This window comes from Neoarius graeffei, chromosome 15 (assembly GCF_027579695.1).
Source record: "Neoarius graeffei isolate fNeoGra1 chromosome 15, fNeoGra1.pri, whole genome shotgun sequence".
NCBI lineage: Eukaryota > Metazoa > Chordata > Actinopteri > Siluriformes > Ariidae > Neoarius > Neoarius graeffei.
The window spans coordinates 45,326,043-45,386,990 of NC_083583.1; the positions used below are offsets into that span (position 1 = coordinate 45,326,043).

At 41.8% G+C, this 60,948-nt stretch overlaps 2 protein-coding genes and 1 non-coding gene across 3 annotated transcripts; 2 read left to right on the forward strand and 1 right to left on the reverse strand.

The window, feature by feature from the left end:
- Positions 1-2,627: 2,627 nt before the first annotated feature.
- Positions 2,628-16,594, reverse strand: creb3l3a (cAMP responsive element binding protein 3-like 3a). Its single transcript, XM_060940549.1, has 10 exons — positions 16,574-16,594; positions 16,184-16,297; positions 15,849-16,089; positions 15,435-15,568; positions 15,092-15,202; positions 14,882-14,988; positions 11,807-11,875; positions 11,617-11,701; positions 9,523-9,619; positions 2,628-2,941 (listed from the first exon to the last, which is right to left on the reverse strand). Exons 1-10 carry the CDS (start codon positions 16,592-16,594, stop codon positions 2,628-2,630), a joined length of 1,293 nt encoding a protein of 430 aa, XP_060796532.1.
- Positions 16,595-52,865: 36,271 nt separating this feature from the next.
- Positions 52,866-60,142, forward strand: LOC132899500 (elongation factor 2b). Its single transcript, XM_060941445.1, has 13 exons — positions 52,866-52,959; positions 55,969-56,183; positions 56,291-56,472; positions 56,589-56,800; positions 57,058-57,236; positions 57,337-57,442; positions 57,647-57,899; positions 58,006-58,201; positions 58,321-58,687; positions 58,765-59,118; positions 59,227-59,409; positions 59,491-59,623; positions 59,706-60,142. Exons 1-13 carry the CDS (start codon positions 52,957-52,959, stop codon positions 59,897-59,899), a joined length of 2,577 nt encoding a protein of 858 aa, XP_060797428.1. The 5' UTR covers positions 52,866-52,956; the 3' UTR covers positions 59,900-60,142.
- Positions 57,497-57,563, forward strand: LOC132899803 (small nucleolar RNA SNORD37). Its single transcript, XR_009656709.1, has one exon. It is a non-coding gene; the product is annotated as a small nucleolar RNA SNORD37 (small nucleolar RNA).
- Positions 60,143-60,948: the final 806 nt, after the last annotated feature.

Sequence of the window (60,948 nt, forward strand, 5' to 3'; positions counted from 1 at the left end):
ATTTGCATTCAATGAATGATTTCTGGTTCTTTTGCCTTTATTGTCTTCGAAAATAGATTCAAGAACCCACGTACCACCCCTAATGCAGAAATGGTTTGGTCTTTGATTAAGGCGCCAAATAACAGGGCACTATAGAGATCTTGCAGTCACGTGACCGGAAAGTACACAACCGCCATCTTGTCGGTCAAAAACACCGCTGAATACTGCTGCACTCGTGTACAGAATGGATCAATTTCAACCGACGGACTACACGGCTCATTTTTCTAATGAACAGATAACTAGATATTAGTCTAAAATAAACGATCTACAGATTTGTGACCCTTATGGCTTTCCGGGCGGAGTTTTCACGACCGGATTTTGAACTGCCAGCGGAATACCCGGACGTGTATAATTACCTCATTAACTTTCCCTCGCTGTTCAGTGGTGAAGCACTGCGTGCTTATAAACCTCTGCACAGTTATCTTTACAGAAATTCAGGATTTGTCAGCGACTCAGATGTGTCATCTTGTAAACAAAATAATCCTCACTGGATGGGTAAGTCACTTAAGTATTGAGTATAGCACTGACCAGCTGATTATAGAATAGAATAAGGTAATTCCAAATCGTCCGTGTTGTTTACATGGATCTGGCGTTGGAGAGGTAGAGGCTTGGCAGTGGAGATTTGAGTGGCTGTTTGTATGTGTATATGTATGTGGCAATCATATCCAAATGTTTTAGGCACGCTTGCTGAGCTGCGCTGAGCTGGACTCCGGTTAGCTGAAAGCCCGTGGAACGCTGCCTCTTGTTAATTAAACCTTATTTTGTTGGAAATCATCCCGTGTAGATACAACGGCATGTGAAATTGCCAGCTAGATAGAGTTTAATGTAATGAATGGGCTATAAATGGGGTGTTTTGAGGTTAGTCTGTTGCAAAACATTAAACTTTCGCTTAGACTGGATACTCTTCAAACAATTCCCTTGCTCAAGTGAAAAATGATAGGCCTGTATGAAAAGCGCAATTAATGAAAGTAGCCTAATAAGCCCTAAATGAATAAAACAACCTCTGTTTTATTGTTGTTGCTTACACGTTAAGATTTTGAAATCTTCTTGGTCCAGTTCTATATCCAGGAAATGTTGTAATCCTTTTGGTTTATCCATAATAAACGTGTCAGCCCCCAGGTCAGATAGGCTAATGTTACGTGGTTGGGAGGGTGTCAATTTTTTTTGTAACATTCTAAATCGAGTACGGAAAGGACGTTTATGAAAAACAAGACAAAAAAATACACTGAAAAACTCACTGTACACATCACTAGTGGTGATGCTTCTATGTTCAGATTTTGGGAAAGCCATAACTCTGTTCTCACTGAGGCCCAGTTCCATCCCGTACACAATCATTTTGGTTTATCAACTACCTGTGCTCAAACATGTCACAGGAGAGGCTCAATGGGCTGGCTATGCTCTCTATAGAGCGCGAACTTGCAAAGAAGCTGGACTTCAATGACCTTATTGACGACTTTGCCACAGCAAAAGTCCGGCGCATTGCATTTCGCACCTGAATAGTTGCAGACTAAGGAAATGTTCAAACTGTAAATATGTTGAAATGTTGAAATAAAATGGTTGACTGTTATAATGGGCTTGGAATACCTGTTATTTAAGGGTTGGAGTGAATGGAGACTGTGAAAAGAGGGGTTGGGTGTGGGTGGTTGCTGTATGGCGATGTGCGTGCGCGCGTATATGTGTGTGTGTGTGTTGGGGGGGGGGGGGCACTCAGATTATTTGGGGGGGGCCCCACTCAGATTATTTTGTCCCGGGCCCAGCCAAAGCTGTCAACGGCCCTGATGCCAGTAGTGTGCAAAGTGTCATCAGGGTAAACAGTGGATATTTTGAAGAATCTAAAGTACAAAACACTTTTTAACATTTTTGTTTACCACATAATTCCATACATATTTCATGTGTTATTTTATCATTTTGATTTTTTCAGTATTGTTCTACAATGTAAAAAAAAAAAAGGGGGGGGGGAATTACAGAAATACCTCTGAATGTGTCCAAACTTTTGACTGGTACTTGTATGTATGTGTGTATATAATATATTTTACACACACACACACACACAAGCAAACATCTATATTATGACATGGAGTTATTTGTTCATCACATGGCCAAAGGTATATATTATAGCTTCTGTTCCAAGTAGAAGCAAAATGCTTTTTGACAAATCATTAGTTAACAAAAGCTAATCACTGGAAATGGATTATTTCCTGTGCATAATCCATTCTTTCATAGTATCAACAACCTATATACACTCACATATATGTTGATTTTTGGTTTCACCAACATCATAGCGCTATTAAAGGTAAAGGGCAAATTTGGCTGATTGTAGGTTTTGTCATATCCAGGAGTTTGGAGAAATCCTGCTGCAAATCTATATCTGCCCTTTTCGTCTAATCCCTGTGTGGATGGAGTCCAGGGTTTAAGTTGGTCTACAGTCTCAGCAAGTTTACACATCATGCTAAATCTTAGTGTTATAATGTTTTATCTGCCACTTATTAGTTTTGGAGGTAAAGGACAAAAGGCTACATTTCTTTGCTGGCAGCAAACTCTCTTTAAAACCAGTGTGGAAGGAGGTTAGAGACGTTCCTCCCTGCCCTTCACATGTCATCTGCATGTGGTTGGAGCCTTGTGCCATGCCGTGAGCTCAAAGTGACTGTCGCTATATGCCCAGTAATGGGGTCACCATGGTAATGATCGTCATGCTGGTCTAGGCTAGTGTTCTCAGGTCCCAGGTTGTAATCAGCCAATCCTGGCAGCTGATGAAGTTTCTCCATTAGAGATGTTACCTCCTCCATGCCTTCATCATCAGGAAACCCAGGAACAGATTTGGATTCCTCTGCCACTGAGTAAGGGTGCTCAAGAGCATGCATCACCCGAGAGGAATGCAGACTGTGCAATGACCGTGACTGGACTGGAAAAGATGTGAAGAGAAAAAGGTGCAATTTCATCACATGAAATCTTTTATTGACTTTCAGAGTGTGCTGTTTGTCTTAGCAATTCTGTGAAATCTTGAAAGTCCAGAAAGAACACACAGATTGTCTTTTGCTTGCAGCTATGATGCACCCACATGGCCATCTGCCTGGTGATTAGCCAGAAACACAGTTTAAAATTGCCACAGGACAAGATAGACTGGTACAGACTTATGGGTACTGCTGTAGGATTCAGTCTATCAGAACAATGTGTTACTGACGAGATATAATCATTCAACTGCTGTTTCCTTAAATGTTCCCCACACTGACAACTTTAGTATGAAGGCTATACATGAGGTCAAATTTAGACAAAATAAATTGTAGCCATTTAGCAAGACTATTCATCTTCATAAACAGATTAACAGATTCCACCAGGATACAGACTCACCTTAGAATCACACTAGCAAGCAACATGTTGCTCATAGATAATTCGCAAAGAACTGTGAAAATCTCTGTTTAAATGTTACTTGTTGCTTGCTGCAGTTGCTGAAATCATGGCTCTGTTTAATGCAGAGAAATTGAAAATGAATGGCGTCTGTTGCTTTGTCACTTGTAAGTGTGAACATAGAGTTACATTTCTCACTCTTGTATCTACATGCCTTTTGCTATTAGTTTTATTGCAGTTACTGAATCCATCCATCCATTATCTGTAGCTGCTTTGTTCTACAGGGTCGCAGGCAAGCTGGAGCCTATCCCAGGTGACTACGGGCGAAAGGCAGGGTACACCCTGGACAAGTCGCCAGGTCATCACAGGGCATATTTAGTTGTCTCATCTCATCTCATTATCTCTAGCCGCTTTATCCTGTTCTACAGGGTCGCAGGCAAGCTGGAGCCTATCCCAGCTGACTACAGGCGAAAGGCGGGGTACACCCTGGACAAGTCGCCAGGTCATCACAGGGCATACTTAGTTGTCTCATCTCATCTCATTATCTCTAGCCACTTTATCCTTCTACAGGGTCGCAGGCAAGCTAGAGCCTATCCCAGCTGACTACGGGCGAAAGGCAGGGTACACCCTGGACAAGTCGCCAGGTCATCACAGGGCATACTTAGTTGTATGTATTTTAAATAACCCAGACATGCAAGCTTGCCAAAGAGCAGAATAAGGTTTTTTTGTTTGTTTGTTTGTTTTTTAAGTTTTTTAAAAATCCAGTGCTTACTGGAGGTTTTGTGGGGGTTTGTTTGTTTGTTTGTTTGTTTGTTTGTTTGTTTGTTTTACTATACACGGTCTTTTACTAAATAATTTAAATAAGAGTCATATCCCCAAAAATTGATGGTTTATAAAATGAGGATGGAAATGTGTTGAACAATCAGCAAGAAGGCAGTTGTTCGGGCAACAGAGCTGAGATTAAATGTTGCGAAATTACCACAGTGACAAAACAGGCTTTCATGATGCAGGAACACCATGGGCGTCGCCACCACTGAATGTGAACTCCTTCATATTTCATAATTCTTCGTTTGGACCCCTCCCACATTTAATATAAAATATTAGTTCACCCAGCACCGTTTCTATTGCTTTGTGAAAGAATCCATTCCACTTGAACAATAAGAGAATACACAGACCACTGAAAATCCACTCTGGGTTTTCCGGGCGTGACTCTCAGCGCGAGCAGACATTTTGGTGCAGCTGCTCGAAAGTGGAGGAGGTGACGTCAGCCCCATTGCCACCTCACAATGTCTAGCTTTTGCTAAAACCTTATTCTTTTGTTATATGCCCTCAAAATTAACCCTAGGCCACGTTAAACTAATGTTCAACTAAACAATGAAATAAGCTTAGCCTAATGGGGTATTCTTGGTTGATGATGAATTGTTTGCAGTATTTGCTCCCTCCCCAGACACAATGGACATCAGGAAATTCTTTACAAAGAAGCGGAAAGTCAGTCAGAATTTCCCCACAGGACAGGGGTTTTTGTCCCAATGGAAATGTTAGTGCAGTTAGCTGGCTAGTCAATGTTAGGAGATGTATCAGCTAGCTCAGTGGTTCTCAACCGGGGGGGCGCGCCCCCCTGGTGGGGCGCGGAGGTACTCCAGGGGGGTCGCGAGTAGGCTTCATGTATGGAGGAAAAAAAAATCTGGGGCTAACAGGCTATAGTAGCTAAGCAGATGCAACATATTTACCCATGTCAAAATGCAGGACATTGGACTATTACATACAAATCAATACTATTATAAAATCTATCATCAATCTATCATAAAATCTTGTGTGTGTGGCCGCATCAGTCGGGGGAACTGTGATATGTTCCCAAGCCTTGCAGACTTTATCAGTAATGCAGGCACTTCCCACGATTTCTCATCTGTCTTTCAAGCAGCGTCAGAGCACCTGTCGGTAATGAGAAAACAGTTTGCGGCATACTTCACAGAGGATTATCGCTCTTTTGCGTGGGTTCGAGATCCATTTGTGTGTACTGCTGACGAACTTCCAGTTGACATGCAGGAACAGCTTATTGAGCTGAAGAGTGACAGTAGACTTAAGGCAGTCTTCACCTCATGCCCTCTTTCGACATTCTGGGCAGCATTGATGCAGGAGTACCTGCAACTGTGTGACGTAGCCTTGAAACTGCTCATCCCATTCGCATCGACCTACTTGTGTGAGGCAGGATTTTCAAAAATGACTGCGCTCAAAACGAAATATCGCAATCGTGCGCAAATTGAGGATGACTTGAGACTGTGCTTGTCAAACATTTCGCCAAGAATCGAGGATCTTTGTAAGGCAAAGCAGGCTCAGGTCTCGCATTAACGCAAATGCAGATCACAAAGGCACAGTAAAAAGTAAAACCTAAATTCACGCCTGGTCCCAATTCCCAATGATATCAATAGCCAGCTAATGATAAGCCTAATAAAATACCTAATAAAAACACTAATAATAATAATAATAATAATAATAATAATGATGCCTATTAATAATAGCATAATAATAATAATAATAATAATAATAATAATAATATCAACAACCAACAACAGCAATAATAATAATAATAATAATAGGCCTAATAATAATAATAATAATAATGCCTGAAAAGAACATAAGTCTTGTACTACCGCCAACAGCTTAGTAATGATAATAGGCCATAATAATAATAATAATAATAATAATAATTATAATAATGCCCGAAAGCAGATTAGAAATGTGGTGCTACTGCCAATTATAACAATAGCCTAATAATGATAATAGGCCTATGTATTTCTATGGAATGGATAATGCTACTACTGCTGCTACTGCTACTACTACTACTACTAATAATAATAATAATAATCTAGCCCAGGGCTAGCTAGCTAGCTAGCTAGCTATCTATCTATCTATCTATCTATCTATCTATCTATCTATCTATCTATCTATCTATCGGTCGATATAAGGTGCTGTAGGTCGGGTGGCGTCACTGCGGGTGAGTGTGTTTGGGGGGGGGGGATGGGGGGGGGCGAGAAGAGGGGCCCCCAACTGCAATGAACCAGCTTTGGTGGGGCCCAGGTTGCAAAAGGTTGAGAACCCCTGAGCTAGCTTAATGTTAGCTATCATTTAACTCAAACCCAGTAGGCCTGCCTTACTGTAATGCCGAGAATGAGGTCAAGTCTGCTCTGATGATATTTACTGATTCCCTGTTGTGATCTGAAGAACTTGTTTTGTCTGGTCTTTGCCAGTTTTCTGGAAAGTAACATGGGAAATCAGTGTATGGGGAAGGAAGAGTAGAAAGGAAAGCAATGGAGAGATGGATGTTATTCCAGGTGGATTGTGAAGGAAAGGGGGATAAAAGTTATGAAGTAGTAGAAATTGTGGCACCAATGTCAGAAGGAGTTATATCTATAAATCTATTTGTTATGCTAATCTGTAAATGTTACTGTCGTACCACCATTGCATGTAGGTTGACAAAACTGCACTTGTTCGTTGTGTAAAGTTCTCTTTTATGTGTCATTGCTGGACACAGTGTAATTTTGTGTTATGAAGACTGCATGATGCTGTGTCATTTTTGTTATGAGCATCGCTAAATCGGAAAAAAGTAAAATCCACCCACTAGTCACTGTTGGTGGTGAACAAAATTGCACCTGTTCATTGTGTGAAGTTGTTTTTTATGTGTCACCGTTGCTTGACGCAGTGTGATTTTGTGTTATGAAGTTTACATGATGCCGTGTCATGCCTGTTCCTTGTGTGAAATTATGAATATTCTTATTTTTAAACATACAGTTGAGTGTCACTATTGCTTGGCACAGTGGCATGTTGTGTTACATCTAAAACTAAATAAAAAAGGAAACACAAAATAAAAAATAAAATGCACCCATAAAGTCATTGCTGGTGATGAATTGTGCCACATTCATCTCATTATCTTAGGCAGAGCAGTGGGTTTAAAAACAGGCTGATGAATATATGGACTAGTTGAATGAGGACTTATTGAGTCTCTAAAATAGTCATTGAATTCAGTGACTTTTGTAGATAAAATTAGGTGTTTAACAACCTGTTAAAAATACACCAGAATGCTGGAAATTGCATCTAATTAATTAAAAATTTTCTGGGGGGAGGACCCCCAGACCCCCCCCCCCCCCCCCCCCCCATCAGTGTGTGTGGTCCCCCCCCCCATTAAAAATGCTTCTGATGCCCCTGAGGAACACTGTACTGTTTGCAAAAGGATTTAGATCATTTTAACTGCTTCATTACAAGCGGCTTTATAAGAAACAGTGGCTTACAGCAGGAGAATAGACACATTTTATAGACTGGCATGAATATGATAAACCCCAACAAGGTAAATATGACAAAATGTGAGGTAAATAAATAAATAAAGCATGCAGTTTGCCTCATTTATCAAGCTGTATGTGAACAAATGGATTTGTGAATCATTTAAAGGAGCTTTTACAGAAGACAAGGGGTGTTCTTCTTAATCAGCTTCAAAATGTATAAATGTCATGTGGTATTGCAATTTTCTTGACAAATTATGCTTCCAAGTTTAAATCACTTATCTCATTTATGTGAATTTAATGAAAATTTGAAAATCAGTCATTTTATATGAATGCTTTGAAATAAAGAAATTCAAAACAAATCCATAAATTAAGACAAATAAGAGTAGCTATTTAATTAGGACAAAAGAAATAATGGCATATAAAAGGTGGAAGAAGTATGTCTATGGTAGCCTGATGTGCTGCAATGGCTGAGCTGCATTACTGGAAGATCTTCTGCTATTTTCATCTCTGTTAGATTTGCTTTTTATGGAGTTACTAAATGTAAATCATCCATCCATTATCCGTAACCACTTATCCTGCGCAGGGTCACGGGCAAGCTGGAGCCTATCCCAGCTGACTATGGACGAGAGGCGGGGTACAACCTGGACAAGTCACCAGATCATCGCAGGGCTGACACATAGAGACAAACAACCATTCACACTCACACTTACAGTCAATTTAGAGCCACCAATTAACCTAACCAGCATGTCTTTGGACTGTGGGGGAAACTGGAGCACCTGGAGGAAACCCATGCAGACATGGGGAGAACATGCAAACTCCACACAGAAAGGCCCCAGTCGGCCACTGGGCTTGAACCCAGAACCTTCTTGCTGTGAGGTGACAGTGCTAACCACTATACCACTGTGCCGCCTAAATGTAAATCAGCCAATTGATATTTATCAAGAGACTCTGTAAAGTCTATAAAGAAAACTTTGTAAATCTGGTAGGAATTTTTAATTTGGTAGTCCAAATTAGTCTAGAATTGTGCCATGACTAGCCATAGGTGTCACAATCATTCCTCTAAGGTGAAGGTAAAAACCGTACAATTAGTGGCCTTAGAAGTCTGCAAAAAAAAAAAAAAGTATCATGAGTCGTTAAAGTTAGTCAGTGGCTTATTAATCATCAAACCACTGAACTGAAAGCAACTCTTTCAGCTCAACTCTTTCAAATGCACTTCATTTGGTGAAGTCTGATATCCCTGCTTAATGACTAACAAAAAGTGTTATATTCCCACATGTCCCCAGTGATCAAAGGTGACGTTCTGTGATTGTATGTTGTATTATCTTAAGTAAACTTGAAGTAAATTGCCCAATATCAATGTAATTAATGTATTTGGTAAGCTTATGGACAACATGCTATTAATGTTGATGATGTTTAAGTGAGCGCAAATGCACTCATCCTCACTCACCCTATCATTTGAGATCACACCAAAAGCTTTAGTCTATGTCAAAATGAAAAATAAACAAAAAAAAAGAACCAAACTTTCCACAATGACTGCCTATTATCCTGCCACAGAGGCAACAAAAATTGATCCTGTGCAATGCCCAAGACAGCTGCCTCATGAGGAGAAATTACAGTTTACATCCACACCGTTGATTCCACATGTGGAGAAAATTATGGAGCTATTTTGCACTGCGCCATAGCCACCATCAGCTCTTTGACACCTTTCAGTAGCTGTCCGGTCTGGCTCTAATGGCTTGTTGATGGTAATAGCATATTGCAGTCTTTGCTTTAAATGCAGTTTGCACTACAGACATGTAGGCCACAGTCATCTTTCCCTAGAGGCTCTGAGCCGAGGGTGTTTAGTGATTGATGGACTCACCTCTAAGTGGGCCGAAGTCTCCAGGCTGACTGACCTTGGTGTCGGTGAATGGCTTCAGGCTGGGCAGGAGAATCAGAGTGAATGACAGCAGCAGTACCTGTGGGACACCAATAGATGAGCAACTTGTGTAAAAATGTCAAATCACTGGACTTATACCACTGTTGAAAAACTTGGAGGTTAGAAAAAGGCTTGCAGCTGCAGCTCTTTCCTCTGGAATTACTTCTGTCTGCTTGTTTGCTGACACATCGATTAACCGGGTAACTCAGATTTTCTTGCTTTGTTTTGTTTTCTCCCCGGATTTGAACTTTTATATACAGTTGTGGTCAGAAGTTTACATACAGTGACATGAATGTCATCTTGGATATGAATGTCATGGCAATATTTGGGCTTTCAGTAATTTCTTTGAACTGTTCTTTTTCTGTGGCAGAATGATTGTACAGCATACATCTTTAACTAAAAAAACACTAGAATTTGGTGCACAAGTTTTAATTTTCTTTGGGTTTTCTGAAATCAACACAGGGTCAAAATTATATATGCAGGGTCAAAAATGTACATACACTCACTTAGAACAGAGTATTGATTAATTCAGAGGTGCTGAAACTTCTAAAACGTCTCTTATCCTGCTAAGGCCGAGGTCTCTTAACTTCCTGTTAGTGATCATAATTGACTACAGCTGGTAGCTTCTCTGTGCCTTTATAAAAAAGGTTTGTTTACAGCACTCATTGACCAACATACAGTAAAATGGGAAAGTCCAAGGAGCTCAGTGCAGATCTGAGAAAGAGGATCGCAGATATACACAACTCTGGAATGTCTCTTGGAGCCATTTCTAAACACCTGCAAATTCTAATATCAGTTCAAACAATTGTATCCAAGTTCTTGTGAGGTGTAGTCACTTTGCCAAGCTACTTTGCTTCAAGAAAACCCAAACTGTCACCCTCAGATGAAAGGAAATTGGTTTGGATGGTCAGGAACAACCTGGGAACCACCATGGCACAACCCTGCCATGAACTGGAAGCTGATGGATCACTGTCTACAATTCAGATCACCATGGACTAAGAGGCTGCTATCCAATAAATAACCTCCTGCTCCAAAATTGACACCTTCAAGCTTAACTAAAGTTTGAAGCTGACCACACAGACAAAGAAAAAGCCCTCTGGAGGAAAGCTGTATGGTCAGATGAGACAAAGATTGAGTTGTTTGGCCACAATGACCACCATGTACAGAGGGACACTGTACCAGCTGGTGGTGGTGGTGGTAGGATCATCATGATCTGGGGCTGTTTTGCTGCCAGTGGAACTGGTTCATTGCACAAAGTGGATGGAATAATGAAGGAGGACTACCTCAGAATTCTTCAGCATAAACCATCAAAAACTTGAACTTGGGAGTTACAACAGGACAATGAACCCAAACACACATCAGAGCTGGTTGTAGAGGATAAAGCAGGCTAAAATTAAGCTTAAAACAAGTCCTGACGTCAACCCTATTGAAAATATATGGACCGTGCTTATAAGTCGAGTCCATGCCAAGAAAAAAAAACAAATTTAATTGAACTCTACCAATTCTACCATGAAGAGTCGTGAAATCTCCAACCAGAATTCTGTTGAAAACCAGAAAAATGTTTGGTCAAGGTGAATCTTGCCAAGAGACATTTTACCCAAATATTAGGTGTGCTGTATGTATATTTTTGACCCTGTATGTATAATTTTGACCCTGTGTTGATTTCATAAAATCCAAAGAAAATTAAAACTTGTGCACCAAATTCTAGTGGGTTTTTTTAATTAAAGATGTATGCTGTACATTCTGCCACAGAAAAAAAAGTTCAAAGAAATTACTGAAAGCCCAAATATTGCCATGACATTCATATCCAAGATGACATTCATGTCACTGTCTGTAAACTTCTGACCACAACTGTAAATGTTTCTGAAGGGATTGTAATTAGAACTCTTTCTGAAAGGAGACATTCTGTTGGAATGTCCTCCAAAAGGAAAAAACTGAAAGATCTGTGATGTTTGATGGAACGTTTTTGTAGGTACATGTATATATGTACAGTTAGATTGAAGATGTTTAGAGTGTATGTTGTGTTACACTACTCACCAGCACACAGGTCCTGGTCTGAGCCGGTTTGTTAGTTCCATTCATGACCATAGCCTGCAGCCGACGCAGTTGCTCCATCAGAGACCTGTGGCAGGGGGAAATATTGAAAATGGTGGTTTAATTATCATGCTCAGCATGAAAGAGCAGTGAACTGGAACTCTGAAGATTGCCTGAAAATGTGTTCTCTTACATGTTACACTTCTCCAGCTGGAAGACCTTTCTCTGTAGCTCCTGGTTCTCCACACTGCAAGCTGCCATCCTATCAAAGCAGAGTTCCCAGATGAGCTCGGCTTACACAGTTGAAGGATACAGGCAGGTTCTTAAACCCAGATATGATCCATTCCGAATCACAAATATAGGGTTAAACACAGCGATGTGCATATTACTTTGCTGTGTCACAGGATACATGGAGTAGACGCTGATGTTTGTTGTGTTAAAGGAACCATCCTGTGCATTATCTTGGTGTTGTGGATGGTCATGAAAATGCGAACCCTGTTGCAAAATCTGACACTGTGGCATCTGAATAGAAAATAAATGATTGTTCAGGCATAGGCGGTTTTAAACGGGGGCCGGGGGGGGCAGTGCCCCTGTAAAATTGCTCCTGGCCCCTGTTGTGGCCCCTGTGCTGAACAGATAATAAGCTTTATTAATTTCAACGTGCGCTGGCTCGAAGATCGGAACTGACATGACGGAGTGTTCTACACGGACTCCTTAAAGCGCTACACGCACACTGTTACCTGCAGCAGAAAGACCAGCAGCAGCGCAAATTGTAAACTTCGGACGTGAGAGATAACAGCTGCAGCCCTGCAAGAACTAGGCTACTGCAAAGAAGCGAAGGTAAGGAAAATTATTCAATTTTGTAACATCAGTGTTTGCACATATCCGTGTTTTACTGTTGTTGTTCACTACAATAATAAATCTGTTTTATTGCGCTTTCTTAAAAGTGCGTTACACAGCAATAAGTAGCCTAACTTAATATTTTTGGGAAATGGGTAAAATAACTGACAGTGTTTAACCTTCTTGTAAAACTCGAATGTCCTTGTGATATGTAGAGGCTACATTCCTCTCCGTTTACTTTTTAGTATAGGCCTACTGTAGGCTATCATCATGGAAAGGAGCAAGAAGGACATTATGTCCTTTTTTGCCCCTGTTGGCAAAAAGCAACATAGAGAGAGTAAGGAAGATGAAGATTATGAAAGAGGAGAGAGAGCCAGAGGTGGAGAGAGAGCCAGAGGTGGTGGTTGGAGAGGTGGAAAGTGAGGCATCTGAAAGGCAATCTGAGAGTGAGGATGAAGACATTCAGGATCAGATTGAGGGACAGAATGAGGGACAACCCAACGAGTCATTGGGACAACCAGATTCACCATGCATATCAAGTACAGCACCATCAGGTTTGTGATGTTGAACAAATGCGTGTGTGTGAGCAGTGTTGGCCTACAATTCATAGCCTACCCTGAAAGTGTGAAGTCTGAATAATAATTAATAAATATAAAATAAAAATAATAGATATAATAATAAATTAATAAATGAATAATGATAAATAAATGTTGTTCTCAGTAGCACTCTCATATTTACTATATTCATCTTTCTCCAGATATCAGCAAGTGCTTGGACGACACTCCAGTGCAGCCACATCTGAAGAAAAGATTCATTGTATGCAAAAATAGAAATCTTATTTTACAAAAAAGAGAAACATGGTTTTAAGATTTATTGAGCACAATTTATTTTATGTTTAGGCTATTGAGACAGAATGTTTATCTCATTGTATTTATGCTCAATGTATTTTGTTTTGGTTTTAAATAAACTAAACAAAACATTTTGAATGCTTAAATATTGCCATGTTTTGTCCATATGTGCCCCCCTGAAAAAACACTGGCCCCACCTCGGCCCCCCTAGTAATTTTGGTCTAGAACTGCCACTGTGTTCAGGGCTAACCCATGGTTATCACTTTAATCTGGCCCACACACTATGCACCAATGACACAAATCACAACCCTTGATTGAGCTTGATTATACTGTATCTCAAGATTAATATGGAACAGAGCTTACAGTTGGGTAATTTTTGTCCCCAAATTTATTATTTTTAGATAGGTTTGTTTGCATTTGCCACATTTTTGGTCCAAACTCCTAATATTATGAAATCATTAAATACACAACAGGCATGCCATTCCTATGTCTGTGCATAAGCTCAACTATATTTGGCCTAGAATTTCCTATTTGTGTGAGAGAGATTTTACACGGGCGGCACGGTGGTGTAGTGGTTAGCACTGTCGCCTCACAGCAAGAAGGTCCTGGGTTCGAGCCCCGTGGCCGGCGAGGGCCTTTCTGTGTGGAGTTTGCATGTTCTCCCCGTGTCCGCGTGGGTTTCCTCCGGGTACTCCGGTTTCCCCCACAGTCCAAAGACATGCAGGTTAGGTTAACTGGTGACTCTAAATTGACTGTAGGTGTGAATGTGAGTGTGAATGGTTGTCTGTGTCTATGTGTCAGCCCTGTGATGACCTGGCGACTTGTCCAGGGTGTACCCCGCCTTTCGCCCGTAGTCAGCTGGGATAGGCTCCAACTTGCCTGCAACCCTGTAGGACAGGATAAAGCGGCTAGAGATAATGAGATGAGATGAGAGATTTTACACACACACACACACAGTTTTTATTCAAATTTTCTCTTTCAAATCAGCTGATAATTGATAGTTACACTTTGAAACATTTGATAGTTTTACAATTTGAAACACTTGTTTAGTATTTGTGGTTTTATATATATATATATATATATATATATATATATATATATCCATTATCCATAGCTACTTATCCTGTACAGGGTCGCGGGCAAATTGGAGCCTATCCCAACTGACTATGGGCGAAAGGCGGGGTACACCCTGAACAAGTCACCAGGTCATCGCAGGGCTGACACACAGAGACAAACAACCATTCACACTCCCATTCACACCTACAGTCAATTTAGAGCCACCAATTAGCCTAACCTGCATGTCTTTGGACTGTGGGGGAAACCGGAGCACCTGGAGGAAACCCACACAGACACGGGGAGAACAGGAAAACTCCACACAGAAAGGCCCTCGTCGACTGCTGTGCTCGAACCCAGAACCTTCTTGCTGTGAGGCGACAGTGCTAACCACTACACTACTGTGCCGCCCTATTGTGTGTGTGTATATATGATTTGGCATAATTTGCTCACTATTATCCAAATAAGTATTGTGTCGAATTTGCTAAGTGAAATAATCTGAACTTGATCCCTGGCCCTGTCAATACCTGCTTTCCAATCCATCAACGTATTCTTTCTTTTTCTTCCTGCTCTCCTGGGCTGACTGCTTGTTGCGGATCTTGCGACGGATTTTCTTCAGAATCCTCTCCTCAAACTGATCATGAAAGAAAAAAATACAGGCACTGTATTACAGGCATGAAATCATATATATGAAATCCAGTGGCTGAACATTGTGGTGGTGAATGTGAATGTTATACCTTGGTAAGAGGAAGTTGACTTGGTAAAGTCACTCCCTCCTTGTCGAGTAGCTTCTTCTCATCTTCATTGAGAACCAGCTCCTGGCAAGATTGCTGTAAAGCTGGTGGAGGCTGAACAGAAAGCACAAATGTATGTATAATCCGTCATCTCATGGCAAAACACTTTCTGGGTAAAACTGGTTGGATTGTAGGGATTTTGATCCAAACTCTTCCTTATTTCATAAGTCCAAAAATTGGGTCTACTTCCATAAGCCTGAGCTAAATCTCTATGCTAAATACGATTTTTCTTTCCACCCAGTTTATTCTCTGGTGCTTCATGTGGCTTGACACTATGGGGACTCACAGGCTCTGGAGCACCAGAGAGCAGCAGATCCTTGATGGTGAGAGGGAAAGAGGTGGCCTGTTGAGCTGGGGGTACTTTGCAGACTTGGTGCATCCCTGCATGCTTTTCCAGTAAAATATCAGACTCCCAGCCATCTGAGGAAACAGATCATAGGATTTGTTTGACTTTTTGTGAGAGTGTGTGTCTGTGCATGCAGCTTACCACAAAGATATCTGCTTGTCTTCAGGGTGTAAAACAAAAATTTATATTTGACATCACATCACTTGTATCAAAGGACTATAACATTTATGTTTCGATTCCTCTTGGATGCAACAATACACCACAATTTGATGCTTCGAGCGGAATGCTACTAAAGGAAATGACTATTGATCTGTGAAGCTATTTTTTTTTACACATAGTATATAGTCAGCTCACCGGGTTTGATGGTCATAGCTGTGTTTGGCGCAGGAGCATAATGTGTTTGTGGAGGCACATAGAAGGGATCCAGAGGAGGACTGCCAGGAGGTGGAGGGCTGTCATTCTGGTCAGAGTGTGGATCCTCACTTATTCCACTGTCACTTGGAGAAGGCGGCCATAATGGAGAGCCAGACGCAGAGTCAGTCCCACTCGGCAAGGCGCTGAAGTAGTCTTCAATACCCTGAGCTGGCATCATCATCTACCAAAGAAAGACAAAATACACACTACTGAATGTAGTAAAAGTCCAGGGAGATGTGCTGAAGGTGGTGAAGCCTGTTAGATGCATCACTCACATTAGGGTCTTGCATCGGCCAAGGCTGGTCATTATGAGTTATCATGTTCTCGTGGCTCAAGATGCCATCGGTCTTATCGAAAAGCAGATCCAGCAGCTCTATCCCATCACAAGCCTGTATTGTGAAACATGAATGTTTATATAACTCAATGCTGTTTCCTGTCAATTTGATTTACTGGGTACAAAATAAGATTGATGCAAAGAGAACAACTAAGAAAATATCTCTATCATTTTGTCTGACACAAAACATACAGCTTTGTTGTAAAGTTCACTTGTGTATATTCTGAACTTTGGTCTTCGGTGTGCGTAATACATCTGGACTAACTCGATAAAGACAACACTGTGTTTCTGCTGAAAACATGTCCCTGAATCCTAAATAAAAGCTACTCACCTGTTCTGTGCAGAATTCCATCACTGCAGCCTGTCACGGACACCGCCACCAATCTAATTACAATAGTAAGAAAATGTTTTGTTCTTAAAAATAAACAAGCAAACAGATTTGTAAGCTACTCCGTGGTGTTTTAGTCCTGCCTTTGTCTCTGTCTGTCTGATCCCACTGTGGGGACAAAGTTTAAATTCCAACACTGCACTCTGATCATCAGGAATCATCCTGCGTCCCATTGGTTGCGACTAGGTGACGTACACTACCGTTCAAAAGTTTGGGGTCACTTTGAAATGTCCTTATTTTTGAAAGAAAAGCACTGTTCTTTTCAATGAAGATCACTTTAAACTAATCAGAAATACACTCTATACATTGCTAATGTGGTAAATGACTATTCTAGCTGCAAATGTCTGGTTTTTGGTGCAATATCTCCATAGGTGTATAGAGGCCCATTTCCAGCAACTCTCACTCCAGTGTTCTAATGGTACAATGTGTTTGCTCATTGCCTCAGAAGGCTAATGGAGGATTAGAAAACCCTTGTACAATCATGTTAGCACAGCTGAAAACAGTTTAGCTCTTTAGAGAAGCTATAAAACTGACCTTCCTTTGAGCAGATTGAGGCCAAGTTTACATTAGACCGTATCTGTCTCGTTTTCTTCACGGACGCACTGTCCGTTTACATTAAAACGCCTGGAAACGCCAGGAAACGGGAATCCGCCAGGGTCCACGTATTCAATCTAGATCGTGTCTGGTCCGGTGCTGTGTAAACATTGAGAATACGCGGATACGCTGTGCTGAGCTCTAGCTGGCGTCGTCATTGGACAACGTCACTGTGACATCCACCTTCCTGATTCGCTGGCGTTGGTCATGTGACGCGACTGCTGAAAAACGGCGCGGACTTCCGCCTTGTATCACCTTTCATTAAAGAGTATAAAAGTATGAAAATACTGCAAATACTGATGCAAATACTGCCCATTGTGTAGTTATGATTGTCTTTAGGCTTGCCATCCTTCCACTTGCAAGTGGTAAGTGACGCGCATGCCCGACATGCACTGGGATCACACACACAGCGGCTCAGTCCCAAATCACTGCTTGTGCGCTTCACTCGCGCGCTCTGTGAGCTGCGCAGGGCCGGAGTGCGCACCCTCCAGAGGGCACTCGCTGTTCAGGGCGGAGTGATTTGGAGCGCAGGATGCCTGCGGAGCCGAGCGTATCCGTGTATTGGCGTTGCTGTGTGCACGCGAATCGTGTATTGGCGTTGCTGTGTGCACGCTAATCGTTTTAAAAACGTTAATCTGATGATCCGCTGCTACGGTCTAATGTAAACCCCACCTGAGTTTCTGGAGCATCACATTTGTGGGGTCGATTAAATGCTCAAAATGGCCAGAAAAATGTCTTGACTATATTTTCTATTCATTCTACAACTTATGGTGGTAAATAAAAGTGTGACTTTTCATGGAAAACACAAAATTGTCTGGGTGACCCCAAACTTTTGAACAGTAGTGTATGTCTTGGAGACATTATGATGAAATGCCAACTAACATTTCCAGAAATCAAATTTCCAAAAATAACTGAATTCAAATAAGCAAATGATTATTCGAGCAAATTATATTCCTTCGTTTATTCATTATCTGATTACCTAATAGTACTAAATATGTGAAAAGAGCAAAATGCTAGGGTGTTTTTGTTGTTGTTGTTGTTGTTGTTGTTATTACTAAAATAGCAGGTTCCATAACTTTGACTCAGATCTTTGGTTTGGTTTTTGACCGTGTGATCACACGCCTGTTCTGACCTGATCAGCTCAAGGGTCATATATTCCATTTCTGTTTAAAGTAGGTCTGATAGCATAGCATGACCTTTAACACAGTTTATTCTACGGCTCATTTGAATACTCTATTCTGATTGGTCAATTACAGCATTGTGTGCACTGTTATTTCTGTATTTAATATGTACAACAGACCATTGCCGTGGACCGTGTCATGAGCGGAAACAATAAAATCATTTTTAAATCAATATTTTGTGTCAAATTATTGATTTCTTTCAGAAGTGTCCATGCATAAGCAGAATAATGTACAGCCCTTTCAGTGTGATTCAATGCATCACCCTTTCAGGGTCTGTTTCACAGTAATGATCAGGCTGGCAGTATATTTTCCCTTTGCTTAGATCACCTGTCATATATACATTTGTTATGAAATTGTGTTGTCGTTTACTAAGGCTTTATTATGACACACTATAATTTTATTGCACTTTATAGGAACTAAGGACCTCAAATATATTGAGGTCCTTTATGGTGACTATGATATCTTACACTACCATGGTGTTTTCCGGTACCGGTAAGTACATTTATTGTGACAATGACACACCTTTATATTATCTTAAACCTGACAATTATTATACTCTTAACAATGATATCATCATGATTTTACTGTGGTACATTTGTTAATTATGTCACTACTGACACTCCTATGGGTTGCTAAATCTTTGAAAGACATGGTTCGATATTGGGTCGATGTTTGCTATAAAAGATTTTATAGCCTTTTACCTGGTCTCAACTCATGTATGTAACTGTGGTAAGACCTTGTTTATTTATTGTGTGATGTTATTTTATTCCAGGACTTTGTACACACACACACACACACACACACACACACACACTACAAAAAAAAAAGATTAATTTTTATGAATTCATTTAATGAAATTACTAACAAACATTAGTGTGGCACATGTAACATTAATTCTTTTATCCACCATTTTTGTATACAGTGTCTTGCAAAAGTATTCATCCCCTTTTGTCAAGTTGTTTGAGCTTGTTTGCTACACTAAGTAACTTTAAAAACACACATTGATAAAACTTGCTGAATTCGTGCTGAGTTTATCTCAAGAAGAAAATAAATATATCACAATGGAAAAATAACTTCGTTCCGCCCGAATAAGTTCCAAATCTGTGCTCAAATCAGAATTTAAGGGAGTGGTACTCAATAACGTACAATATGACTTGGGTAGTCAATGACATGGACAGGCTTTAATTTTCAAACAAATTTTGCATACACTGTACACACACAATCTTGCCTATAAATACCCGGAGGAAATGATGGGAAAATTGTCATTATTGAAGATGCCACGCCTAAGCCAAAATCAACGTGAACAGGCCATCGGGATGTTGCGTGCCGGAAGTACACAGACAGAGGTCGCCCGGCACTTCGGTGTTCATCATTCGACCATTTCCCGTTTGAGTCAGCGTTACAGACAGACAGGGAGCACCAGGGATCGTCCACGCCCTGGTCAGCCTCGAGTCACGACGCCAGTTCAGGATCAGCACATCAGGCTAGCTCACCTCCGTGACAGATTCCTGACACCCTCAGTCACTGCTGCTGAGACCCCTGGACGACACAGACCCAGAATCTCCAGCATGACGGTCCGAGCATGGACCAACTGTCACTTTGAATTTTTTTTTATTGTGAATTAATTCTTGAGTTTGACAATAAATGTCCTTTATCGATGTTTCAAGATGTGTGTGCATTACATACAATATCATAAATTTCAAATATATGCATGGATCTAAAGTGATATCGTGTTGAATTCCATTGTGCGTTTTTAAAGTTACTTAGTATATTTCCCCAACTTGAAAGGGACTCTGATATTTGCTGGAGGTTTGGGTAACAATCTCCCTCCCACTTTGGCTTTACCCAGGTCCGGCTTAACCCAAGGAACTTTTTTGCTGCCCTCCACGTCCAGGCACTGGTCTTGAGCAGCATGCCAAGGTTGCTGAACCGCTTGACATCTACCAGGCCCCGCACCACTGACCTCACAGGTGGTTTCAGCTGCATGACCAGCAGAGCCATCCACACTGAAGTGGCCAACTCTACATCCACTGATGAGTTCCTGATGGCCTATCAGAGGTTCATATCAATCCGGGGGCATCCAAGGAAGGTCTGGTTGGACCCTGGCACCAACTTTGTAGGTGCAAAGCCATTCCTGGAAGAGCTGTATGGATTTCTGGATAGCCAAAACAAGGTTGCCCTGGAGGAGACTGCTCCATTGGTGTTTGTCCTGTTTTGTCGCATGTCAAGCTGGAATTACAGGACATCTTGCGCACACACACTAACTCATAACTAGAGGAAATCTAGGCTAGGCAACCCACCTACATGCATTTTTGAGAGCAAACTAGAGATCTCAAAGGAAATCCACATGGACACTGGAAAGAAAATGTAGTGAAGCTCTACACACAGGAGCTGCTATATTTTAGGAAGCCTACAGTGCTTGTGCTTGTGGTTCAGTCGGTACTAAAGCTGCTTCAATAGTTAGTTCAATAGTTATAGCTGCTTCAATAGTTTAATAATTACAAAAGCATTCATCCATACAGACTTGTGGCCTTCAAAAGACTGATTTCATCCTACCATTCATGAAAAATTAATGTATCCCTGAACATGCGTGTTCAGGTGTGAATAGTCATTATTAGAAACTACTAAAGCAGCTTTTTAATAAGACTCCTGGTTAAATATTTCAAAGAACACTGGGGCGTATGCTAGCTTGATAAACTTTACATGAGTCTACTCATCATTAATGCATTGAATTCTTTCTTCTCATTCAGTGGACTAAAGGAGGAGGTGAAAATGTGATTTCTGACACTAGAGCTAGAAGTTCATGGTGTGAATTCAGATAGTCAGCCAGTTCATCTTTCTCTATACAGGTAACTGAATCTCAGGACTTCATGTTGGGAAAAGAATTTAAAGGAGATGCTCTATAGTTTCTCTAATGGCGGGATCAGACTACATAATCTTTTTGTTTTTCATGATGATCACCATGTGAGATTAGGCAATCATAGTGCCATAAATTCTTCCTGTCTTGGTCAGGAGACTGGCAACACTACAAGTTTGACCCCGACCAATCATTATCCATGTCCTTGCATGTCATCAAGGAGGAGGGTCAAGAAATTGTCAATCATGGCTACAGAAGGAACATGTTGTAAGACTTGTCAAACTACGCAAGAAAATGCAAAAATTCTGACTTGCTAGACTGTTTGTTGGGGTGTCGTAAGGCATCCCAGACACCACATCACTGTTTTTTATTATGTCACACTACAAGGACTGTTTGTTGTTCCTAACATTCATATTCGGACCCAACCCTGGAAATTTGTTGGCCACGACAAAATCGTGTCAAAATCAGGTTGAATTCATGTAGACTGATCCCTGCATTAGACACTAATGACAACAAATGTAGAGTGGCACAGTGGTGTAGTGGTTAGTACTGTCACCTCACAGCAAGAAGGGCCTGGGTTCGAGCACAGCAGCCAACGAGGGTCTTTCTGTGTGGGGTTTGCATGTTCTCCCCGTGTCTGCATGGGTTTCCTCCGGGTGCTCCGGTTTCCCCCAAAGTCCAAAGACATTGAGGTTAGGCTAATTGGTGGCTCTAAATTGACCGTAGGTATGAGTGTGAATGGTTGTTTGTCTCTATGTGTCAGCCCTGCGATGACCTGGTAACTTGTCTAGGGTGTACCCCGCCTCTCGCCCATAGTCAGCTGGGATAGGATCCAGCTCGCCTGCGACCCTGCACAGGATAAGCAGCTACAGATAATGGATGGATGGACATCAAATGGAAATAAATGGAGACATCTGCTCAAGTCTACTGTCTGTCAGCTTTTTCACCTGAGACAAAAGACTCCAGTAGGCTAATCTGTCTCCTCTTGTGTTTCAAATGATTCTTAAAACTGCCAAGTTAATAATGTGTGAAATTCAATACAAATATACAAGCAAATTTTGGACAATGTATGCTTGGAGAGAAAAACAGTTTGCTTTTGATATACTATCATGTCCAACTATACTTGTAGAAAAGTACATTATGTATGAAATTATTTTATATGCCAGCTATTATTTTAGTTGTAGATATAGTGTTGTGGTTATGAAGGTATTTGAGAATGCTAGACACTCAGGTATAATTATTTATTTCTATTTTTAATGCGAGCAAGTTTGATCCTGAAACATTTGTTAATCCTTAATTTTTCATCATTTAAAATTGTGAGATTTTAATTGAAATATTTCAAATACATTTTACTTTAATATCATTTGAACTTGAGTTTGACAAGCTGACACTATGGACAACATTTGAAAAATTGTTTGACAAAATAAACTAGCCAGGGGCGGCACGGTGGTGCAGTGGTTAGTGATTTCGCCTCACAGCAAGAAGGTCTGGGTTCGAGCCCCGTGGCCGGTGAGGGCCTTTCTGTGCGGAGTTTGCATGCTCTCCCTGTGTCCGCTGGGTTTCCTCCGGGTGCTCCGGTTTCCCCCACAGTCCAAAGACATGCAGGTTAGGTTAACTGGTGACTCTAAATTGACCGTAGGTGTGAATGTGAGTGTGATTGGTTGTCTGTGTCTATGTGTCAGCCCTGTGATGACCTGGCGACTTGTCCAGGGTGTACCCCGCCTTTCGCCCATAGTCAGCTGGGATAGGCTCCAGCTTGCCTGCGACCCTGTAGAACAGGATAAAGCGGCTACAGATAATGAGATGAGAATGAAAATAAACTAACCAGTGATTAATCGACAAAAAAGGGTGGGGTTTTTTTGTTTTTGTTTTTTTTTTACTCATCACCAATGTCAGAAATAGGGATAGAGTAGGACTCCATTTCTGTCCCCCAGGGTATAATCTACATTAATGTACCCCCTAGGGCTCATTATTGGACCTCAAGGTGCAACAATGTGTACTTTTTTTAGGGCCTAAAATTTACATATGTATTTCCAAGCAGTATATAAAAGGTACTGCCCCAGTGACAAGCTGTTGTACCCCTATAAGGTACAACAAATATACTTTATAATATAATAATGTACTTTATTTTCTGAGAGTGAAGAAACTTCACAGGGAGTGTAAAATGGTAAAATGTTGTCCCTGATGATGACAATTGTGCTGTTTGTCTCTGTTTTCTCTCCATTTTTATTCCTTTAAATGTCATTTAATATTTGTGACAAGGATTATATCTACAGTAAATGACACACATGCAAGAATCCTCCAAGATACACTATATTGTCAAAAGTATTTGCTCACCTGCCTTGACTCGCATATGAGCTTAAGTGACATCCCATTCCTAATCCATAGGGTTCAATATGACGTCGGTCCACCCTTTGCAGCTAGAACAGTTTCAAATCTTCTGGGAAGGCTGTCCACAAGGTTTAGGAGTGTGCTTATGGGAATGTTTGACCATTCTTCCAGAAGCGCATTTGTGAGGTCACACACCGATGTTGGACAAGAAGGCCTGGCTCTCAGTCTCCGCTCTAATTCATCCCAAAGGTGTTCTATCGGGTTGAGGTCAGGACTCTGTGCAGGCCAGTCAAGTTCACCCACACCAGACTCTGTCATCCATGTCTTTATGGACCTTGCTTTGTGCACTAGTGCACAGTCATGTTGGAAGAGGAAGGGGCCAGCTCCAAACTGTAAAAACAGTCTGCATGCCTAGGTGCTTGATTTTATACACCTGTGGCCATGGAAGTGATTGGAACACCTGATTCCGATAATTTGGATGGGTGAGCAAATACTTTTGGCAATATAGTGTATCAAAGAGAAACCTTTCAGCAAAGAACATTTCCTCTAGGTTAAGTTCTAGTGTCAGCACGTCTATACATTCCACAACTGGTTTTATCAAATTTTGAAGCCAGGGACTCTTTTCACTGCAGAAATAATCCACAAACCCCCTCTGCCACATTTATTTTATTAACTATTCAAATAGACGCATTGTTCAAATGTGTACAATAATATTCAGGCTACTTTTTAAAATTCTTGAACTTTGTCTTCTCAATGAGTTTTTATTTCTGAACTTTCCAAAGACAAATCTGATCCAAGTTGAAATGATTTATAGTTCTATTTGCTTTTCAGCTATTAAAAAGTTGGCCATTAAACATGACCAGCTGAACAGGCTGATAACTAAAAGAATGTAGTTACAGTTATGAAATGGTGGGCTGATTTCCAGCATTTAGAAAACTACTTAAAGTTTTCTTTAAAGCACTTTTTTTTTACATTCAATCACATAGGCCATGAACTACAATTACTTCTGCTTCAATCAGACCTCAATCAAAGCTCTTTGATTAAAGCCGTCTTCTATAAAAGCAGACTTCTATAAGGTCCATGGTTATCAAAAGCCAGGTTTCATTTTAACCTTCATGATAAATTGATCTAACCCTGAACATGCATATTGGGCTATTAACATTAATGTAGTCTATCAAAGGAGCATTCATGTGTTAAACTAGCTTATAATAAGTTATTGGTTATGCTATGTGTGTAGTATTCAGTCTTAATGGATTGTAGAATGCTACTGCTGAATATTTTGCTACCTGATAGTGTTTTAGGAAGCTATGAATATTTAACCGTCCAAAAATACTTGAATGCTTAAACTTTTTTTTTTCTTCAGGGGATTTAGTAGCTTCCTGGCAGTTGCCTTTTTAACCACTGCTCATTCCTCTGCAGCCACTAATGATAGTAATGAACAAAACATTTGCAGTCTTGTCAAATTTGCTTCCACCTCCGACCTACTGTATATCATCTGAAGGCATTTTCACCAGTACTCAAACCAGAAAATCTCATTTTATGAAATGAATACACTCTTAGGCAAAAAAAAAGGAAAAAGCCCAAGCAAAAAGAATGCATGACAGTGGGGGCGGGGTAAGCAAAGAATAAAAAAGTTAACAAGTAATGAGTGAAAAGAACATGCAGAGTAAGATTTTCCTTTACATTTTTTCAAATACTGAAGTCTTTGTAGTGTGAATGGTTGTCTGTGTCTATGTGTCAGCCCTGTGATGACCTGGCGACTTGTCCAGGGTGTACCCCGCCTTTCGCCCGTAGTCAGCTGGGATAGGCTCCAGCTTGCCTGCGACCCTGTAGAACAGGATAAAGCGGCTAGAGATAATGAGATGAGATGAGATGAGATGAGATGAAGTCTTTGTGGTAAACCTGCAGTCTTTTACACACAAACATTTCAATGTTCCATTCGTTTTTAATGACTGGACCCCCCACGGATGATTATACAGGCTGCCAAAATGTTGTATTAGGTGTCTTAACATGAAGTTGGTCCTAACTTTGAATGATCTGCAGGCAAAATGAACCTTTGCCCATCTGTCCCAAAGTGTGGATGTATCAATGACTGCACTGCTATTAATTTGGTCAGTGTCTCTTAAAAAGCACTACCATCGTCTGCATAAATATTATCCATCCATCCATTATCTGTAGCCGCTTATCCTGTTTTACAGGGTCGCAGGCAAGCTGGAGCCTATCCCAGCTGACAATGGGCAAGAGGCGGGGTACACCCTGGACAAGTCGCCAGGTCATCGCAGGGCTGACACATATGGCCCTTTTCCACTACCCTTTTTCAGCTCTCTTCAGCTCACTTCAGCCCGACACGGCTCGCGTTTCGACTATCTCAGAGCAGCACGACTCAGCTCGCTTCAGCCCTGCTCAGGCCCCAAAACTCGCACCATTTTGGAGTAGGGCTGAAGCGAGCCAAACCGAGCTGAGTGGGGCTAGGGGCGTGAGGAGACACTCTCCTGTGCACTGATTGGTGAGGAGGAGTGTCCTCACACGCCCACACACGCCCCGTGAGCACGCTGGGATCTGTAAACACCGTAAACCCGGAAGAAGAATAATTATGAATTACGAGAATTTCTGAAGCCTTATGCGCCTCGCCTCATCTATACGCTCTTGCCAGTATCTGTTGGCGTTGTCGGTGACAACAAGCCACAGCACCAAGACCAGCAACACTAACGACTCCATGTCCTCCATGTTTATTGTTTACTATCCGGGTCGTGAGACTACCACTTAAAAGATCACTGATGTCACTGTTTGCGCCGCCTAACGACATCACGTGACGTCCACCCACTTTCGCTAACTCCACCCAATGTGTCCACCCACTTCCAGCCAGCACGGTTCAGCGCGGTTGTAGTCGAAATGCAACTCCAACAGCCCCACTCAGCTCGACTCAGCTCGACTCAGCACGGCACGGCTCAGCCCTACTCAGCTGCGTTGGTAGTGGAAAAGCGGCAATAGAGACACACAACCATTCACACTCACATTCACACCTATGGTCAATTTAGAGTCACCAGTTAGCCTAACCTGCATGTCTTTGGACTGTGGGGGAAACTGGAGCACCCGGAGGAAACCCACGCGGACACGGGGAGAACATGCAAACTCCACACAGAAAGGCCCTCGCCGGCCACGGGGCTCGAACCCAGGACCTTCTTGCTGTGAGACAACAGTGCTAACCACTACACCACCCACCATAAATATTATGTAATACTCAATACAGTTCCTGTAGTATTTTTTAAACCAATATTGGTTAACAAATATACAGGATGGACTGATCAGTTAACCAGGAAAAGATCATGAATTAAATGAAGCAATTATTTTGAAACAATTAATGCTTTATGCATAATTACTAATGAACAAACTTGAAAAGTAATTATTTGTTACTAAATAGTTAATATTAGATTATATTAACTTACTGAAGGAAACAATGGGAAAACTAATGTACAGCCCCGATTCCAAAAAAGTTGGGACAAAGTACAAATTGTAAATAAAAACCGAATGCAATAATTTACAAATCTCAAAAACTGATATTGTATTCACAATAGAACATAGACAACATATCAAATGTTGAAAGTGAGACATTTTGAAATTTCATGCCAAATATTGGCTCATTTGAAATTTCATGACAGCAACACATCTCAAAAAAGTTGGGACAGGGGAAATAAGAGGCTGGAAAAGTTAAAGGTACAAAAAAGGAACAGCTGGAGGACCAAATTGCAACTCATTAGGTCAATTGGCAATAGGTCATTAACATGACTGGGTATAAAAAGAGCATCTTGGAGTGGCAGCGGCTCTCAGAAGTAAAGATGGGAAGAGGATCACCAATCCCCCTAATTCTGTGCCGACATATAGTGGAGCAATATCAGAAAGGAGTTCGACAGTGTAAAATTGCAAAGAGTTTGAACATATCATCATCTACAGTGCATAATATCATCAAAAGATTCAGAGAATCTGGAAGAATCTCTGTGCGTAAGGGTCAAGGCCAGAAAACCATACTGGGTGCCCGTGATCTTCGGGCCCTTAGACGGCACTGCATCACATACAGGCATGCTTCTGTATTGGAAATCACAAAATGGGCTCAGGAATATTTCCAGAGAACATTATCTGTGAACACAATTCACCATGCCATCCGCCATTGCCAGCTAAAACTCTATAGTTCAAAGAAGAAGCCGTATCTAAACATGATCCAGAAGCGCAGACGTCTTATCTGGGCCAAGGCTCATTTAAAATGGACTGTGGCAAAGTGGAAAACTGTTCTGTGGTCAGACGAATCAAAATTTGAAGTTCTTTATGGAAATCAGGGACGCCGTGTCATTCGGACTAAAGAGGAGAAGGACGACCCAAGTTGTTATCAGCGCTCAGTTCAGAAGCCTGCATCTCTGATGGTATGGGGTTGCATTAGTGTGTGTGGCATGGGCAGCTAACGCATCTGGAAAGACACCATCAATGCTGAAAGGTATATCCAGGTTCTAGAGCAACATATGCTCCCATCCAGACGACGTCTCTTTCAGGGAAGACCTTGCATTTTCCAATATGACAATGCCAAACCACATACTGCATCAATTACAGCATCATGGCTGCGTAGAAGAAGGGTCCGGGTACTGAACTGGCCAGCCTGCAGTCCAGATCTTTCACCCATAGAAAACATTTGGCGCATCATAAAACGGAAGATACAACAAAAAAGACCAAAGACAGTTGAGCAATTAGAATCCTACATTAGACAAGAATGGGTTAACATTCCTATCCCTAAACTTGAGCAACTTGTCTCCTCAGTCCCCAGACGTTTATAGACTGTTGTAAAGAGAAAAGGGGATGTCTCACAGTGGTAAACATGGCCTTGTCCCAACTTTTTTGAGATGTGTTGTTGTCATGAAATTTAAAATCACCTAATTTTTCTCTTTAAATGATACATTTTCTCAGTTTAAACATTTGATATGTCATCTATGTTCTATTCTGAATAAAATATGGAATTTTGAAACTTCCACTGCATTCCGTTTTTTTTTTTTTACAATTTGTACTTTGTCCCAACTTTTTTGGAATCGGGGTTGTAATTGTAACATTACCATTTACACATATTACAAATGACATGGAAAATATTTCAAGCAAAATACAGTCACACACTTTATTAAGAACACCTCTACACTGGACAGTTGAAAACTGGAAAAACATCAGTCAGTCGAGCCGTAGCATCAGATTGTTGTTCTTGGCTGACAGGAGAGGAACCTGATGTGTTGCTGTAATCCACCCCCCTTATAGTTTGACATGTTAGAACACAAAGCCTTTATTTGTCACATATACAGTACTGTACAAAAGTCTTAGGCACCCTATTTTTTTCATACAAACTTTATTATTGATTTCTATTTTATGACTTCTACATTATCGAGTCAGTACAAAAACGTTTTAGAGTTCCAAACATTCGTTTTCCAGCACAAAATTAAATGTTATAGAAAAAAAAATTTTTTGAGCAGCATATTACATAAGAGAGCATTTTTCAGCTTAAAGCTAGATGGCTTTTCAATTTCATAAAATTGGTGAAATATATGTTTATTTCTGTAATATCTAAAAAAAAAAAAACCAGGCCATTCTGTGGCTGGGAAGTTATTTAATTTGAGGGGATTCCTGAGCAAATAATGTGCATGAAATCGCTCACTTCGCACAGTCAGGCAGACAGAGGAAGTCCGTGTGCGCATGCGCAGGGTTACCTTCTTTTTCTTCATTTGGGTTTTACAGCAGCTGGCATCCAGTGTTGCATTACTGCCATCTACAGGTTTGCCTTGACCGTGCACTGACAATTCCATCATTCTGTCACAAAACGAACAGCTGATCACACCGAGGTGCTCGCTGACCGCCGATATTTATTAGTTTGGTCCTGCATTTCCTCTCCTTCGCAACATAACATCTTTTCTTCTCGCTTTCTGTTACTATAGTCGGTCTTTCATATTTCATTTACATCCTCCATTATTCTCTCCTGTTTCAAATTTGTATCCCACAATGCTTTGCGTGAACGGGGAAAGCCCACCACGTGATGCATGACATAGTATCTTGTGTTGCATCATGGTGAAGCAGGAAAAAATAGCAGAGAATTTAGGGCCACGTGGCCATAAATTCATTAATCGTTCTATTTTTTCAAAAAAAACTAATAAAATTGGAAGTCTGTAATTTGAATTCAGTAGCTTTCGGTCCACTACACAAAGATAATTGGATTTCAGGGAAAATTCTTTTTATGACCTACACTTGAAAAATCTGAAAGGCAGTCTAGCTTTAAAAAAGAAAACATAATGAAGGCTGCTGGGTTTTGCTGCAAAATTAAGAAGCGAGTGTGACAGTCAAAGTGTCCAGAAGACCTGTGGCTGGTTCTGTAAGATGCTCAGTAAAACCTACAGCTCATTTCCTTATAAAACTGCACTCATTGTACCGGAGACTACTATTTTTTAATTTTTTTATTTAAAGGGGTACCAAATATAATATATACAGTTGCTGATGTGACAAAGTAACGTATTCTTAAGTATTCTATCAAATTTATATACTAGAAAACAACAAAATATCTTGGTAATTGTAAATATAATATTTGGTACGCTAAACGGCACAAGAGTCGCCATTTTTAAAAGACCGTGACGTCAGCCCTACCCACTGCACTAGGAGAGAAGCGTGTAATCATGGCGTCGGGTGCATCAAGTGAAAGCGACAGCTCTGTCGAATCATACGAAGAGATCCCGCAAGACACACTGCAAGCAGGCTATGGCTTAGAAGGGTACCAGTTTGAATCTAGGAGAGGTACTCTCGACTCCGGTGATGACGAAAGAAGAGAAGAAAGCTCGAACTCGCTTGGTGTTTTTCAGCGGAAACGAGTGAAAAGACACGTCTGGAGGATCGTTATGCTTTCCATCGGTCCTGTTATTACACCCGAAAGCAACACACTGTGGCATTGTGTAGCCGATCACTTACAATTCATCCTACTTTCCGATTCACACGTGCTATTCCCAACCTCAATGAGCCAACACAACTGGGCACATACATACGTCATGAGTGTTACGCAGAGAAAATGAACGTGCATTCTGATTGGATAAAATTAATATCATGGCGGGCTGTTCAAACTGCGGAAATAGTTTGCTCGAGCTACTTTCAAAACACTATAACTTTCCAACCTTAGAACAAAAAAACTTTTGTAAGTCTTGAATAAGGTTCGTTAATGTGTGTTTTATGTTATATTTACTCTATATATTGCCCTCTGTTCCCCTTTAAGCAAAGGGTCATCTCACACTAAATATCAGCTTTGTTTCATTTATTATGGCTTACTGATGTTTATAGTATTTTTAAATGTTGAAACATTTTATTTCATTATGTTTAAGCCAGGTAGTACAGTGGTGTAGTGGTTAGCACTGTCACCTCACAGCAAAAAGGTCCTGGGTTTGAGTCCAGTGGCCGGCGAGGACCTTTCTGTGTGGAGTTTGCATGTTCTCCCCGTGTCTGTGTGGGTTTCCTCTGGGTGCTCCGGTTTCCCCCACAGTCCAAAGACATGCAGGTTAGGCTAATTGGTGGCTCTAAATTGACCGTAGGTGTGAATGTGAGTGTGAATGGTTGTTTGTCTCTGTGTCAGCCCTGTGATGATCTGGTGACTTGTCCAGGGTGTACTCTGCCTCTCGCCCATAGTCAGTTGGGATAGGCTCCAGCTCGCCTGCGACCCTGTAGAACAGGATAAGCAGCTATAAATAATGGATGGATGTTTCAGCCATTTTTGGTCTACAGCATTTCTTTACATGTGCCTAAGACTTTTGCACAGTACTGAACATTACAGAGAAATTCTTTCATCATATATCTCAGCTTGTTAGGAAGCCGGGGTCGCAGCACAGGGTCAGCCATGATACGACACTCCTGGAGCAGATAGGGTTACGTGCCTTGCACAAGGGCCGAGCAGTGGCAGTTTGGTGGTGCTGGAGCTTGAACCCCTGATCTTCTGAGCCTTTAATCATTGAACCACCTGTGCAGTCTGATGTGTTTCTGCTCACCATGGTTGTAACGATTGGTTATTTGAATTAGTATCGCTCAAACCAGTCTGGCCATTCTCCTCTGACATTCTCATCAGTAAGGTGTTTCCACCAGCAGACCGGCTGTTCAGTGTTTTTTTCCCTTGCACCAATCTGTTTAAACTCTAAAGACTGCTGTGTGTGAAAATCCCAGGAGAACAGCAGCTTCTGAAATGCTCAAGCCAGCACATCTGGCATCACCAACCATCGAAAAGACACATGAATATGGATTTTCTTTATACAGGAATGAAAATAGCATCTGTTTTATTGACTTTTCTCATGTCCATATGTTTTGAATGTTTTTCAACACAATCAACCTCAATAAGTAAAGTTCGTACAGTATTTATGGTGCTGTAACTAAGTGAAACAATATTGTTTCATTCAGGACGCCATAGTAAAATCTTTCTCTTTCCCATCTTCAGACACACCTAAACTAAAAATTCCGAATACCTGGTTGTGTGATGAAAACACAACCACTGACTGCCTTCACCGCCTTATGAAAAAGAGGGATTAAAAATTAAAACTATTGGTTTTTATGTGAGTGCAAAATCCAGGCCGTAAAAGACATGCTCTTACTTTATCAAATCCATTTGTCCTTTCAAACGTCACTGTTCTGCAAGCTTCCTGGAGTTTGAACAGTGACCTGCCTGAAGAAAAGTTTAAGGTTAAAGCTCGTTGTGTTTTTTTCCCCTCACTTTTTAATTCATATGGAGCGCTTGTGTATACTTTGGGTGTCAAATGATGAAACAAACCAAGGGTAAAATAAATCAAAAGACTTTCCTCTAAGAAAAAGAATTAGACTGTAATTAAAAAAAATTCAAAAACTATTTTTAAAAATTGCAGTGCATGTTTGTACCTGACTTGCTAAGCAACTCAGCAACTTATGCTTCATACCAAAATGAGAGCCTGAGAGAGAAAGATAATGTATGACTTTTTCAACTTTAATGTGAAGTCACACATTAATGTGAAGGTTTTTTTTTTTCTAAGACAGTCCTACTACAATAGTGTATAAAATACAAGAGAAAATTCCTCTTTATCTGCACCCTACAAAGAGCAGGCCATCGCACCCAATTCAGTCCATGTACTGACTGAGAATTGCTTAGAAGAAGTGCCCACTAAACTCCAGGTGAACATCAAAGCATTTACAGACATCACTGCTCACAGCGGGTCAACACTCGAAAATGTCTTGCTTGAATTTGCTCTTCTGGAGAGGTCAGAACAGAGCACAAATACATTAGTGAGGTGAACTGAAGTTCACACTGGTATGGAAGAAAACTTCTGTAATTATGCATCCTAGACAGGAAGTCAAAGTAAGATTTGCTTAATTCATCTGTTTTAGGGGGGAAAAAATGCACTGATTTATTGAATTGTTACCACTGTGTGGAGAGGGCAAAAATATTCCCAGTCAAGGGAATGGACTGTTGATTGATTGATTGATTGATTGATTGACCTTATTTTCTGTGAAATTTTCTGTAACCTTAAATATGTGAGCAATAATTTTGGATTTGCTTATATTCCAATATTCAGACTTGAATTAGAAATTTAAGATGATAAATTATTGAATCTGGTGTCACCCACAAGAGGATGGGTTCCCTTTTGAGTTTGACTCCTTTCAAGCTTTCTTCCTCTTGTTGCCTCAGGGAGGGAAGAAGACTATTATTATTATCCATCCATCCATTATCTGTAGCCACTTATCCTGTTCTACAGGGTCGCAGGCAAGCTGGAGCCTATCCCAGCTGACTGTGGGTGAGAGGCGAGGTACACCCTGGACAAGTCGCCAGGTTATCGCAGGGCTGACACATAGACAAATAATCATTCACACTCACATTCACACCTACGGTCAATTTGGAGCCACCAATTAACCTAGCCTGCATGTCTTTGGACTGTGGGGGAAACCGGAGCACCCGGAGGAAACCCACGCAGACACAAGGAGAACATGCAAACTCCACACAGAAAGGCCCTCGCCGGCCACGGGGCTCGAACCCGGACCTTTTTGCTGTGAGGCGACAGTGCTAACCACTACACCACTGTGCCACCCTATTATTATTATTATTATCCATCCATCCATTATCTGTAACCACTTATCTTGTTCTACAGGGTCGCAGGCAAGCTGGAGCCTATCCCAACTGACTATGGGCGAGAGGCGGGACACACCCTGGAAAAGTCACCAGGTTATCGCAGGGCTGACACATAGACAAATAATCATTCACACTCACACCTATAGTCAATTTAGAGCCACCAATTAACCTGCATGTCTTTGGACTGTGGGGGAAACCGGAACACCCAGAGGAAACCCACACAGACACAGGGATAACATGCAAACTCCACACAGAAAGGCCCTCGCCGGCCACTGGGCTCGAACCCAGAACCTTCTTGCTGTGAGGCGACAGTGCTAACCACTACACCACCTATTATTTTATTTTATTTATTTTTGTTGTTGTTGTTATAGAACATCTGAAACCTATGCGTTAATAAAGTCTAAATTCAGGGAACAGAAATAAAAATGTGTGCATACAACCTCAAGCTGCTCATATCAATATCAACCAGAGGTTTACAGATGTAGCAGTTACCATGGTAATGCAGAACTTTGTGTGTGGAATCTCTTTTTTTTTTTTTTTATTAAGGACAGGATTAGATGTAACTACTGTAAATAAAAATCTAGTCAGTGATATGTGGGCAGAACATTTTGTCTGAAAGAACTCAATTTTAAATGGAAGATGCAGTGTTTTGGATGGAAGATCAGTAAAAAAGGGCACTAAGAGAATCAAGGCAGGGAGCTGTGAAAGCCTGGATTTACTGACCATCTTTAAAAAATTAGTATAGACCAGAGTCATACAATTGTTGCAAAGGTAAAAGAATGCAGTCTTGGTAAGAAAATTAATATGCTTTACAGTAAGTGATGAATTGAAAACTGAAGCTTTTGCATGTTTAAAAAGAAAGCGTAAAATGTCAAATATGCATCTAGTGCTTTATATATTTGATCCTAGTTAATAAAGATGGTAGGGGCATGTCATTTGCATAACAGTGCAGCAGTGGAGAATAATATGGCAAGAGGAGGCATGTAGACTTTACTATACCAAAAGCAAAGCTCTGAGAAACGCCATGAGTAATGGGAACAAAGGAGGATTTGTGTTTGTCAAATATAGTGAAATGTTTCCTGAAACTTGAAAAAAAAAATCGATGTGATAAGATTATAACCAGGACTTCAAATCCCAGTGATGCAAACTGCTGCGAGCTATATAGTAAGTATGTCATGTGAGATAGTATCAAATGCAGAGCTCAAATCAATGAGCAGTAAAACAGGAAGATTCCCTGCATCTGCAGACAGGAAAGCATTACGTACAACTCCCTGAAGGCCAGCCTTGGTGCTACAGAGAGACCAGAATACATAATGGTCAGGGTTACGCAAGCTTAATTGCCATGATGCCATGATGTACTTGGATCTGTATGATAAGCACACTTTACTACAGATGAGATATACGCTTCCAGTTTTGCTGATGACTGATACTTCGTGTCGCCAGTGAAATTCTGAAGATGAGGATATGCAGCTTCAACCAAAGAGAAAACATTGCTTCAATGAGGAAGTATATGAAAAACATGCATTAAAAAGAATGTAATCTGTCTGTAAAGGTTCTCAGTCATCCAGGTCATCGTAAACAGTACGTGCATCCAGTTGCCTTCTTTAGTACCTACTGTTTAAAAAATGCTAAGCGTGCACAAAGTGGCAAATATGGTTTCTGAGTTTAGGAAAGCTTTAAGATATAAACTCACCTGGTACAGTGGCATGCAAAAGTTTGGGCACCCTTACTGAAAATGTCTGTTACTGTGAATAGTTAAGGGTGGTTCTCCACTATAGTTGCAAATTGGGATATGGACCTTGAGCAAACTGATAAGTTCATAAGGCAGAATTCTGGTAGCCAATTTTGGAGTTTTATCAAAGTATCTTCTTATTGCTCGATATGGCAAAATTCAACGTCAAAGGTCAAGGTCATTTCAAGGTCAAGGTTGCCCTTGTCTCTGTCAGTACACAAACAGGTCTCTGAAATGCCTAATAAATCCATAATCTCTGACCAAAATCAAAATGTAATTGACCCCAATTACAAATCTGGGCCTTATCTCCCATTGGTATTTTTGACACCAACTCTATGTCGAAGAAATGAGTTGCGGTGTGGAAAACTTAAAATGTATTTATATTTGCATAATGATATTTATATACAGTATATTATGTATATTTCTTATTCATATATATTTTATTATTTATATATTTATATTTATATTTTATTATCTATTTATATTTACTCTATGGATCACCATCAAATTAGAAAACCCTCAACGAGTACAGGTGGTGTGAAAAAATATTAGAACAGTGACCACCAACTCAATAGATTTTCTTAATATTGGCCCCCTTTATTATTGACAATTGAGTTTTTAGACATGATCAACTCTTCCTGGTGTACTAGTACATACCTTCCTTGGGATTCACCTAGCTATTTTCAACCAAAGATCAATCATTCAACCAGGTAGTAAGTAGGGGAAGCTGGAAGTAAAATTAACAGTTTGTAAAAGGTGAGTACGAGGGGGGAGGGGCAAATTCAAATTTTTAAGTCAGTACACAGACACTCTCAGAAATTGACTAGGCCTAATCAGAAAACCTTTAAAGATATCCTGGTAGGATACATGTACTAGGTATAGGCCTATATACTAGTAGGTTGACAAAAGGGCTCGAGAGACATCAAACTGTCATCCTATCAAATTGGTCAATATACTAACACAATAGTCAGTACACAAACAGACCCCGGTGTTAGTGTATGATTCTGTGAGTCATGGGCGCAGATAGAGGGGGGGACGGGGGGGATTCGTCCCACCCAGATTTAAATTCACCTCATTCGGTCCCCCCCCACTTATAGGGAGGAAAAAACGTCTATGCTGTCTTTCTTTGCATAAGGCAAACCTCACGGAAAAATCAAAAGACTAATTACCATTCGGTTTATTGAGGTGCACAGCAGTGTATACATAGTTGCAACAACTCACATAAAACAAAACAAAGACTGATATTTGGTTGAGCTGCGCAGACTGCACAGGTTGCGAGCTCGAGCTTGGTTGCTATGGTAACCCACAACAAGCTTGACAGGCATATCGGGGTTGGGGTTGGTTTGCTGGCAGCTTTGTCCCCCCCAGTTCAAAAAACGTATCTGCGCCCCTGCTGTGAGTGTATGGACAAATAGTTCATCATCTGGTCACCAGGGTGCAGATGTGTATATGATGCCTGTGCATTGTAGTCTAGTTGAAAGGTCTTCTAACTCACATTCAGGGCACAAACATGTTTTCATGACAAAGCTGGGCCTACATCATTCTAGAAGTATTAGTGTGTTGACTGCTATTATAAATTCTGTTAAAAATTGCCATACAAACCTGAACAATGCTGGAAAACTACCACAATATGAAATTCAATGTTTCCCTCCCTTGAACTTGTGGGATTCCCACAATGCACTGCAGTCATCTCATTAGAATAGTTCTGTCCATTTTCTCCAGGTGTCTCTAGTTGGTACTGTTAGTGTACTGACTTAATTACATGGGACACCAAAAATCAATTTCTTGGCGGGAAAATTTCTGACTAGTATTGGAAATATTTTCAAAATGTGCTTTTCTTCATGCTGCATGGACAATATTGATCATATTTAAATGGGTGACACAAAATAATAACACCAATAAATATTTTTCAGCACGGGTTTATTTTCCTTCTGGGATGTATGAGACACGCATTTTGGACCCCCTTGGGTACTTCCAGTGAAAAATTCTACCAACACTATTATATTTGAGTGGATAAAATTTAATATCAATTAATTTTTATAATCAATAGGAAGGCATATGAACACAGACACCCTGATTTTATTTAAAGGCCTGGTCTCAGAATACTTGTTAAGTGAGGTGACACCAATTTGCAACTATAGTGGAGAACCACCCTTAAAAGTGAGCAGAAGATGAACTGATCACCAAAAGGCATAAAGGTAAAGACAACACATTTCTTTTCAGCGTTTTCTGCAAGATTTGTGTGTTATTTTTGTTTTGTACAATTGGAGAGTGAAAAAAGAAAAGGAGCACCATGCAAAAGTTTGGGCACCCCAATACATTTGAGTTCTCAGGTAACTTTTACCAAGGTTCCAGACCTTAATTAGCTTATTGAGCTGTGGCTTGTTCAAATTCTTCGTTAGGAAAGGTCAGATGATGCAGATTTCAAAGCTGTATAAATTCTCTGACTCCTCAAACTTGTCCCTAAAATCAACAGACATGGGCTCCTCTAAGGAACTCCCTCGCATTCTGAATCTTAAAATAATTGATGCTCACAAAGCAGGAGAACACTACAAGAACGTAGCAAAGTGTTTTCAGGTAGCTGTTTCCTCAGATCGTAATGTTATTAAGAAATGTCAGTTAACAGAAACAGTGGAGATCAAGGTGAGGTCTGGAAGATGAAGAAAACTTTCTGAAAGAACTGCTCGTTGGATTGCTAGAAAGGCAAATAAAAACCCCTGTTTGACTGCAAAAGACCTTCAGAAAGATTTAGCAGACCCTGGAGTGGTGGTGCACTGTTCTACTATGTAACGACACCTGAACAAATATGACCTTCATAGAAGACTCATCAGAAGAAAACCGTTCCTGCGTCCTAGCCATAAAACTCAGTAAAATGTAAAAGATGAAAATAAAAAATAGTTTTTGCTTAAAATATAAAGGGAATGAGTCATCTTTAACTTTATGCCTTTTGGAGATCATTTCATCTTCAACTTGCTTAACTGTTCACAGTAACAGCAATTTTGACCGGGGCGCCCAAACTTTTGCATACCACTGTATATAAATGGGTAACTAGTGCCATCTTCTGCAAACAGAAAGAGTTGCTTTTTCATTCTTCTCAGCTCATAAGTGTCCACTAGGTGTTCAAAGGGCCCATTGTTTATTTTTAGATATTAGATATTTTAGAAATTATGTATAATATAGATATAAACTGGGCGGCACGGTGGTGTAGTGGTTAGCACCGTCCCCTCACAGCAGGAAGGTTCTGGGTTCGAGCCCAGTGGCTGACAGGGGCCTTTCTGTGTGGAGTTTGCATGTTCTCCCCGTGTCTGCATGGGTTTCCTCCGGGTGCTCCGGTTTCCCCCACAGTCCAAAGACATGCAGGTTAGGTTAACTGGTGACTCTAAATTGACTGTAGGTGTGAATGTGAGTGTGAATGGTTGTTTGTCTCTATGTGTCAGCCCTGTGATGACCTGGCGACTTGTCCAGGGTGTACCCCACCTCTCACCCATAGTCAGCTGGGATAGGCTCTAGCTTGCCCGCGGCCCTGCACAGGATAAGCGGTTACAGATAATGGATGGATGGATATAAACTTATAGAGATAAACTTATATACTGTATAATATAATACATACAGTGCCTTGAAAAAGTATTCATACCCCTTGAACTTCTTCACATTTTTCCACCTTACAACCACGAACTTAAAAGTTTTTTATTGAGATTTTATGTGATAGACCAACACAGACTACCATATAATTGTGAAGTGAAACGAAAATGATAAATGGTCTTCAAAATTTTAAACAAATAAAAATCTGAAAAATGTGGTGTGCATTAGTATTCATGCATCAATACTTTGTAGAGCCACTTTTTGCTGCAATTACAGCTGCAAGTCTTTTGTGGTATGTCTCTACCAGCTTTGCACATCTAGACACTGAAATTTTTACCCATTCTTCTTTGCAAAATAGCTCAAGCTCAGCCAGATTGGATGGAGAGCGTCTGTGAACAGCAATTTTCAAGTCTTGCCACAGATGCTCAATGGGATTTAGGTCTGGACTTTGACTGGGACATTCTAACACATGAATATTCTTTGATCTAAACCATTCCATTGTAGTTCTGGCTGTATGTTTAGGGTCATTGTCTTGCTGGAAGGTGAATCTCCTTCCCAGTCTCAAGTCTTTTGCAGCCTCCAACAGGTTTTCTTCCAGGATTGCCCTGTATTTAGCTCCATCCATCTTCCCATCAACTCTGACCAGCTTCCCTGTCCCTACTGAAGAAAAGCATCCCCCATAGCATGATGCTGCCACCACCATGTTTCACAGTGGGGATGGTGCGTGCAGGGTGATGAGCAGTGTTAGTTTTCCACCACACATAGCACTTTGCATTTAGGCCAAAAAGTTCAACTTTGGTCTCATCTGACCAAAGCACCTTCTTCCACATGTTTGCTGTGTCCCCTACATGGCTTCTGGCAAACTGCAAACGGGACTTCTTATGCCTGTCTTTCAACAATGGCTTTCTTCTTGCCACTCTTCCAAAAAGGCCAAATTTGTGGAGTGTACAACTTATAGTCAAGTCAAGTTTATTTGTATAGCGCTTTTAACAATAAACATTGTCGCAAAGCAGCTTTACAGAATTTGAACGACTTAAAACATGAGCTAATTTTATCCCTAATCTATCCCCAATGAGCAAGCCTGTGGTGACGGTGGCAAGGAAAAACTCCCTCAGACGACATGAGGAAGAAACCTCGAGAGGAACCAGACTCAAAAGGGAACCCATCCTCATTTGGGCAACAACAGACAGCATGACTATAACATTAACAGTTTTAACATGAAGACAGTTTCGTTGATATTGTAACTCTTCACTGATGGAAACTTGAGTGCAAAACTGTTCATGACAACTGCAGTCCTAAAGTTAGCAAGTCAACTGTAGTCCTCAGCCATAAAAGCATTACTGTAAGAGTCCAGTGCGTCCTCCAGGTGTAACTTTCAACTGTCCTTATGAGGCCATCCTCTACAGGAGCGATGCAGTAAGACTCCAACCAGACACAGGGCACCAGGATGGATCAAGCAGGTCCAAGGGGCAGAAGAGGTCAGCATCTCGATCCCAGGACCGACATGTAACTCAGAGGGACAGATTGGGGGGGGGGGGAAACAGAGGTTGTTAGGTATGCCCTAAAAATGACACAAGTATTAAGTCTGTGTGGTAGGCTTGCAGAGATGAGAGTCTTGACATCAGGCATAATACACAACAATGGCATGTTAATATGGTTAAAAAATATCATGACCTGCTCTGGCTGGATGCTTGATTGGGTGATGGGAGCACACTCTTCAGCAATGATGGGATGTAGATGGGACTCTTAGGGCTGGCCAAGACAATTCAGTTACATTTCACCAGGTCTGGGACATGCGACAGAATGTATGACGGCCAATTCCCCGCAGGCTATGATAGCCAGTAGAGGTCTCCACCCTCTCCACCAAAAGATTTCCTGTTGACTCCATGTAACTCAGAGGGACAGATTTGGGGGGAGGGGGGGAGAGGGGGGGAAGAAAACACTGGTTGTTAGGTATGCCCAATGTCACCTGAATAAGTAGGAACAGTATACATATTGCACTGAGTACAAGCAGGGACTCCGGCAACTAACTATGACAGCATAACTAAAAGGGGAGAGCCAGAAGGTAACACAGGCATGAGAGAGCCTCGGGACATAAAGCAGCAGCCACTACACCGTCAACAAACTCGAGTGAGCAAGCAAGTGGGGGACTGACAGCTTCCATACATCCCAGTTTACCAAAACACTATGTCTGAGGACCCTCCAGATCTACTCCTTTACCTCATAAAACACCATTAACAAAAAGCTTGACTAAACAGATATGTTTTCAGCCTAGACTTAAACACTGAGACTGTGTCTGATTCCCAAACATTACTTGGAAGGCTGTTCCATAACTGTGGGGCTTTGTAAGAAAAGGCTCTGCCCCCTGATGTAGCCTTCACTATACGAGGTACCAGCAGATAGCTTGCACCTTTTGATCTAAGTAGGCGTGGTGGGTCATAGAGGACCAGAAGTTCACTCAGGTACTGTGGTGCGAGACCATTTAGTGCTTTAAAGGTCAATAGTAGTATTTTATAATCAATACGAAATTTGATTGGGAGCCAATGCAGTGTGGATAAGACAGGGGTGATGTGGTCATATTTTCTAGTTCTAGTAAGGACTCTTGCTGCTGCATTTTGAACTAACTGGAGCTTGTTTATGCACTTATTGGAACATTCAGACAGTAAGGCATTACAATAATCCAACCTGGAGGTAACAAAAGCATGAACTAGTTTTTCTGCGTCATGTAGTGACATTAAATTTCTTATCTTAGCAATATTTGTGAGATGAAAGAAAGCTATCCGGGTAATGTTATCAATGTGAGTTTCGAATGAAAGACTGGGGTCAATAATCATGCCGAGGTCTTTTACTGCTGCACGTGAAGAAACAGAAAAGCCATCCAGAGTTACTGTGTAATCAGAAAACTTACTTCTAGCTGTATGCGGTCCTAGTACAAGTACTTCAGTCTTGTCAGAGTTAAGCAGAAGGAAATTAATAAGCATCCAGTGTCTAATGTCCTTAACACATTCCTCAATTCTATAAAGCTGGTGTCTCTCATCAGGTTTTGCAGAAACATACAACTGTGTGTCATCAGCATAACAGTGGAAACTAATACAATGTTTACGAATAATATCACCCAGAGGTAACATATATAGAGAAAAAAGCAGTGGACCCAAGACAGAACCTTGTGGAACACCAAACTTTACCTCAGTACGTCTAGAAATATCACTATTTATATCAACATACTGATAATGATCAGTTAAATAAGAGCTGAGCCAGGAGAGGGCTGTTCCTTTAACTCCCACAACATTTTCTAGTCTATCCAAAAGAATGGAATGATCACTGGTATCAAATATTGCACTAAGGTCAAGCAACACAAGCAGCGAGACACAGCCCTGATCAGACGCCAACAGTAGGTCATTTACTACTTTAACCAAAGCTGTTTCTGTGCTGTGATTAGGTCTAAATCCTGACTGATGCATTTCATGGATGTTATTCCTATGTAAATATGAGCATAACTGCTGTGCCACAGCTTTTTCAAGGATCTTGGAGATAAAGGGGAGGTTTGATATTGGCCGATAATTGGACAGCTGACAGGGATCAAGGTCAGGTTTTTTAATCAGGGGTTTGATAACTGCTAGTTTAAAGGATTTGGGTACATAGCCAATCGTGAGAGAAGAATTTATTATTTTTAGAAGCGGTTCAATTACTTCAGGTATTATCTGTTTGAATAGACGTGTAGGTAAGGGATCTAGTACGCAAGTTGAGGCTTTTGATGTCGAGATTAATGAAAGTAATTCAGTTTCTTTAAGGGGAGTAAAACATTCTAATTGCTGATCTGATACAGTTATATTGTTAACTACAAGGTCACTTTCATTGTCTGACCTTAAATTAGTAGTTTGAATTTTTTGTCAGATATTCTCAATTTTGTTATTAAAAAAATTCATGAAGTCGTTGCTACTACATACTGCAGGTGTGCATGCATCTATAGTGGACTTATTCCTGGTTAATTTTGCTACAGTATTAAATAGGAATCTAGGATTATTTTTGTTATCCTCTATTAGGGAGGAGAGATATGTTGATCTCGCAGCACTAAGAGCTTTTCTATATTTCAGGAAGCTCTCCTTCCACGCTAATTTGAACACTACCAATTTTGTTTGACGCCATTTACGTTCCAATTTTCGAGTGGTCTGTTTTAATGTGTGAGTGTCATCATTATACCAGGGTGCTAATTTTTTGTCTCTGACCATTTTCTATTTAAGAGGAGCTACATTATCTAAAGTATAGCGGAATGTTGACTCTAAGCATTCAGTTGCCTGATCAAGTTCTTTAGGGGCTGACAGTGACCCGATCAAAGTTGATAACTCTGGGAGATCATTTATAAAGCTCTGTGCAGTAGTTGACGTGAATGTATGTTTAATACAGTAGCGTGGTGAGGTGCATATATTATTACTCAGACATAGTTTGAATGAGATGAGATAATGATCTGAGATAACTTCAGACTGTGGAAGTATGACTATATTGTCTACGTTTAACCTGAATGTTAGTATTAGATCAAGGGTGTGACCACCATTATGGGTCGGTCCTATGACATTCTGATTAATCCCTACTGAATCTAAAATGGACACAAACGCTGTTTTTAAAGGGTCTTCTGGGTTATCGAAGTGAATATTAAAATCTCCGACAACTAAAGCTTTGTCTAAGGAAATAACCAGATCTGAAATAAAATCTGCAAATTCAGAAAGAAACTCAGAATATGGCCCCGGGGGCCTGTAAATAATAAGCAATGGAATTAACTGGGTAGACTTATTTTTCGAGGCTACATACATTATATGAGTATGAAGAACTTCAAATGTGTTAAATTTATAACCAGGTTTTTGTGTTACACCTAGATAATCATTATAAATAACCGCAACGCCTCCTCCTCTGCCAGTTTGACAAGGCTGGTGAATATAACTGTATCCAGGAGGACTCACTTCATTTAATGCTATATATTCATTTGGCTTAATCCATGTTTCAGTTAAACAAAGTACATTAAACTCCTGATCAGTAATGAGTTCATTAACCATTAGCACTTTAGATGTAAGAGATCTAATATTTAATAGCCCCACCTTTAGATCAAAGGTGCTGGCTGCGGCTGTACAGTCAGTATGATCTAATTTTATATTGATTAGGTTACTGGAGAAAACTCTCTGAAAATTTCTACCTTTTTGTTTAGCCCGGGGAACAGACACAGTCTCAATGTAGTGGACCCTGAGTGACGACTCTGTGCAGCTAGCAGACAGTTGGTTTAGCCTGTTCATCTGCTCCCTGGCCTTGGCTCTGGATTGTCAGGAATTAACTAGGCCTGTCCTGAGACTATGACCTATGCTGCAGGAAATGAGAGCAGCACCTTCCCGAGTGGGATGGATACCATCCCGCCCTCACAGGTCAGCAGTGCTCTCAAAATTAGCCCAATTATCTATAAAGCCCACACTGTTTTCAGAGCACCACCTGGACAGCCAGCAGTTCAGCGACCATAACCTGCTGTAAGCTACATCGCCACACCGCATTGGGATGGGGCCAGAGCATACTACAGCATCGGACATCGCCTTCACTAATTTAAACACCTCTACAAAGTTACTCTTAGTAACCTCAGACTGACGAAGGCGTATATCATTAGCTCCTGCATGGATAACTATCTTTGAGAACCTGTGCTTGCCTAGGACCCTAAGATTACCTGCTATGTCCGGCACCCTGGCTCCCGGTATACACCTGACTAAAGCTGCTGGTGCCCCTAAAGGCTGAGCTAATTTCACGTGCCGTATGATAGAGTCCCCTATAACCAGAGCTCTTTCAGGTTTCTCAGTGAGTGCGTCACTAAGGAGAGCAAACCTGTTCGACACGTGATGCAGAGAGGAGTGGTGCTCCCGTGGATGAGCCTCAGTGAGTACGTTTACATGCACATCCAAATCGAGCTGCTGTCGGTAATCGAGCAAAGGGTCCCAGCAGGGGTGCCAGAGAAATCCAATCCTACATGCACACAAGGAAATCGAGCTATTGTGTGAGGTACATTGTGCACCCAAGTCACAGGTGGCGCTGCACGCCCTATCGTGTTGGTACACTTCCAGTTGTCATCATGAAGAAGAGCTATTCAAGAGTGTAAACAAAGTTATCAGTTCCGTGTTCTCCATTGCGCATTTTTCTCCCGTCCATTAATTTTAATATATTCAACTCCTTAAGCTGAATGAGCATGAACTCTATCTCCTCATTGCTCTAGAAGTGCACGTTTCTGCTCGCCATTTTCTCTTCTTCGTTTGTTCCTCCTGACCTCTTCTGCTGCTCGCTACTACTGTTGTCATGCCGACCGAGGCTGTCGTGTTTCTCGCTTGTGGTCTCGTCACTCGTCACTTCCGGAAGGGGCAGTCTGAAGTAAGTAGCTCAACTACGTACAGTGGGGCAAAAAAGTATTTAGTCAGTCACCAATTGTGCAAGTTCTCCCACTTAAAAAGATGAGAGACGCCTGTAATTTTCATCATAGGTATACCTCAACTATGAGAGACAAAATGAGAAAAAAAATCCAGAAAATCACATTGTCTGATTTTTAAAGAATTTATTTGCAAATTATGGTGGAAAATAAGTATTTGGTCAATAACAAAAGTTCATCTCAATACTTTGTTATATACCCTTTGTTGGCAATGACAGAGGTCAAACGTTTTCTGTAAGTCTTCACAAGGTTTTCACACACTGTTGCTGGTATTTTGGCCCATTCCTCCATGCAGATCTCCTCTAGAGCAGTGATGTTTTGGGGCTGTCGCTGGGCAACACGGACTTTCAACTCCCTCCAAAGATTTTCTATGGGGTTGAGATCTGGAGACTGGCTAGGCCACTCCAGGACCTTGAAATGCTTCTTACGAAGCCACTCCTTCGTTGCCCGGGCGGTGTGTTTGGGATCATTGTCATGCTGAAAGACCCAGCCACGTTTCATCTTCAATGCCCTCACTGATGGAAGGAGGTTTTCACTCAAAATCTCACGATACATGGCCCCATTCATTCTTTCCTTTACACGGATCAGTCGTCCTGGTCCCTTTGCAGAAAAACAGCCCCAAAGCATGATGTTTCCATCCCCATGCTTCACAGTAGGTATGGTGTTCTTTGGATGCAACTCAGCATTCTTTCTCCTCCAAACACGACAAGTTGAGTTTTGACCAAAAAGTTCTATTTTGGTTTCATCTGACCATATGACATTCTCCCAGTCCTCTTCTGGATCATCCAAATGCTCTCTAGCAAACTTCAGACAGGCCTGGACATGTACTGGCTTAAGCAGGGGGACACGTCTGGCACTGCAGGATTTGAGTCCCTGGCGGTGTAGTGTGTTACTGATGGTAGCCTTTGTTACTTTGGTCCCAGCTCTCTGCAGGTCATTCACTAGGTCCCCCCGTGTGGTTCTGGGATTTTTGCTCACTGTTCTTGTGATCATTTTGACCCCACGGGGTGAGATCTTGCGTGGAGCCCCAGATCGAGGGAGATTATCAGTGGTCTTGTATGTCTTCCATTTTCTAATAATTGCTCCCACAGTTGATTTCTTCACACCAAGCTGTTTACCTATTGCAGATTCAGTCTTCCCAGCCTGGTGCAAGTCTACAATTTTGTTTCTGGTGTCCTTTGACAGCTCTTTGGTCTTGGCCATAGTGGAGTTTGGAGTGTGACTGTTTGAGGTTGTGGACAGGTGTCTTTTTTACTGATAACGAGTTCAAACAGGTGCCATTAATACAGGTAACGAGTGGAGGACAGAGGAGCCTCTTAAAGAAGTTGTTACAGGTCTGTGAGAACCAGAAATCTTGCTTGTTTGTAGGTGACCAAATACTTATTTTACCGAGGAATTTACCAATTAATTCATTAAAAATCCTACAATGTGATTTCCTGGATTCTTTCCCCCCATTTTGTCTCTCATAGTTGAAGTGTACCTATGATGAAAATTACAGGCCTCTCTCATCTTTTTAAGTGGGAGAACTTGCACAATTGATGGCTGACTAAATACTTTTTTGCCCCACTGTAGCTCGATAGGGTATACATGCACTAAGTAGCTTGGCAAAAATCGCATAATCTAGGTCGTGTAGCTCAATTACGAGAAATCAAGTTCGGTTCAATTTCAGCCTAGCTAAGGTGTTTCCATGGCATTTAGAACTTTGATTTCAGTCAAGCAACGGCAGAAATTCAATTTTCTCTATGTGCATGTAAATGCACTGAGTGGTAGCTTTGGCTCTACGCTTATGCCGTCGAGTCGTCACCCTTTCGCCCCGCTGTAAGGGCTCTAATGCCGGAGTTAGGGGATTACTAACTCCACCTAGGGCATCCAGACTTTCCCCTACAGAAACTACACTGTTCTCACGCTCACTAACCTTCTCTAAAGCCTGGACACGCGCTTCTAGCACTGTAATCTTCTCCGTCAGAGAGCTAACTAATCTGCACTTCTCACAAATAAAGCTAATAAAGCTATCGCTAGCGACAGAGGAAGAATGACTAAACATCCTGCACTCAGCACACTGAACAGGCTGAAGGTGTGCCATGATGAAAGGATTCATGATTATAAAGGATTATAGTTGTCCTGTGCACAGATTCTCCCACCTGAGCTGTGGATTTCTGCAGCTCCTCCAGAGTGATCATGGGCCTCTTGGCTGCTTCTCCGACCAGTGCTCTCCTTGCTCACTCTGTCAGTTTAGGTGGACGGCCATGTCTTGGTAGGTTTGCAGTTGTGCCATGCTTTTTCCATTTTTGAATGATGGATTGAACAGTGAGATGTTCTGAGATGTTCTGAGCTTGGGATATTTTTTTATAACCTAACCCTGCTTTAAACTTCTCCAGAACTTTATCCCTGACCTGTCTGGTGAGTTCTTTGGTCTTCATGATGCTGTTTGTTCTTCAGTGTTCTCTAACAAACCACTGAGGCCTTCACAGAACAAGTGTATTTATGCTGAGCGTAAATTACACACAGTAGGACTCTATTAACTAATTAGATGACTTCTGAAGGCAATTGATTGCACTGGATTGTATTTAGAGGTATCAGAGTACAGGGGGCTGAATACTAATGCACACCACATTTTTCAGATTTTTATTTGTTTAAAATTTTGAAGACCATTTATCATTTTCGTTTCACTTCACAATTATGTGCTACTCTGTGTTGGTCTATCACATAAAAGCTCAATAAAAAACTTTTAAGTTCGTGGTTGTAAGGTGGAAAAATGTGAAAAACTTCAAGGGGTATGAATACTTTTTCAAGGCACTGTAATACATCCATCCATTATCTGTAGCTGCTTATCCTGTTCTACAGGGTCGCAGGCAAGCTGGAGCCTATCCCAGTTGACTATGGGTGAGAGGCGGGGTACACCCTGGATAAGTCGCCAGGTTATCGCAGGGCCAAAGTTTAGTTTCAAGAAGGGAAAAAAAGCACTCTACATGTGTTTATGCTTTTATGCTCCCTATAAATATGGGATAGGATACCTGTAACTGTTACCTTTCATTAGAGACCAAAATTCAAGACTAATAGCCTTTTTTATCCTCAGTATGTGACCATGGTTACCTTGGGTCCTTAGGAGTCTCCAAATAGCCATTTTTGGAAAACACCTAGGCACACCTTTAATAAAACATGTGTAAATGTTGTGTTGTATTGTAATAAAATTTGATCTTGGGGTGGGTAAGGCTTCATGATGTGGTCCCATTGTATTTTCCAGCTAAAACGCCCCAGCTATAGTCATCTGCAGGCATCTGTTCTCAAAAAAAATTCAGACAGAAAGAAAAACATCCAACATCAGTGTGTTCAAACTTTTATTACTCAGTGCCAGTAGCACTTACAGTGATTGTGACTATTGCTGAAAAAACCTCAGAGTGTTGCCTTTCAAAATACACCAAATTCATGCATGTACTCTAAATGGTCCAAGAAGAGCTTTCAATTAATTTTGAGTATGTCTTGGATAGGCTAATTTCACAGGAATGCAAAGGGGTTCATAGTCATCACAGTGACTCAAAACCTACTAAACACAAAGATAAGCTTCGGCTATAAGCTGTACATCTTGTGCTGCTTGGAAAATGGTAAAGTGCCTCATACATTTAGTATACTGCTGTGATTATGAGATCACTGTCTCATTATAACTCCTCAAAATTTTGGTATAGTGTTTTAGAAAATTCTTGCATGACTGCAAGTTTTAAAACATTTTCAAATCAGATTAGCAAATAGTACCATTCATGTTTTATAGGTAAATAGGTAGACACTGTACTCAAAAATTAATGCTGTATATAAACCCTATCACAGTAGTACCACATGCTGACTATTTTTGTTTGAACTTTGTTTTATTTTTTACACTTTTACACCAATCTTTACACAGATCTTCAACAGATCCCTCAAGCTGTGTCAAGTCCCCTCCTGCTTCAAGCGCGCCACCATCATTCCAGTCCCCAAGAAACCCTCCATCGCAGGACTAAATGACAACAGGCCTGTCTGTTGTATTGACATCTGTGGTCATGAAGTCCTTTGAACGACCAGTGTTGGCCCATCTGAAGAGCATTACAGGTCACCTGCTAGACCCCCTGCAGCCTGCTTACAGGGCAAACAGGTCAGTGGATGATGCAGTCAATATGGGACTGCACTACATCCTGCAACATCTTGACTGCCCAGGGACCTACACAAGAATCCTGTTCATAGACTTCAGCTCAGCGTTCAACACCATAATTCCAGAAATCCTCTCCTCCAAACTGTCCCAGCTCAGTGTCTCACGTGCCATATGTCAGTGGATCACTAGCTTCCTGACAGGCAGGGAACAGCAAGCAAGGCTGGGGGCGGTCACTTCTGGCATGCGGTCAGTCAGCACTGGTGTTCCTCAGGGATGTGTCCTCTCCCCACTGCTCTTCTCCCTTTACACCAATAATTGCACCTCCATGGACCCAACTGTAAAACTCCTGAAATTTGCAGATGACATGACAATCATAGGCCTCATCCAAGATGGCAACGAGTCTGCATACAGGCAGGAGGTTGAACAGTTGGTGCTCTGGTGCAGTCAGAATAACCTGGAGCTAAAAACGCTCAAGACAGTGGAGATGATAATGGACTTCAGGAGACAACCCTCTGTGATGCTCCCCCTCACAATATCTAGCAGCCCTGTGTCAACTGTGGAGACCTTCAAGTTCCTGGGAACTACCATCTCACAAGACTTAAAATGGGACTCCAACATCAACTCCATCCTTTAAAAAGCCCATCAGAGGATGTACTTTCTATGGCAACTCAGGAAGTATGGTCTGTCACAGCAGCTGCTGACACAGTTCTACACCGCTGTCATTGAATCCATCCTGTGCACATCCATCATAGTCTGGTTCGGAGCAGCCACAAAACAGGACAGGAACAGACTGCAGCGAACAGTAAGGTCAGCAGAAAGGATAATCAGTGCTCACTTGCCTAGCTTCCAGGATTTGTACATTTCGTGAACCAGGAAGTGGGCAGAGAAAATCATTAAGGACTCCTCACACCCTGGTCACAACCTTTTCAAACTCCTCCCCTCCAGCAGATGCTATAGAGCACTGTGAACCAGAACCACCAGACATAAGAACAGCTTCTTTCCCTGTGCCATCAACGCCATAAATATCTGATCTGAACCATCCTTACCATTACAGTACTGTACCACTTGTATCTCCTGTATACTCCTGTTTGCACTACCTCACTGCACTCTGTGTACCCAGACTTCAGTATATTGTGTATTGTCTGTAAATATCCTGCATATTGTCTGTATATGGTGTACTGTCTATGCCCAGGTCAGATGGCAGAAAGACGCATGCTGCGACCTGCAATCGGTCAGGTGGCGACTGATCGCAGGTGGATGCAGGTGTTTTGCATCAAATCCTTCATTGTGGTCAGATGTATTGCAAGACGCAGAGTTTTTAAGCTGAATCAACCAGTCGGAAGCAGATGCAGGTTGATGCAGCACACAGAAAACCTCTAAAAAATATAAGGCCATAAGACTGTTCACAGGTTGTTGTAAACTATTTGCAGGTGTAGTCTGCGTCTACCTGTGATGCATCGCAGCCATCTCTGAAGACTTGTCTTCCCCTCCATCAGCCTGCGTCTAGCTGCCACTACCTGCTTCAACCTGCAATTGGTCGCTCAAGCGTTATACGACCGCCTGCCTCTACATGCATCAACCTGCTATTTGCACCGATTGGAAGAGAATTGCAGCTGAAATGTGAACAGATCGTGATCCACTTGCATCAACCTGCATCTACTAAAGACCCTCTGCAACACTCTGCCATTATCTGTGTCATTGTGCGTCGGATGCAAGTAGTTGAAAACTAGTTGCAGCCTGCCATCTGACCTGGGCATTATATTGTCGGTAGCATACATATTTATAATGTATACTGTATATTATAGATATTGCATATTATTGATATTATAGATATTTTAATGCATAATATAGATATTGCAGGGGCGTAGCTAGGATTTTTCAAGGGGGGGGGTCACACACTGACTGGCAGCCTGAGTACATACCCGCAGGTTTGTAAATGAAAAAATACATTGAATACATTTGAGCCCTGTGATGACCTGGCGACTTGTCCAGGGTGTACCCCACCTTTCGCCCGTAGTCAGCTGGGATAGGCTCCAGCTTGCCTGCGACCTTGTAGAACAGGATAAAGCGGCTACAGATAATGAGAGATGAGATGAGAATACATTTGAGAAAATAACGCAGTCTTTCATCTCATGTTGCGAGCTGTTGAGATGGTGGACAATGATTAGGCCAAATCAGCTTTATCTGGCAGTGTATGGATAGCGGCTCGACATCTTACCCTAGTCAACCGATGCAGCTTGACCATGCTTTCTAGTGTGATCATGTTGAGCTTGTGCAGAATTGGGTTTTTGCGCCCAAACCACTCGAAGTCCATACAAGGTTAAAGAAACCCTAATGAGGCTGAGGTGACAATCTATTTTTTTTTAAAAAATGTTAGAAAAATTACAGTGGGTGATTTTCTAATATTCTTATGCGACTATTGAAAAAACGTATGGTCCGACAAAAGGGGGGGGGTGTCACGGGCACCCCAGGACCCCCCCCCCAGCTACGCCCATGTATTGTATATCATAAATATAGATATTTAGAGATAGATACTGTATAATACAGATATTTTAGACATTGTGCATAATATAGGTATTGTATATTATGTATATTGTATATAATAGTTATACTAGTTATTGTAGATTGCATTTATACATTTTTTCTTATATTACATATACATATCTTACATATACCGGACATATATTCACACTTTTTTTTTTTCCTCCCCTGTATCACTAGAGAGACACCAGCTGCTGGAACCAAATTCTGTGTGTGTGTGTGTGTGTGTGTGTGTGTGTGAACATTCTTGGCCAATAAGCATGACTCTGATTCATGTTCAGATTCAGATTATTTATTTATTTGTTTGTTTAATTATTTTATTTTATTTCATTTCTCATCTTAATCAAAGATTCTTTCTACCTTTTTTATATAATTGTAATAAATTCAATATTCAAATGGGCTGTTTTATTTCTTTATCAGTATGAATACAATTTAATGGATTGACTTTCTCTCTTTACTGTATTCGTATTTATATTCCAACATTCTTTTTTTTCCCCCCTCTTCAGAACCTGTTGTTTTACAGTTCGGAGCCAAATCTCAAACGGCTACTTAATTTCTATATAGGTGCACTTTGTAGGTTATAAAAGAATGGGCTATGTACTGTAGTAGACTTCGATATTCCAAGATTGCACCATTTGAAACGCGACAGTTTCCGACGTCACCACGCAACATTACGCGTGACGCAAACTTGACATATATATTCTTACGTGTTGACGTCAGCGGTCTCTTCCCTGCCTATGCCCTGGTGAGGTAGGCAGTGTAAATTTTGTGTCTGCGTTTCCATACAGCGAATCCAAGAACATCCGTCAAAATGGTGAGTCTGCTTGTTGTTTCATCGGTCATATACACCGCCACGGATTAAGAGGTCAACTTCGCGTGGCTTTTTGAACGCTCAGACTTGTTCTAGATGTATATTTATGAAGTACCGGGCTGCCTGAGTGTATTAGCAAAGCAAAATGGCAGCCCCATTGTGTTGAGGCGTTAGGCCTTACCGTGCCGGATTAGAGTCTGTATGTAGCGGAATAATGTCTGTTGGAAGTTTTGGTAGTAGTTTTTAAGAGCTGTTATGTCTTTGGCACGTTTTGTTCCATATCAAATATGGCGCAAACGTTCTCGGTCCTCTACACGGCACTTTTCTTATTTTCAGGCGTTGGCCACTTGCTAAATTATTAGCCTGCTGGGTTTTTTTTCTCGCCTTGTTTTCATGAGGCAGGGGAAGCGTTGCGCGTTAAGCAGTATTTCTGAGTCATACTTGTAAATTTGGGTCCTGTGGGATTACAGTAGAGCTACTTAGTTGTTTGTGGAAAAGGCGTCATGTTTTTAAAGCCGTTAGCCGGCTCCTTACTGTGTGTGTGTAGCGGTTCCAGTTACACGTGGCCTGTTACCGGCTGATGTGGCGCACGACGTAAAACCGCAGAGACTCCCGGCTTTACTAGCTGTAACACGTCATGACTGGGCAGATGAAGGATTCCTGCTCGGATCAGGCCGTCCTGATCTCACCGTTTACCTTCTGATAGGCTGCCCCTAAGCGCAGGGTTTGGGGTTGGCTCTCATTAGCGTGCTTGGCGTTTGCCGGTTGTGGCCCATCTCCAGGTTTCCGGGTTTTGCTCTTCTGCCCCGCCTGGATCTCGAGATCTCTCTCTTTTTTTTTTTTTTTTTATGCGTCTTCCAGATTGGTGCTTTTCTAATTGCGTCAACAAAAACCATATCAGGCCTCACTGGCCTTGTGTAATGTTTGCATTGTAGTCGTGAGACACACTGTGCTGAAAGCAGAGCAGGACACTTCATCCAAAACCTTTTTTCATACTCACTATCCATTAATTTTATATTTCAGGTATTTGTTTGTTAGAAAAATAATTCTCAATAGATTATTTCAATTTATCTAGCGCCTTTCCCAAAACCCAAGGTAGCTTTATAATTATAGGGAGGAAAAAGTCCACCAAATAAAGGTCAGGATGTCATTCCAACGGTGTAGCAGCCACAGTGCCATGGATCCACACAGAAAAAGAGAACAAACAACTTTATTCATCACATGCTCGTGAAATTCCTCTCTGCATTTAACCCATCTGCAGTAGTTAACACACATGTGCATACACGTATGCAGAGCAGTGGGCAGCCATGCTAACAGTGCCTGGGGAGCAGTTGGGAGTTGGGTGCCTCGCTCAAGGGCGCCTCAACCCAAGGCCGTCCTATGTTAACCTAACTGCATGTCTTTGAACTGTGGGGGGAACCAGAGGGTAGACATGGGGAGAACATATAAACCCTGCACAGAAAGGCCCCCGCCGGCCTTGAACCCAGAACCTTCTTGCTGTGAGGCAACTGTGCTGACCACTTACACCTCTGTGCCGCCCAGACGCACTGGTATATCCCGAACCGCCTGCACAGCTGCTGCGACTAGCCTGGGCCCGCCCATCCTAAGCGTGACACAATACGAGGACCTGTTCCAAGCTTAGTCTGGCCAGGCAGGCTATCTACAGCATTTCCAAGCTCCCGAAAAATCGGGAACCAATCAACTTTGAGCATCTCCAACGGCCCTGGGTAGAGGCGTGTTCAAGGCAGTGACATAGTAGAACTGCGACCGGAAGCCATAGATTGTTTACAGAATCTATGCCGGAAGCGCTTCATTCACATCACGAACATGGAGCAGCGGCAAGCCTTTAACACAGCGGTAGATGCTGTATTGAAAGCATTCAACGGGAAGTTCTCATTGAAAACGGAGCAAAGAGCAGCCCTGGAGGTATTGATTGAAAGGAAGGACGTTTTCGCCTTGCTCCCGACTGGCTTCAGTAAGAGTTTAATCTACCAGTTAGCCCCGTTGCGTCACATACGTCAGAGGAAAGAGTGATGTGATTGGGTTAAGCTTCGTCACAGCCTTTTCTGGCTTCGACCAGTAGCAAACTGAGGCATTTCAGGGAGGCGGGTCAACCACGGGCTCTGGGAAACGGTTTGGCTTAATAGCTTGGCCAGACCAAATGCTCGGAGAGCTTTGAAGTCGCGTTAGCCAGGCTAGCTGCGACGCCACTGAGCAACATCGCTCAGAACATCACTCCAAGCACTGCTGCACGGAGCACTGGACAACCATGATGTTAAAATGAACAACGAGCTCACTGTAGTCCATAGCTAGGAGCACAGGCATCACCCGCAGTGAACCAACGCCCAGAACTGGATCTGGAGCTACACTGCAACCGGCAGACAAAACACTCAAACGCACAAAGACCGAAGTGGGAAACATGTTTTGTAAAGCAAACACCATATGATTTAATATGATCCAGATGGCTTCAAAAATTAACTCAGCCAGGGGAGCTCACAGCAAAGCCAAATTTTACATCCCACTAAGCCATCCCCTTCAAAAGAGCATGGTTTTGGGTTGGTGGGACTATGCTTTGGCCTGGGATTTGTGAACGAAGCCCCCATGAGAACGTTGCTCCATGCCTGAAGACTTTAATACAATCCAGCCGGAAACATGGATGTGCAAGCAAGCAGCCTGCAATAACAAGGGAGTTAACTCATCCCAGGGTCGGCAAGCGGCATGGGCCTATGTGGTTACCCCCCTTAGTATGCTCTTTAGTGTTGAAGCGCATGTACTGTGGCACTCACTTGCTTTACAAAAATGTGTTTTGCGTCTGTCAAATTCCATTGAGAATTCCTCTTTTTTTTTTTTTTTTAAACAAATACCTGAAATATAAAATAACCGATGGTGCGTATGAAAGGATTTGGACAAAATGACCTGTATTTGCTGAAAGCATTTTTTTTTTTGAATAAACTGAAGGTTTTGAAATGTGTAACCCTTGTATTGACTGTCATTGCTTTTGTCCTCCCTCAGGTGAACTTCACTGTAGACCAGATCCGTGCCATTATGGACAAAAAGTCCAACATCCGTAACATGTCTGTGATTGCCCATGTGGACCATGGCAAATCCACTTTGACTGACTCGCTGGTGTCCAAGGCTGGCATCATTGCTTCAGCCCGTGCAGGAGAAACCCGCTTTACTGACACAAGAAAGGATGAGCAGGAGCGTTGCATTACCATCAAATCCACGTGAGTGTTTTTGCCCTTGCCCAGAACATGAAGTTTCTGCCAAGGGGTTGCATTTGGAGCTAGTTTTGCTTCGTGTCTGTGATTGTTTTCCATTTTTATTTCTGCAGTGCTATCTCCCTGTACTATGAGCTCTCTGAAAGCGATTTGGCCTTCATCAAGCAGTGCAAGGACGGCTCTGGTTTTCTAATCAACCTGATTGACTCCCCTGGGCACGTTGACTTCTCTTCTGAGGTGACTGCTGCTTTGCGTGTCACTGATGGTGCCCTGGTGGTGGTTGACTGCGTGTCTGGTGAGTGCAAAATCTTATTTTGTCATTTAGCTAAAGATATTATGCAGCTGAATTTTTTTTTTAATTTTTTTTTTTTTAAATGAAGCCTGGACCTGACTTGTTTGCTTCTCTTCTAGGTGTGTGTGTGCAGACGGAAACTGTCCTGCGGCAGGCTATTGGAGAGAGGATTAAACCTGTGCTGATGATGAATAAAATGGACCGTGCCTTGCTGGAGCTGCAGCTGGACCCAGAGGAGCTGTATCAGACCTTCCAGCGTATTGTGGAAAATGTCAACGTAATCATTTCTACGTATGGAGAGGATGAGAATGGACCTATGGGTAACATCATGGTGAGAATCGCATGTGTGTTTCTTAATCTTCAGATAAACTTGTTTGGGTTCCCTTTAAGGCTTTTTTGTGTAAACATAATTTAGCAGATTTATTGTTACTCTGTGCCACTGATAATGACAGATTTGTATAGATAACATTTTAGTGTTTATCTTTTGCTGGTTGGCTTTCTTGATGCATGATTAATGCTGAATTAGTGACTTCTCATGCAGGGAGTGCTTTAAGAATGTGACTAATCCTAAGCCTTTTTTTCTTTTAGATTGATCCAGTTGTTGGGACTGTTGGATTTGGGTCTGGACTGCACGGATGGGCCTTCACCCTTAAGCAGTTTGCTGAGATGTATGTGATGAAGTTTGCTGCCAAGGGTGATGCCCAGCTTAGCCCAGCAGAGCGCTGCAAGAAAGTGGAGGATATGATGAAGAAACTATGGGGTGACCGGTAAGGTTCCAGCTTAGGATGGCTGTAGGTTAGCAAGGAGGTTTGTGCATCTCTGTGGTAATGCATGGGGCACTAAAGCATGGTTTGTTTCTTTTAATAGATATTTTGACCCTTCAACTGGAAAATTCAGCAAAAGTGCTACTAATGCTGATGGTAAGAAGCTCCCCAGGACCTTTGCTCAGCTCATCCTGGACCCCATCTTCAAAGTAAGCAGAAATAATTTTGTATTTCAAGCTAGTTCCCTAGGTCTGTTTTTGCCTGTGGGTGATGACTTAACATTCTTCACTTTGACCTGACTGTCTAGTGGTGAAAAAGCTCAGTCTGATGTTTATCATGGCAGTGGAAACAGTAACAATGTCAGATGTCACCATTTAAATCTTCAGTCCTTCAGTACAGCTTTTTCTTCACAGGTTTTTGATGCCATCATGAACTTCAAGAAGGAAGAGACAGCCAAGCTGATTGAAAAGTTGGACATCAAGCTGGACCCTGAGGACAGGGAGAAGGAAGGCAAGCCTTTGCTGAAGGCTGTAATGCGTCGCTGGCTGCCTGCTGGAGAGGCCCTGCTTCAGATGATTACCATCCACTTGCCTTCCCCGGTCACTGCTCAGAAATACCGTTGTGAGCTGCTATATGAAGGACCTGGTGATGACGAGGCTGCTTTGGGTAGGTTGGGTGTATTTTTGTACAAGGAGTCATCTGACATGACCAAGCAATTGTGGTTCTGTATTTATGGTTGGCGCTAGCTCTAACCATTTTATTTATTTTTAAGGTATTAAGAACTGTGACCCCAAAGCTCCCCTTATGATGTACATCTCTAAGATGGTGCCCACTTCTGACAAGGGTCGTTTCTATGCCTTTGGGCGTGTCTTCTCTGGCTGTGTCTCTACTGGCCTGAAGGTGCGCATTATGGGACCAAATTACACCCCTGGAAAGAAGGAGGACCTTTACCTGAAACCCATTCAGAGGTTAGTTGATTTTTCATGGCTTCTGCTGGTGTATGTGATTTGAGGAACATGTGATTTAGTTTCTATGAGAGTCTTATGCTTAATATTCCGTAGTCATTTACATGACTGTTTTCCATTAGGACCATTTTGATGATGGGCCGTTATGTGGAGCCCATTGAGGATGTGCCCTGTGGTAACATCGTTGGTTTGGTTGGTGTGGACCAGTTTTTGGTGAAGACCGGGACCATTACTACCTTTGAGCAGGCCCATAACATGCGTGTGATGAAGTTCAGTGTCAGCCCTGTGGTGAGGGTGGCTGTGGAGGCCAAGAACCCTGCCGACCTGCCCAAGCTGGTGGAGGGTCTGAAACGTCTGGCCAAGTCTGACCCTATGGTACAGTGTATCATTGAGGAGTCTGGAGAGCACATCATCGCTGGAGCTGGTGAGCTGCATCTTGAGATCTGCCTGAAGGATCTCGAAGAGGACCATGCCTGCATTCCACTGAAGGTACTTTCATTTTTTTTCTTCCCCAGTAGTATGACAGCAGTTTCAGTTCTAAATCGTGTTCAACTTGTGTCCAACAGAAATCCGACCCAGTTGTATCCTACAGAGAGACTGTGTCAGATGAGTCCAAACAAATGTGCCTGTCCAAGTCCCCCAACAAGCACAACCGTCTGTTCATGAAGGCCCGCCCCCTGGCTGATGATCTGTGTCAGGATATTGATAAGGGTGAGGTTACAGCTAGGCAGGAGTTGAAGGCACGTGCTCGTTACCTGGCTGAGAAGTATGAGTGGGAGGTGACCGAGGCTCGTAAAATCTGGTGCTTCGGCCCTGATGGAACTGGCCCCAACATGCTTGTGGATGTAACCAAGGGAGTGCAGTACCTTAATGAGATCAAGGACAGTGTGGTGGCTGGTTTCCAGTGGGCCACTAAGGAGGTGAGCTTTCTTGTGTTAACTTTCCAAGTTTTTATTAAACCTGTTTAAATTTGTGGGTGGGGAATTTCCTTTTAATCCAAAGCACCTTTTTTTGCACTCAATTTCCAGGGTGTGCTTTGTGAGGAGAACATGCGTGGCATTCGCTTCGACATCCATGATGTTACACTTCACACAGATGCCATTCACCGTGGTGGTGGCCAGATCATTCCCACAGCCCGCAGAGTGCTTTATGCCTGCCAGCTGACAGCCGAGCCCAGGCTCCTTGAGCCTGTCTACCTGGTGGAGATCCAGGTGAGCGCTAGCGGCTGTGTTTTAAAATTTTAACGCAAAGAAGAATGTGGACCAGTGACTAACACTTTGTTCTACCCACAGTGTCCTGAGGCTGTTGTAGGTGGCATCTATGGTGTCCTGAACAGAAAGAGAGGCATGGTTTTTGAAGAGTCCCAGGTCATGGGAACGCCTATGTTTGTGGTTAAGGCTTATCTGCCTGTCAATGAATCTTTCGGTAAGTGAATTACTAGTATGTTTTGGCTTTCCTTTATTGAGATTTATTGAATGTTGGGCTTAACGTTTTATTTTCTCCAAAGGTTTCACCGCTGACCTTCGTTCCAACACTTCTGGTCAGGCTTTTCCACAGTGTGTGTTTGATCACTGGCAGATCCTTCCTGGAGATCCCATGGAGCCCAGCAGCAAGCCTGCTCAGATTGTGGCAGATACACGCAAGCGCAAGGGTCTCAAGGAAGGAATTCCAGCTCTGGATAACTACTTGGACAAATTGTAAAGCTCCTGTCCCATTCATCTCTCCCTTGCTTCCCCCTCACCTTCCCACTAAGGGACTGGACTGTACAGAACAGAATATCATGAGCACTATTGCTTGCCAAAAACATCTGTATCAAACACGAATAAAGAAAAATAAAAATTGTATTGTGTGGACATAGCTGTTTGTCAATTTGTGGCAATACTTATGCCATGACTTGCATATGTGGCTAAAATGGTATTAAATGCACAAAGATCAAGTCCTGTATCTTGCCTCCTGACTTTTTTTTTTTTTTTTTCTTCCTGTATGCTTTCTGTACAGTAGGAAGGAAATGGTAAAGTTCTTGGTAAAACTACCTCAAAGTGGTACCACAATTTGACTTGTCTAAGGCAGGTAAATTGTTCTAGGAGGATTTGACACTGTATCCTGGTGGTGCATGATTGAACGAGATGGTCAATGACTGCATGGTTCACTCTGGCCCTGTCTAATCCTGAAATCAGAATCAAGTTTATGACCAAGTATGTTCTCACATACAAGGAGTTTGCTTTGGTGATTTGGGGCTTGAACAGTTTAAACAGAAATTTAGCCAAGACAAAGTAGTTATATACCTAGAATAAGAAATGGAAGAATCTGAAATATGCAAGTTTGAAGTGGATATCATTTTAAGGGGTATGTGCATGAGTTGCTGGAGTCCAAGCTGTACAGTATTTGATTTAATTAGCTTTTGCCATAGCAAGATGTATGTAATTATGGCTGGGAAACCACTCCAGCTTGTGCCAGTTACAGTGGGCCCGTTGTACTGAATCTGCATGTCTTTGGACTGGGGAGGAGGAACCAGAGCACCTGGAGGAAACCCATGCAGACAGAGGGAGAACATGCAAACACCACACAGAAAGGACCCTGTTGGCTGCGAGGTTCAAACCCGGAACCTTCTTGCTGTGAGGTGACAGTGATGACCACTACACCGCTGTGCTGCCCAATTTTTATTTCTGCAGTGTCATCTCCATGTACTGTGAGCTCTCATGGTAGCCGTGGGGTTTTAAAAGTCTTAAGGCCTTAATTTTGGAATATTA

Excerpts from the sequence above, each read along its gene's own strand:
- creb3l3a (XM_060940549.1), bottom strand. The coding sequence starts at position 16,594 with ATGGAATTCTGCACAGAACAG. Across the intron at positions 11,876-14,881 it reads GTTGATGGATTGGAAAGCAG|GATGGCAGCTTGCAGTGTGG; the intron begins GTATTGACAGGG and ends CTGCTTTGATAG. Across the intron at positions 9,620-11,616 it reads AGACCAGGACCTGTGTGCTG|GTACTGCTGCTGTCATTCAC; the intron begins GTGAGTAGTGTA and ends GGTGTCCCACAG.
- LOC132899500 (XM_060941445.1), top strand. Across the intron at positions 59,119-59,226 it reads TCCAGTGGGCCACTAAGGAG|GGTGTGCTTTGTGAGGAGAA; the intron begins GTGAGCTTTCTT and ends CTCAATTTCCAG. Across the intron at positions 59,410-59,490 it reads TCTACCTGGTGGAGATCCAG|TGTCCTGAGGCTGTTGTAGG; the intron begins GTGAGCGCTAGC and ends TTCTACCCACAG.